Source organism: Elgaria multicarinata, chromosome 8 (assembly GCF_023053635.1).
Source record: "Elgaria multicarinata webbii isolate HBS135686 ecotype San Diego chromosome 8, rElgMul1.1.pri, whole genome shotgun sequence".
Taxonomy (NCBI): domain Eukaryota; kingdom Metazoa; phylum Chordata; class Lepidosauria; order Squamata; family Anguidae; genus Elgaria; species Elgaria multicarinata.
In genome coordinates this window covers 10,161,927-10,234,015 of record NC_086178.1, presented here as the reverse complement: position 1 = coordinate 10,234,015, position 72,089 = coordinate 10,161,927, and the positions used below count along the sequence as shown (strand labels likewise).

The 72,089-nt window shown below is 43.0% G+C and overlaps 1 protein-coding gene across 1 annotated transcript; it reads left to right on the top strand.

Moving 5' to 3' along the window:
• The first annotated feature begins 18,308 nt into the window (after positions 1-18,308).
• Positions 18,309-66,595, top strand: LOC134402401 (cytochrome P450 2J2-like). The gene is made up of 9 exons (XM_063131829.1): positions 18,309-18,551; positions 40,855-41,017; positions 43,465-43,614; positions 43,832-43,992; positions 52,806-52,982; positions 60,728-60,869; positions 62,707-62,894; positions 64,168-64,309; positions 66,405-66,595. Exons 1-9 carry the CDS (start codon positions 18,381-18,383, stop codon positions 66,593-66,595), a joined length of 1,485 nt encoding a protein of 494 aa, XP_062987899.1. The 5' UTR covers positions 18,309-18,380.
• Positions 66,596-72,089: the final 5,494 nt, after the last annotated feature.

Genomic DNA, 72,089 nt, shown 5'->3' with positions numbered 1-72,089 from the left:
GTCTTATGCCTCAGTTAAACGTTATTGAAGAACTGCTGTCTGCTGTGGTCTGTCTATAGTCTCTCTGTGGTATTGCCACTGCACGAAAAATCTTCTAGCTGTGTTCTCTCCAGCCGGGGAGAAACTTTGTACCGACATTCCCCTGGGCACATCCACCTTCCTTTTACTGGTAAATGACAACCTTTAAAAGAGGCGGTAATTAGACCACTCCTGAAGAAGCCTCATTTGGATCCGGAGGATGTTAACAACTACAGGCCGGTGGCTAATATCCCTTTCCTGGGCAAGGTGCTTGAGCGGGTGGTTGCTGGACAACTCCAGGCGCTCTTGAATGAAACAGTTTATCTAGAGAGCTCCGGCTATTGGGCAGTATAAAAATGTAATAAATAAATAAATAAATAAATAGATCCATTTCAATCGGGTTTCAGGCCTGGTTTTGGAATTGAAACTGCCTTGGTTGCCCTGTGGGATGAGCTCTGCAGGAGAGAGACAGGGGGAGCGCGACCCTGTTGGTTCTCCTGGACCTCTCAGCGGCCTTCGATACCATCGACCATGGTATCCTTCTGGATAGGTTGTCTAAGCTGGGAGTTTGAGGTACTGTGGTACTGCTCTGTGCCATGGCTCCTAAGCCATGGGGTTCCACAGGGCTCTATCTTATTCCCTATGCTGTTTAACATATACATGAAGCCACTGGGGGAGGTTATCCGGAGATGTGGACTGAGGTGTCATCAATATGCGGATGATACCCAGCTCTACCTTTCCTTTTTATCAAACCCAGGTGAGGCAGTGGCTGTTCTGAACCAGTGCCTGGGCACGGTAATGGACTGGATGAGGCAATTGCAGCCTTGTTTTCGGGTGGAACCGGGCGCTCAATTGATTGAAACCCGGGCCAGCCGCTGACGGACAAGGTGAAGCCGGGGGGTGGGGGGCGACTTCCCCCCCCGGCTTCCCCCGCTGCTACGCCTGGTCCCAGAGAAGCCCCCTAACCCCACTTACCTGGCCCGTCGGGGATGAGCTCCGGCTGCGCTCTCCCTGCTCTCGGTTTCCCTCTGGGGATTCTGAAGCTCAGGCGCATGCGTGAGCTTATCAGATTCCCCATTGAGAAACATGGGGATTTTAAAAATTAATTAAAAATTGATGGAATGGTCTTTCGAAAAAAGAAAGGCCATTCCATCAATCGGATGGATAGGGGAATTTAATCCTGTTTATGGATTACGCCGGGAGGCTTCCCCTTTTGTGCTACAACTGCGCAAAATAAAAGTCGCCACCCCCGGAAAAAACAAAGCAGATTGTGACGGACAGACTTTCTCTCCCTTTTTCTCCTTTAAACTCCCACCCAGACCTCAATATTTCAGGAATCTCCCTGAAATGCGCAGGGAATGTAAAGCCAGCATTTCTTTCTGGCAGTACCGCGTTTCAGAAAGATTCCTGAAATATTTTTCATTTTAGGGTCCTAGGTTCCCCTCCCCCCCCCCGCTAAATAAATTAACATGGTGGAATGCTCAACTCACTGACAGGCCTTAACAACAGGAATTACAACTGTGATTCCTGTAATTAAATTTATATACCACCCCATAGCCAAAGCTCTCCTGGCTTTCCCTCTTCAGTGAAGTCAGGCAGGCTTTCATTGCGGTTCAACTTCTTATTGTTGTTGTGATGATGATGATGATGATGATGATGATGATGATGATTAATAGTACTGCTATTATTGTTATTGTTGTTGTTGTTTAATAATGGCTGTGATCACAGTGCAGTCAATCAACTCTGAAGCAAGGATCACAAAGCTTTACTCTTATCCTCCTAGCCCCCTATTAGTTATGGGATGCAAAAGAAAAGGCATCTCTCTGTGCTGTTCCTGCCTCACAGGGACAATTTGAAGCAATCCTTGGCTCACTTACTTGTGCCCCGAAAAATGTGTGCTGCTTGCCTGCCTTCCTGCCTCCGCCTGGGTGCTGTTGTTGTGGGGCATCTTCTGGGACTTACTTCCCCATAGATCTATTTATTTATTTATTTATTTATTCCATTTCTATATCGCACAATAGCTGAAGCTCTCTGGGCAGTTTACAAATCTATGGCATAGTCATACATTTCTGCTTGCCTCTCTGCCCTCCTGGTGCCTGGGAGATGTACTAGATGTACTAGATGTTCAACCCCACAAGCCTCTGGCATGCTTGCTCCCAGTGCTACAGTTGCATGCTGCCTGTCCTCCTCTGTGCCCGCCCCACAGGAATGGTTTGTGCGTGTCTTGCTTTGACTCAGGGTATCCTTCCTTGTGATAAAAGGCAGCTGCATTGCGTGCTCACCCTGTTTAGGACTTCCTGGTGTGTGTGTGTGCATTTTGGAAGTGTTTCACTTGAGATGAAGATCCTTATTTAGAAAAAAATCTTTATTCCCCAAAATCATCTGTCCTATTGATTGCTATGGGTAAGTGCTTTGCAATGGATCCCTATGGTTTCTCTATGGAGAATTCTGTGCTTTTATTGATTGCTATGGGCACGCGCTTTGCAATGGATCCTAATGAGCAAGTATAGAAAGATGTCAGAGTAATCCTATTTCTGAAAATGTAGTGTAGGATTTTCAAAAATTCCCCAAATATCAGTGGAGGCTCAGATTAACTTCCAACTAGGCATGAAGGTGGATACATGGATAAGCTCTCATGGTGCCAATGTTGAGGTTTCTAATAGGGATGTGCTCTGCTTCTAATCGGACCGGCGAATTAGAAGCGGAGCGGGGGGCTTCGCCTGCCCTTAAGGCAGAGGCGAAGAGGATTGGGGGGCCAGTGGAGCATGGCGAAGAGGATTGAGGTGAAGGCAGATCCTTCGCCTCAATCTGGAGCTCCACCGGAAAGGTAAGTGGGGTTTACCGGGCCCTGCCGCTGTCCCTGTTGCCCATGTGGTGACAGCGGCAGAGCCTGGTAACCCCCCCCTCCTCTCCCTTACCTGCATCCATCCGCGGTTCGTTGGCTTCTTCAATTGAGCCTGCGGTTCAACCAGGAAGTCTAGGCCGCACTTGTGGCCCAGACTTCCTGGTTGAACCACGGGGTCAATTGAAGAAGCCGACGGACCACGTACGGAGGCAGGTAAGGCCCCCCTCCCCCTTGGTCCCTTACCGGGCTCTGCCGCCATCGCCGCACGGGTGGCGACGGTGGCAGGGCCCGGTAACCCCCCTGCCCTCCTCTCCCGGCCTTACCTGGTGCCACTCCCCTCCACTGCAGAGCTCCGATTCGGAGCCGGAGCTCCGCAGCGAAGAGGAGCGGAGTATGGGCGGAGCGGCACGGAGCGGAGCAGGCCGATCCGAAATTTTTGGATCGGCCCGTGGGGCGGAGCGGGGGTCCGTGCACAGCCCTAGTTTCTAACATGAAAACTGACAAAGTTCTTGAAAGGAATGTGAATGGGGGTCAGGGGGTGATGCTTAAAACAAACAAAAAAATAGCCAAAAATCAGACCATGATTGGATTTGCTTGAAACTTGCCATGAATGTGGTCTAGGTGGCATCTGTGAGGGTGCCCACTTTCAAGTCTTTATCTGTAAAGGTTTCGGAGTAAATCCCATTTCTGTAATTGGGGTGTAGGATTTTCAAAATTTCCCCTCAAATCAGTGGAGGTGTATCCATGGATAAGCTCTCATGGTGCTGATTTTGAGGTTTCTAACATGAAAGCTGACGGCATTCTAGAAAGGAGTGTGAATGGGGGTTAGGGGGTGATGCTTAAAACGAAAAAAAAATAGCCAAAAATCAGGGCATGCTCGGATTTGCTTGAAACTTGCCATGAATGTGGATCTAGTTGACATCTGTGAGGGTGCCCACTTCCAAGTTTGTATCTTTGAAGATGTCAGAGTAAATCCCATTTCTGTAAATGGGGTGTAGGATTTTCAAAAATTCCTCAAATATCACGGGAGGCTCGGATTGACTTCCAACTGGGCATGAGGGTGGATACATGGATATCCTCTCATGGTGCTGATTTCAAGGTTTCTAAGGTTAACAGAAAAAAGTTATAGGCATTTGGATTTCATGCAAGTCTATGGGGGGAAATAGAGCTCTGATTTGGATCTGGAGCTCTGCAGTGAAGCAAAGTGGACCATAGCTGGATCAATGTGGAGTGGAGCAGACCCAATCTGGAAGTTGTAGATAAGGTTCTGGAGCAGATCGGGGGCTCCGTGCACAGCCCTAATATGTCTTGCTAATCTATGGCATAGGTCTTATTCCATCCAAAAATGTCTATAGCTGGCTCACTACTACACTCCTGACTGCCACAACCAAATAATTTAGATCAAATGTAGAATTTGAACTATGACTTGCATGTTGAGATCGATGCAATTTAATGACATAATTATAGCTTCTTTGAAATAGGCATGAAAAGCTCCACACCAGGACAAAGTAGTAATTAGAGTTGTGATTACTACACTTCAACCGGACTTAATGAATTAAGTAGGGCACATAAATGATGACATGCAATTCCTCTTAAAGAGATCAATCAGGTTGATCTGGAATTAGGAGTGAGCAGTGAAGTGGCCAAGTTTGCTGACGACACCAAATTATTTAAGGTTGTTAAAACGCAAAGGGATTGTGAAGAGCTCCAAAGGGATCTCTCCAAGCTGGGAGAGTGGGCATCCAAATTGTGGTTCAATGTAAGCAAGTGTAACGTGATGCTCGTTGGAGCAAAAAATCCCAACTTCAAGTATAACCTAATGGGATCTGAGCTGGCGGTGACCAAACAAGATAGAGATCTTGGTATTGTGGTGGACAGCTCAATGAAGATGTCCACCCCGTGTGTGACCACTGTAAAGAAGGCAAACTCCATGTTAGGCATTATAAGACAAGGAATTGAGAATAAAATAGACAGTATCATACTGCCCTCATACAAATCTATGGTTCTTATGTTCTTATGATTTGGTAGGATAGAAACATATGTCAGGCAGGCACAATGCAAAATACAGGAAGCATGTTCTGATTCGTGTGATTGCACCTTGCGTCCTCTGGAAGGCAACTGAGTTCATTGTAATCAGTTGCAACTTTACAGTCTTTAAGGGCTCCATCATGTAATAATTTCTGTGCTACATCATGTCAGAGTACGCGCTTCCCTTCTTCCAGTCCAAAGAAAGACACAGAGTCTGCTGGTCCAATTAATCATAAATATATTTTCTAACAACCATCCACCACCACCGACTTCATCAACTACCCAACCACAACATGAACATTACCTACAGAATATATACACAGGGGTTTCAGCCTGACCAGCAACATCCCAGGTGCTGCTAATCACCACACCCTGGCTGATGCAATTAGCTCTCTTCATTTCAGGAGCTTGGTTAACCCTTACCATTCAGGTCTGTAAAATCCTTCTTACTTAGAGTGAATACACTGACATCCCTCCATTTTACTGACCTGAAAGAACATACACAAAACAGTTTACATATTGTGATTTACCATATTCAGTTTCTCAATTAACTCTTGATGCCTTTTTACACATAATGGTTTAGTCATCAGATCTGCTATATTATTTTCTGATTCACAGTATTCCAGATCTATCAATCCATTATTTACAGATTGTCTAACATTACAATATTTTATATCCACATGTTTACTCCTGGTATGAATTCTTTCAGTTTTAGCCATCTGGATACATGTTTGGCTGTCTTCATTTACTTTTATTGGTTTATCAATTGGCACATTTACATCTATCAACAGTTGTTTGAACCACACTATTTCGTTACACAGTTCAGATAGTGCTGCAAATTCTGCCTCAGCAATAGAAACAGAAATTGCATTTTGTTTCCTTGCTTTCCAGCCAATTATGGAATCAGCAAATGTTACCACAATGCCAGTGGTAGATTTTCTATCACTTCTGTCTCCAGCATAATCACTATCCACGTAACACTCCAGATTTGGTATTCCTGATGAACTTAATTTTAAGCATTTGTCCTGAGTGCCTTTTAAATACCTCATTATTCTTTTTACATTTGTTGTGGGTTTTGCCACCAATCTACTCAAAATGCTCACTGCATTGGATATGTCTGGTCTTGACCATTGTGCCAGGTACAACAGACTTCCAATGGTAGATTGATAAAGGTCTGGGTCTTGAAAATATGTTTCACCTATATTCTTTTGAAAATCTACTACCATTGGAGTTTGGACACTTTTGCAATTGTCCATGTTATATTCTTTTAATAATTGCTCAATTTTCTGTTTTTGGTTTAGCAAAACATCTTGTGCCCTTTCAATTTCAACTCCAAGGTAGTTTTTAATATTTCCCAAAACTTTCAATTGAAATTCTTTACCAATTTCCTTTTCAAAGTCTTGAATTTGTACCTTTTTACTCGCCATCAAAGATCATCCACAAAAGCTAACAAAATCATTTGCTTTTCTCCTGTTCCCTTAGTATACACAGATGGATCTGCCAAGCTTCTTTTAAAACCTTGGGATTGTAAAGCATCATCTAAACATTGATTCCAATTTCTGGCTGACTGTTTTAAACCATAGATGGCTTTGTTCAATTTATACACTAGGGGTGTGCACGGACCCCCTGCTCCGCTTCTCTTCCAGATCCGCGATTTGTGGATTGGGCCACTTCGCTCTGCCCCCGCTCCACCCATGTCTGCTCCGCTCCACTGCGGAGCTCCGGATCCAGATCGGAGCTCCGTTTCCCCCCCCCATAGGCTTGCATTAAGTTAAAAAAAGTATACAACTTTTTTCTGTGAACGTTAGAAACCTCAAGTTTGGCACCATGACACCTCATGGAGGTATACACATGCACAACAAGACTCAAGGCAATCCCATCATCCCCTGATTTTTGGGGAATTTATGAAAATCGGGCACCCCATTCACACCTCTTTCGATAGCTCTGTCAATTTGCACGTTAGAAACCTCAAACTCACCACCATGACAGCTTATCCAGGGGTACACATGCATGCCCAGACTCAAGGCAGTCCCATCATCCCCTGATTTTGGGGGAATTTATGAAAATCGGGCACCCATTTGCAGACGTGGACTGTTCTCTGACATTTGGACAGATAAAAAAAGGGAAGTGAGCACACTCACAGATGCCATCTAGACCCACAATCATGCCAAGGTACAAGGCAGTCCCATCATCCCCTGTTTTTTGGCGGGGCTTAAACCTGCAGACAGCTCAATGGGGCCATTTCAGAGGAAATCCCAACATGTCATGAATTGGGGAGTAGAGATAAACCTATGAATCTTCTTCCACACTTGAAAAATTGATTTGGAACTTCCAAAACTCTAAGTGAGCGCAGGAAGGACTTCTCCCCTGAGTCAAAGCCAGACATACACAACGTCCCTGCGAGGCGGGCAGGGGAGGAGGGAGGGAAGGCAGGCAGGCAGCAGACATTTCTGGGGGCATAAGGAAGTGAGCCAAGGATAAGCCAGTAATGCACATAAAATGGAATAAACAAATAAATAAATACACAAAGGAGGGGTGGAATTAAAAGCAGCAGTGTTGCTGAATAAACAACAAGAACTTTTTTCAAAAGGCTATATCTGTCTTTTACCAGTAATAGGGGGATGTGCCCAGGGGAGGGGGAAGCAGCTGCCAATTTGACTGGTCCTAGTGACCAGTCTTTTAAGAAGCAACGCTGTCAGTTCAACTCATGAAAGCCATTGCTCCACCACGAGAGCTCAACTAAGAAGTCAAGCTCTCACTTCAACTCATGATAGGCATTGCTCCACCGGGTTACTCTCTTTGGACGGCTCTGATAGCCCTCCAAGTACAGGAGAGAGTGGGGGCATGTCCACATGGCATGCCCTAGGGGAGCTCATCCCCTTGAACCACATCTTTTCAGTTTTTCCCCAAAGTTAGGGTGGGTAGCAGTGTTCTCTTATTATTGGCTTAGTATATGATTTCAGGTTGTGTTTGTGCATTTGGTGGGGCTACTGTTTTAAAAAACACTGGGAAAAGTCCATTCAGACTAAGAAAGAGAAGTTCCCAGAATCCCAAGTTACCCGTTTTGCCTATCCCCTCCTCCAACTTTGGGATCCTGTGATCATGACCGGGAGTTGACTCTGCCCCATAGCAATCGAAACAGGTAACCTTTTCCCCACCTTTACCCTACTTTTTTTTAAATTCTAGCACGCGAACTGCACCACGCAGAGAGCTGAGAGTGGGCTCAAAATGACCCCCATCCAAGACTCTCTAAGCACAAGAATTTTCAGAAAGATAGTTTCAAAAACAACACAGTTATCCCCCTTTCTTTTCCGCAATGCAATCCTATGGGCGAAATGTTTCAAGATGGCGATCGGACTGGACCGCGGAAAGAGGAGCGCTCCGAAAATGGCCGCTTCTCTTCGCCTTGCTTCTAGGGGTCTGCGGTCCGCTTCTACTCCGCCTCTGGGCAAGGCGGAGCAGGCCAATTCGCTCCTTCTTCTACGCTTCTAATCGGAGCGGAGCACATGCCTATTATACACGATTCCTGTTTTCCCACTTTCATACCCAGGAGCCTCCATCATGAAAATATTTTCTTTTAGTTCTGCATTTAGATAAGCAGTTGTGATGTTAAAATGATTGACTTCAAATTTCTTTAATGCTGCCAATTTCAAAGCTAATCTTACGCTCTCTGACCTAACAGTAGGTGCATAGGTCTCATCAAAGTTCAAGTGCTTTCTTTGTGTAAATCCCTGTGCTACTAAACGTGCCTTGTATTTTACTTTACCAGACACTAGAACTTTCTTTTTGTATACCCATCTGCAGCCAACTGCTTTCTGATCTTTAGGCAAGTGTGTTGGTGTAAAGACCTTGTGTTTTGCCATTGATTGCATTTCCTCATCCATTGCCTCAAACCATTTTTTAGATTCAGCTTTTGGCAATTCCAACACATTCTCAAAACATTGAGGTTCATAACTTACATGACACACTCTCACTTCCCCCACAGTGAATCGCTCTGGAGGTATGCCTGTTGTTGCCCTTTCAGGACGTCTGGGTACAAAGATTTCAGTTTGCCCCTCCTCTCTCCCTGCTTTAGGACTTAGAATGTCTGCTTTCTTTTCTGGACTCTTTGCTGATTCTTGTGACGGCTGCAAACTGTGTTCTGTCTCCTCACTATCACTTAGTGGCATGATTATCTCTGTGTTTGCATGTAATCTCTCCCAACCATCCTATTCTGCAAACTCTGCTGACCTGGAAATTACAACTTCCCCATTATTAAGCGCAAATCTGTATGCCTTAGAACCAGGTTGGTATCCAACGAATCTCAGTTTCCTTGCCTTAGGCTGACCCTTTCTTCTTTGTCCCTTTGGTATATGCACCCATGCGTAACAACCAAGTATTCTTAAATGAGACAACACTGGTTTCTTTCCAAACAGCAGATAATATGGAGTGTTGTTCATGACAGAACTCCATAATCTATTCAGTATATAATCCCCCCAGAAATGCCTTGACAATCCTGAATCCTGTAACAGTGAGTCCTTCATGGTTTGTAACACACCATTCTTGCGTTCTGCTACACCATTCTCACTGGGGGAGTATGGGTTTGTTTTGCGATGCCAAATGCCTTGCCGCTTCAGCCAACCTTGAAAAACACCTGCAAGAAACTCTCCCCCTCTATCCGTTTGTAACTGAGCCACTTTGTAGGAAAACCTCCTCTCCACCCAAGCAACCCAGCTTTTAAATGTCTCAAATGTTTCATTTTTGGATTTGAGCAAATAGCAGAACCCATACCTTGTAAAATCATCTACTATTACCAGTACATATTTTGCCCCTCCTAGGCTTTGTGACAGAGGACCAATTAAATCTGCATGCACTAGTTCAAATGGTTTTTTCGTTGACCTATTACTCTGTTTACTAACAAGGTAAGCCTTTGATTTTGATACTTTGCACGCAGCACAATCCAAATACTTGCCACACTGTTTTATATTTAAAACACATTTCACACATTTCACACCTTCACACATTTCAGGCATTTTGGCCAAAGCTCTGAAAGTTGCATGACCCAACCTCCTGTGAAGTAAATGCATACAATTATCATGCACTGGTTTGTTATACATTGCAGTATTTACATTATCAGAGATATTTTCTTTAGGTAATATGACATACAGCCTGTCCTTTCACACACCTTTCACACAGAGAATTCCATTTTTTCTACTTTGCTATACTTTCCTTTAAATAACACAGAATATCCATCCTGTGTAAGAGAGGAAACACTTAAAAGATTGTACTCTAAACTCGACACTAGTAATACCCCCTCAAATGTTTTGTTCATGCTTGGCACAAACACTTGTCCTTGACCATGAACTGCAGATTTCTTTCCGTCTGCCAAACTAACATGGTCTTTAGAAGTTGGATTCAAAGTCACAAAATCTTCTTTTCTGTTGGAGATATGCTGGCTAGATCCAGAGTCTAGGAGCCAGGTTTCTTTTTGCAGCTCATCAACTGCTCTCACCACTGAAACAAACTGCTGACGTTTGCTTCTTGTTAATCGCTGGTTCCTGGGTTTCTCAGCCCCTTCTTGCAGCTGAGCCGTACAATTACTTTTCAGATGCTGTGTTGATCCACATCTGTAGCAACGCTTTACAGCCAGAGCTCTCTCTACTCCTACGCTGGTCGCTACCTCCTCCATGTATTTTTTTCCTCGCAAGTTTATTTTTGCACGGGCACATTCCTGTGCTTTATCAGTCCGCTTCTGCTCCTCTTTGAGAAGCCTCCCAGTAAGATAATGCAAAGTAAGCTCTCTTTCTGGCATTGATTCTAAGCTGGCAACAATCATATTCCAGGAATCATCTAGGGAGCTTAGAATAATATATACTTTGTTTGCTTCTGAAAAAGGCATTCCTCTTACCTCCAGTTCTGCAAACAAAGTTCTCATGTTTTGCAAGTGCTGAGATAAACTTTCCCCCAGCTTCAAGCTAGCTTTGTATAGCCTTCGGGTTAAAGCAATCTTGCTGCCTGGAGTGTCACAGACATAAATCTGTTGCAAAACATTCCAGCATTCACTGGATGTTGTTAACCCACGAATGTGGACAAGTTGGCTGTCTTCCAGACCCAAAATTATACATGCTTTAGCTTTTTCATCAGCTCTCAGCTCTCTTGCATTAGGGTCTTCAGGAGGATTACTGACTGTATCCCAGAGACCTTCCCTCCGGAGGTACATTTCCATTTTAATGCACCACATTAGGTAGTTATGTTCATTTAGTCGGTTCAAAGGAATTCCTCCACTCACTGCCACTGCTGCCTTGGCTTCCATATCTTCTGGTGTTTTCAGGCCTCGTTACAAAACCTTCAACAGCTCAAGAAGATGCCTTAAGCACTGCTCACCAGTGGATCCACTCAAACAGAATCAGGGCTTCCAAGTCAGCTCTGGGCCCATAACCTGTCAGAGTACGCGCTTCCCTTCTTCCAAGCCAAAGAAAGACACAGAGTCTGCTGGTCCAATTAATCATAAATATATTTTCTAACAACCATCCACCACCATCGACTTCATCAACTACCCAACCACAACATGAACATTACCTACTCCGCCTCTTTTAGGTTTTCCAGCCTCCAGTTTGCTGGAGGTGCGAGCCTTCGGCGCAAGCCGAAGGACGAGAGCACAAGGGCTCTCGGCCTGAGGCTCTCTGCCGTGGGAGCGAAGCCGGTCAAGCGGAACTTCTACTCCGGAGGAAAAACCCCAGCCGCCGTCTGGTTGCTGCTACTTTCTGATCCAGGACACAATCTTCTCATTTTCTCTTCTCAATTCTTTTCTCCTCATATCTGTTCCTTATGGCTCGTTCCAATTTCGTCTCCCCCAACTTAGTTCCTATTCGGTGTCTCCCCTCTTTTCAGCTGCCTTTTTCGCGTTCCTTATGGAACTGTCGCTCTGTTGCTTCTAAGGCCCCTGTCATTCAGGACTTGTTTATCTCTAGGTCTCTCCACCTCCTTTCTCTTACTGAAACCTGGCTACCTGCCCATGATACCGCCATCTCTGCTGCCCTCTCTCTTGGAGGACTCTCTTTCTCTCACACTAGTCGCCCAGAGGGTCGGGGTGGTGGTGTGGGTCTTTTATTATCTAGTTTGTGCCATTTCCAGCCTCTTTCCATTCCACCGTCACATTGTTTTTCCTCTTTTGAGGTACATGTGGTGAGGCTTTTCGCTCCATTGCGACTGCAGATTGCAGTTCTGTATCGCCCCCAGGCTCGTCCTCAAAATTTATCTCTGATTTTGATTCGTGGCTGTCCTTTTTCCTCTCTGATAACTGTCCTACTCTTATTTTGGGTGACTTCAATATTCATGTGGATGACCCTCAAGACGCTGCAGCTCTACGATTTCGCTCATTATCTTCCTCTTATGATCTTAAGCTTTGGTCTGATGTACCCACACATTCCCTTGGACACTGTCTGGATCTTGTTCTCACTCAGAATTGCTCTGTTTTGGACTTTTCTACTGCTCACTTTCCGTTGTCAGATCATCACCTAGTTTCTTTCAATATTACTCATAATCCTCCTCCTTCACGTGCCGCTTCTCGCTCTTGTCGTGACTTGCAATCTATCAATTATGAGGCTTTTTCTCAGTCTCTAGCCTCCTCTCTTCCTTCTGTCTTTTCGGCTGTCTCCTTGGACTCAGCTGTCTCCTTCTTTAATTCCTCCTTATCTTCAACTCTTGATAATCTTGCTCCATCTACAACTCGGATAGTTCGCCCTTCTCAACCCCAACCGTGGCTCACCTCTTTCCTCCGCTACCTTCGCTCTTGTTCCCGGGCAGCTGAACGCCTTTGGCGCAGGACCAGGGACTGGGCGGACTTTGTCCATTACAAATTTGTACTCTCCTCTTTCTCTTCTGCCATTTCATTGGCCAAACAGCAGTATTACTCAACGTTGATCCAGTCAAATGCTAGGCATCCTCAGCGGCTCTTTGCGTCCTTCAATTCTCTTCTGAAGCCTAATCCACCATCTCTCCCCGCCTCTCTGTCTGCTAATAACTTTGCCTCTTTTTTCAATGCTAAAATCCAAACTATTCACTCTGATCTGGCCAGCTCTGCTCCTCTTCCAGTTCCTGTTCCTCATCTGTCAGTTCCTCCTGCAAATTTCTCTGCGTTTCCTTCGGTCTCAGCGGATGAACTGTCTACAATACTGCACTCTTCGAAGCCTTCCACTTGTTCTCGTGATCCGATCCGTTCTCGCGTCTTTATTAATCTTATCCCTGCTATCCTCCCTTCCTTGCTTCATATTATTAATTTTTCTCTGTCCTCTGGTTCATTTCTTTCTGCTTTTAAACATGCTACAGTCCCTCCTATTCTCAAGAAACCTACTCTTGATAGGCTATCTCTGTCTAACTACTGACCTGTCTCTTTGTTGTCGTTTGTTTCAAAGATCCTGGAGCGTGTGGTCTACTCTGGTTGTCTTGATTTTCTTTCTAGTAACTCTTCTCTGGATCCTTTTCAATCTGGATTCTGTCCTTTGCATTCCACTGAAACAGCCCTTACTAAGATTACCAATGATCTTCTTACTGCCAAGTCTAAAGGCCATTACTCCGTTCTTATTCTCCTTGATCTAACTGCAGCCTTTGACACGGTTGATCATGATCTTCTTTTAGATTCCCTTCATGACCTTGGATTTTGTGGCTCTGTCTATAACTGGTTTGCCTCCTATCTAGCGGGTCGCTCTTTCAGCGTGTTGGCTAATGACAGCTCGTCTTCTTTTCCCCTTTCAGTAGGGGTTCCCCAAGGCTCGGTGCTTGGTCCGTTGTTGTTTTCTTTATACATGTTGCCCTTGGGTAATCTTATTCAATCTCATGGCCTCCAATATCATCTGTATGCCAATGATACACAATTATATCTTTCATCTCCGGATCTTTCTCCTGATGTTCACGATCGTATCTCAGCATGTCTTTCAGATATCTCAGCTTGGTTGCTTCATCGTCGTTTGAAACTTAATATGGCAAAGACTGAATTGCTTGTTTTTCCTCCTAAACCTTCTCCTCATCTCTCATTCTCTCTTACTGTCAATGATGTTACGCTTACTCCAGTCAAGGAAGCTCGTAGTCTTGGCTTTATATTTGATTCCTCGCTCTCCTTTATTCCTCATATTGAGGCAGTAGCTAAATCCTGTCATTTTTTCCTGTATAATATTGCCAGGATTCGATCATTTTTGTCTGTCTCTTCTGCCAAGACGCTTGTTCATGCACTGGTTATTTCACGGTTGGACTACTGCAACCTTCTTCTCTCTGGCCTTCCTTCTTCTCACATCAGTCCGTTGGTTTCTGTTCACCACTCTGCCGCAAAGATCATCTTCTTGGCTCGCCGCTCCGACCATGTAACTCCACTTCTGAAATCTCTTCATTGGCTTCCAATTCACTTCAGAATCCAATATAAACTTCTCCTGTTGACCTACAAAGCTTTTCACTGTCTAGCTCCTTCCTATCTCTCCTCCCTCCTCTCACACTATTCCCCCGCTCGTGCTCTTCGCTCCTCTGATGCCATGTTTCTCGCCTGCCCAAGGGTCTCTACTTCCCTTGCTTGGCTTTGTCCATTTTCTTCTGCTGCCCCTTATGCCTGGAACGCTCTTCCAGAACATTTGAGAACTACAAGTTCAACCGCAGCTTTTAAAGCTCAGCTAAAAACTTTTCTTTTCCCTAAAGCTTTTAAAACTTGATATTGTTCTGACTTTATACCCTACCCAGTGCCTGTTTACCCTACCCTGTGCCTGTTTGCTTTCTCTTCCCCTCCTTATTGTTTTATCATGGTTTTATTAGAATATAAGCCTATGCGGCAGGGTCTCGCTGTTTACTGTTTTACTCTGTACAGCACCATGTACATTGATGGTGCTATATAAATAATAATAATAATAATAATAATAATAATAATAATAATAATAATAATAATAGGGTTTTCAGCCTGACCAGCAACATCCCAGGTGCTGCTAATCACCACACCCTGGCTGATGCAATTAGCTCTCTTCATTTCAGGAGCTTGGTTAAGTCTTACCATTCAGGTCTGTAAAATCCTTTTTATTTAGAGTGAATACACTGACACATCAATGTCAGACGAGTCAGTTTATAGTACACATTCACATAGGGCACATGTAGATTTCCTGTTAGTCAATAGGCTTTGTTGTTGCTTATTAGTTTCTAAGGATGTGATCAGAAACAAAACAAAAAACAATTATGTTTGGTGTAATTTATTCTCTCTCTCTCTCCTGTTCTCTATTTAAAACCACTACAGCCATTTTGCTCCGGCCTCCATGTACATATAGCAATCAATTGATCATCATCTGCTCAATTCCAGTCCCTTCAAAAATTAAACAAGAAGCAGCAGCAAATATTTATGCATCTGGGATAAGCTAATGAACAGGTGATTATTTTTTATTTATTTTTTAAAAAGTGGAGTAGTTTCTTCCAAATGGAAAATGGGATTTCTAGTAGAAGAGATTGGACTCCATCATTCATAATACCCAAAATGAGCAAATCTTTAATTATTTACTGTTTGCTTTCCTGTTTTGAGCCCCAGAGGCAATCTGTATGCAAATAATAATAATAATAATAATAATAATAATAATAATAATAACCCCCGTCTCCTTCCGGATCGAGGCAGGGAATAACATTAAATACAATATAATACATAAAACTATTTAAAAGAGCAATACAATATTAAAATAATGATCACAACGTATCAAAATTCTTGCGTTTAAAATTCATCTCGGTAGGCCTGATCGAAAAGAGTAGTCTTTATGGCTGTCTAAAACTTGGAAAGAGTATGAAGGTGACAAATCTCCACCAGCAGGCCATTCCATAGTCTGGGGGTTGCAGAAGAAAAGGTCCTCTGGGTAACAGTTGTCAGCCTAGTTGTGGCTGACTGGAGTAAACTCTTCCCAGAAGAGCTGAGTGTGTGGGGCAGATTGTATGGGAGAAGATGATCCCGCAGGTAATCTGGACCTAAAACATGTAGGGTTTTAAAGGTAAAAACCAACACTTTATACTTTGCCCAGAAACGAATTGGCAGCAAGTGAAGTGGAGGTGGAGGAAAACTCGTGCTGAGTCTGACCGAACATGGGTTAGAGCTCATTATCGAGCCTACTCTGTGGCGGTGAAAGTGGCAAAGAGACAGTTCTTTTCCATCAGCATTGCATCTTCAAAGTGTCGTCCAGCGGAGCTTTTCCGGGTGGTTTGTGGCCTGTTACACTCTAGACCAAGGCGTGAGATTGTTGAACCCTCGGTAGCATGCTGTGACGAGTTTGCACGACACTTTAAAGATAATGTCACTCAGATTCGTCTTGAGTTGGACACCACACTTAACGCAGTTCCACTAATAGAGGCATTCAGAGTGCCGTCTGGGCCAGCTTTATTGGATGAGTTTCAGTTATTGAGGCCTGAGGATGTGGACATGGTTCTTGGCCAAGGCCGGTCGACCACCTGTGTGCTTGACTCAAATAAGGAGGGGATCACCGGCTGGGTCCAGGAGGTTGTAAATGCCTCCTTGAGAGAGGGAGTGGTACCAGCCTCTTTAAAAGAGGTGGTAATCAGACCACTCTTAAAAAAGCCAAACTTGGACTGGGAAGATGCTAAAAACTATAGGCCGGTGGCGAACATCCCTTTCCTGGTCAAGGTGCTTGAGCGGGTGGTTGCAGGACAACTCCAGGCTCTTTTGAATGAAACAGATTATCTAGATCCATTTCAATCAGGTTTCAGGCATGGTTTTTGAATGGAAACTGCCTTGGTTGCCCTGTGGGATGACCTCTGCTGGGAGAGAGACAAGGGGAGTGCGACCCTGTTGGTTCTCCTGGACCTCGCAGCGGCTTTCAATACCATCGACCATGGTATCCTTCTGGATAGGCTGTCTGAGCTGGGAGTTGGAGGTACTGCGTTGCTGTGGTTCCGCTCCTACTTGGATGGCCAATTCCAGAAGGTGGTGCTGGGGGATTATTGCTCTCTTCCATGGCTCCTAAGCCATGGGGTTCCACAGGGCTCTATTTTATCCCCTATGCTGTTTAACATATACATGAAGCTGCTGGGGGAGGTTACCCGGAGATGTGGACTGAGGTGTCATCAATATGTGGATGATACCCAGCTCTACCTTTCCTTTTCATCAAACCCAGGTGAAGCAGTGGCTGTTCTGAACCAGTGCCTGACCACGGTAATGGACTGGATGAAGGCTAATAAACTGAAACTCAATCCAGACAAGACGGAGGTACTATTAGCGGGTGGTTCATCTGTCCGGCGAGGTGATGTTTGCCCTGTTCTGGACGGGGTTGGACTCTCCCTAAAGGATTGGGTCCGTAGTTTGGGGGTGCTCTTGGATCCAGAACTGTCACTTGAGGCACAGGTGAACTCAGTGGCAAAGAGCACCTTTTATCAGCTCAGGCTGATTTACCAACTACGCCCTTATCTGGACAGAGATAGCCTAGTTACAGTTATCCATGCTCTGATAACCTCTCGTTTGGACTACTCAATGCGTTATATGTGGGGCTGCCTTTGAAAATGGTCCGGAAACTTCAGCTGGTACAAAACAGGGCAGCCCGCCTACTAACAGGGACTAGCCGACGAGATCATATTACGACAGTCCTTCTACAACTTCATTGGCTGCCAGTCCAGGTCCGGGCCCGATTCATAGTGCTGGTATTAACATTCAAAGCCCTAAATGGTTTGGGGCCAGGTTATTTGAAGGAACTCCTCCTCCCATATGCACCTGCCCAGACCTTAAGATCTCTGCAGGGGCCCTTCTTCATGAGCAAATCAGGAGGGCACCAGGTTTTAGAGGGCTGGTCTATGCACACGTGCTTGCAACTCTCCTTGGATAGCTGAGAGTACAGGGAGGCAAAAGAGAAAAGTTCCTGGAAATAAAAAAGACAGGATTCACACATCCCTGATGCCAACAGCCTAGAAAGCTTTAGCCAAACCAGAGAGGATAAGGCTATCAAAGGCTTTCACCTAAATGCCTGTTGCTAGAGAGCTACACTGGGAGAAGGCTAATGCCCTCATCTCTTGCTTATTGGCCACTCAGAGGCATCTTGTTGGTCACTGTGAGAAATAAGATATTGAACTACATAGGCCTTTTGTCTGATCCAGCAGGACTCTTCTTAGGTTCATACATATTTCATCAATATATGGTACACTGACATCTCTGAATATCTGTGGCAACTGGCCACCCCCCAAATGGTCCCGTGTTAGCTTTGAGCAGAATTACTCTGGCATCTCTAATTAAACACCCCTCCTTCCAATCATTAGAGTGATACATATCAGAATTAGCCATACTGCAAAGTATATGATGCTATTGTGACATAACCCTGGAGGACAAAATTATAAGGCTACAGAAGAGATTATGCTTATTTCTTTTTGTTGTTTTGTAATTGGAGAATATAAATAGATGTTAACAGGGAGCAAGACAAATAAGTGGCAAAAGGCCATCAGGGAAAGCAGAGTCAACACACCCAGACATCTCAGCAACATTCAAAGACAAAGAGAAGGCAGGAGAATGATGGAGATACGAGCACTTCTGATTGCTTTGCTGGTGGCTCTTCTGATTTTGGTCTTCCTGAGACAACTCTGGTCACGCAGACACTACCCTCCTGGGCCTCTTCCCCTTCCTATCATTGGAAGCATGTGGGGACTTGGAATTAGACTTTATGAAGATACTTTCATTAAGGTACTTCTTTCCAAATAATTTATCAATACGTTATTAAGCTGAGAAAGAGTTTAAGTGAAGAGAATTTTGAATTCTTTACTTTCTGTCGTGACTATGGACAAAAGAGTTGTGTTAATAAAATATTATGGATCAAATGTGATATGAAAAAGTATTTTAACATTATTTTTAATTGTATACATATAATTCAATGTCAGGAGTTGGTTAGCCCTTTTTCACTATCTTCTTGTTGACCGATTCATGAAACAAACTTTGTTGGAAAGCTGTTGGCACACAGATTCCACAAATAGCAAAGGTTTTCACTGTAATTCAATATTTATGTCCTTTAACTGTGATTTGATTTTTCTTCACAAACTGTATTCAGGGGGAACCAACTGTTTGTTAAGCTTTGTTTGTATACTATTTTTGGGGCAAAAATAGTGTCTGCAACAATGTAGGAACAAAGCCAGACTATAAAACACATGGTCTTCGATGTCTATATACTAATGCCCAGAGCATGGGAAACAAACAGAATGAACTTGAACTCTTATTAAATGAAGGCAAATACGACTTGATAGGTATAACTGAAACTTAGTGGGATGACTCCCGTGACTGGAATATAGCAATTGAAGGATATAACTTGTTCAAAAAGAACAGAAGAAATAGAAAGGGAGGTGGAGTTGCACTATATGTTAAAAATACTTATCCCTGCACAGAAATACAGGAAGATCAGACTGGGAGCCCCATCGAGAGCATCTGGATTAAAGTCCTGGCTTTTCTTATTACTCGCCAGTTTATCATACATACTCTAGGATAGATTATATTTTTGTTTCAAAAGAGTTTGCAACTAAGGTTTGTAAAATGGAAACGGGGGTAATAAAGGTAACAGATCATGCATTGCTAACTTTAAAGTTTACAGTTAGGAAAAATTATAAAGAAGCATTTAGGTGGAAATTAAATACAAAAATTTTGAAGTATAATAAAGTGGTAGAAAAAATGCAGAGGGAACTGTCAGAGACTTGGGAAATTAATGAGAAGGGAGGAATGACAAGGGCAGTTGTTTGGGACACCATGAAGGCAGTAGCAAGAGGGATGTGTATTAGAGAAATGTGTAATTTAAGGAGGCAACAGTTTGCAGCGCAGGAAAAGTTGGAGGTAGAGATTAAGAAGATGGAGAAAGACTATTGGAAATTTAAAAATAAACATAAATTAATAGAAATACAAGCAAAGAAAAGAGAATTAGAAAATATAGACTTGGAGGAAGTTCAGAATAATTTAATTTATATGAAAAGGGAGTATTTTGAAAATAGCAATAAAAATTCTAGATTGCTAGCCAGACTCACACAAAAGGAAAAAGCTAGGAATGGGATAGGAACAGTGAAAGATAAACAAGGGAATTATTGTCATATACTGAAGGGTAAAATAATTTTTTTTCAAGAATTATATCAAGAATTATATAAGGGAAAGGATATCCAAAAAAAGAAGTTGGAAGCTTATATAGAAAAGTATATAAAGAAGGGAATAAAAATAGAACATAAAGAGTTAATGGAGAAGGTAATAACACAAAGAGAAATTGAAGATGTAATTAAGAATTTGAAAGTGGGTAAATCACCTGGGGTAGATGGTTTAGGACTGGAATATTATAAGGTTTTTAAAACCTTCTTTGTACCGAAATTATTGAAGCTGTACAACTCCATATTGGAAGGAGAGAGGACACCAGAATCATGGGAACATTCATTAATAATTTTAATTCCAAAACTAGATAAAGATTTGACTGTCCTTGATTCATATAGACCTATTTCATTAATAAATCAAGATGCTAAAAAAATTTCAACTTTTAGCAAAGCGGTTGAATAAATTTATAGCTGAATATATAGGGGAAGATCAATGTGGATTTGTAGCAGGAAGACAAATGCATAATTTAGTGGGAAGAGTTTTAAATGTAATACAGGTGATAAAAAAGTCTAAAATTAAAGCGGGAATTTGAGGAAATTACTGGGTTAAGAATAAATTGGTCCAAATCAGAGATGATGTTATTTAATTATACTAAAAAGGAAGAGAAGGATTGGGAAGAAAAGGGAAGAGAAATGAGAGTTAAGGAACAGATTAGATATTTGGGAATTAAAATTACACAAAATTTAGAGAGTTTAGAGAAAGAGAATTTAAATAGTTTTAAAAAAGAGATTTTAGTAAAATTGGAAAAATATAAAAGATTAAATTTATCCTGGTTTGGTAGAATAGCATTAATAAAAATGAAGACTTTAGCAAAGATTAATTTTATGTTTAGGATGTTACCAATAAAAATTTCAGAATCAGAGATAAAAAGTTGGCAAAATATCATAAACAATTATTGTAATGGAGATAAGAAAGCGAGGGTAAACAAGAATAAATGGTATTTATGTCAAAAAAAAGGGAGGATTGGGTCTCCCAAATATTAAACTATATTACGTAGCTAATAGGCTAAGACATATTGTGGAGGCAATTATAGGAATAGGAGAATTAGATTGGATGGATGATAAAACTACAAGTAATATAGAGATTAATTTGGAAAATGTATTTTTTAGGGAAGGGAAAAAATGGGTTGAAACTTGAAAGTATAGGTAAACCACTCTTGAGGTTTCACTGGGAAATTTGGAGTAAATACAAAGGTGTGTTGCTCCCGAGCAATTCACCTTTATCACCAGTAATAATGCTAAAGAATTTTCTGGAGGAATTAAAGAGTAGATTAGGTAAAGTTTTAATAGAAAAAAATAAAATGAAAATAAGGGAATGATTAATAGAAATGAATACAAGAGAGGATTTGGAAGAGGTTTTAAAAGATATAAAATTTAGGCATGTGCTCCGGTCCGATTAGAAGCGCAGAAGCAGGAGCGAATTGGCCTGCTCCACCTTGCCCAGAGGCAGAGTAGAAGCGGACAGTTGACCCCTAGAAGCAAGGCTAAGAGAAGCGCCCATTTTCGGAGCGCTCCGGTTTCCGCGTTCCGCTTCTATCGCCATCTTGAAACATTTCGCCCATAGGATTGCATTGCGGAAAAGAATTGCAGATAACTGTGTTGTTTTTGAAGCTATCTTTCTAAAAATTCTTGTGCTTGGAGAGTCGTGGATGGGGGTCATTTTGAGACTACTCTCACCTCTCTGCATGGTGCGGGTCGCGCGCTAGAATTTTTTAAAAAACCGGCGGGAAAAATACCTTTTCCGAAGGGCTGAGGGGCAGAGTCAACTCCCGGTCATGATCACATGATCCCAAAGTTGGAGGAGGGGATAGGCAAAACGGGTAACTTGGGATTCTGGGAACTTCTCTTTCTTAGTCTGAACGGACTTTTCCCAGTGTTTTTTAAAACAGTAGCCCCACCAAATGCACAAACAACCTGTGAAATCATATACTAATCCAATAATAAGAGATAGAAACACAGCACTGCTACCCACCCTAACTTTGGGGAACAACTGAAAAGATGTGGTGCAAGGGGATGAGCTCCCCTAGGGCATCCCATGTGGACATGCCCTCACTCTCTCCTGTACTTGGAAGGTCATCAGAGCCTTCCAAAGAGAGTAACCCGGTGGAGCAATGCCTATCATGAGTTGAAGTGAGCGGTCTACTTCTCTTAGTGGTGGAGCGATGCCTATTATGAGTTGAAGTGACAGTTCCACTTTTCTGTTGTGGTGAAGCAATGGCTTTCATGAGCTGAACTGACAGCCTTGCTTCTTAAAAGACTGGTTGACCACCAGTCAAATTGGCAGCTGCTGCTTCCCCCTCCCCTGGGCACGTCCCCCTATTGCTGGTAAAAGACAGATATAGCCTTTTTAAAAAAGTTCTTCTTGTTGTTTATTCAGCAACACTGCTGCTTTTAATTCCACCCCTCCTTCGTTTATTTATTTATTTATTTATTCCATTTTATATGCATTACTGGCTTATCCTTGGCTCACTTCCTTATGCCCCCAGAAATGTCTGCTGCCTGCCTGCCTGCCTTCCCTCTCTCCTCCCCTGCCCGCCTTGCAGGGATGTTGTGTGTGTCTGGCTTTGACTCAGGGGAGAAGTCCTTCCTGCGCTCACTTGGAGTTTTGGAAGTTCCAAATCCATTTTTCAAGTGTGGAAGAAGATTCATATAGGTTGATCTCTACTCCCCAATTGATGGCATGTTGGGATTTCCTTTGAAATGGCCCCATTGAGATGTCCGCAGGTTTAAGCCCCGCCAAAAATCAGGGGATGATGGGACTGCCTTGAGTCTGGGCGTGCATCTGTATCCCTGGATAAGCTATCATGGTGGTGAGTTTGAGGTTTTACTTTCTAACGTGCAAATTGACGGAGCTATGGAAAGGGGTGTGAATGGGGTGTTGGATTTTCATAAATTTCCCCAAAATCAGGGATGATGGGACTGCCTTGAGTCTGGGCGTGCATGTGTATCCCTGGATAAGCTGTCATGGTGGTGAGTTTGAGGTTTCTAACGTGCAAATTGACGGAGCTATGGAAAGGGGTGTGAATGGGGTGTTGGATTTTCATAAATTCCCCAAAAATCAGGGGATGATGGGACTGCCTTGAGTCTGGGTGTGCATGTGTATCCCTGGATAAGCTGTCATGGTGGTGAGTTTGAGGTTTCTAACGTGCAAATTGACGGAGCTATGGAAAGGGGTGTGAATGGGGTGTTGGATTTTCATAAATTCCCCCAAAATCAGGGGATGATGGGACTGCCTTGAGTCTGGGCGTGCATGTGTATCCCTGGATAAGCTGTCATGGTGGTGAGTTTGAGGTTTCTAACGTTAAAATTGAAGGAGCTACGGAAAGGGGTGCCCGATTTTCATAAATTCCCCAAAAATCAGGGGATGATGGGATTGCCTTGAGTCTTGGCGTGCGTGTGTATACCTCCATGAGGTGTCATGGTGCCAAACTTGAGGTTTCTAACTTTCACAAAAAAAAGGTGTTTACTTTTTTAGCGTAATGCAAGCCTGTGGGGGGGGGGGGGGAAACGGAGCTCCGATCCGGATCGGGAGCTCCAAGCGGAGCGGAGCGGACATGGGCAGAACGGGGGCAGAGTGAAGCGGGCCGATCCAAAAATCACGGATCTGGAAGTGAAGCGGAGCGGGGGGTCCGTGCCCACCCCTAATAAAATTAACTTGGTTAAATTATTGGCAGTTAGAACAGTGGACTAAAAAGTAGGTAAGAAAAAATGGAGATTGTAGAGAATTGACGAACTTTGAGGAATTAATAGTTAAGAAAGAAAATGATAAGGGAAAAAGAACAGTGTCAAAAGGGTTAATGAGTGAAATATATAGAATATTGTTGGAGAAAGGCTCGATGGATAGTTCAGGTAAAATGGTTTGGGAGACAGACTTGAATGTACAAATAGGACAACAGAGCTGGGAGGGACTATGGAAACAAAGAGTGTTGAGAAACATGTCAGTAAGAATAAAAGATAATCACTTTAAAATTATATGGAGGTGGTACCTAACCCCGGTCAGATTAAATAAGATAAATAATCAGCACTCAGCAAATTGTTGGAGAGGATGTGGGGGAAAAGGAACGTATTTACATATGGATCCTTTTCTGGATCCTTTGCTCTGGATCCTTTTCAATCTGGATTCTGTCCTTTGCATTCCACTGAAACAGCCCTTACTAAGATTACCGATGATCTTCTTATTGCCAAGTCTAAAGGCCTTTATTCCGTTCTTATTCTCCTTGACCTAACTGCAGCCTTTGACACGGTTGATAACTATCTTCTTTTAGATTCCCTTCATGACCTCGGATTCTGTGGCTCTGTCTATAACTGGTTTGCCTCCTATCTAGCGGGTCGCTCTTTCAGCGTGCTGGCTAATGGCAGCTCGTCTTCTTCTTTTCCCCTTTCAGTAGGGGTTCCGCAAGGCTCGGTGCTTGGCCCGTTGTTGTTTTCTTTATACATGTTGCCCTTGGGTAATCTTATTCAATCTCATGGCCTCCAATATCATCTGTATGCCAATGATACACAATTATATCTTTCATCTCCGGATCTTTCTCCTGATGTTCACGATCGTATCTCGGCATGTCTTTCAGATATCTCAGCTTGGTTGCTTCATAGTCGTTTGAAACATAATATGGCAAAGACTGAATTGCTTGTTTTTCCTCCTAAACCTTCTCCTCATCTCTCTTTCTCTCTTACTGTCAATAATGTTACACTTACTCCAGTTAAGGAAGCTCGTAGTCTTGGCTTTATATTTGATTCCTCGCTCTCCTTTATTCCTCTTATTGAGACAGTAGCTAAATCCTGTTGTTTATTCCTGTATAATATTGCCAGGATTCGATCATTTTTGTCTGTCTCTTCTGCCAAGACGCTTGTTCATGCACTGGTTATTTCACGGTTGGACTACTGCAACCTTCTTCTCTCTGGCCTTCCTTCTTCTCACATCAGTCCATTGGTTTCTGTTCACCACTCTGCTGCTAAGATCATCTTCTTGGCTCGCCGCTCTGACCATGTTACTCCGCTTCTGAAATCTCTTCATTGGCTTCCAATTCACTTCAGAATCCAATATAAACTTCTCCTGTTGACCTACAAAGCTTTTCACTGTGTAGCTCCTTCCTATCTTTCCTCTCTCATCTCACACTATTGCCCCACTCGTGCTCTTCGCTCCTCTGATGCCATGTTTCTTGCCTGCCCAAGGGTCTCTACTTCCCTTGCTCGGCTTCGTCCATTTTCTTCTGCTGCCCCTTACGCCTGGAATGCTCTTCCAGAACATTTGAGAACTACAAGTTCAATCGCAGCTTTTAAAGCTCAGCTAAAAACTTTTCTTTTCCCTAAAGCTTTTAAAACTTGGTTTTTTTCTGACTCTTATACTGCCTGTTTGGTGCATTCTCTTCCCCTCCTTATTGTTTTATTATGACTTTATTAGAATGTAAGCCTATGCGGCAGGGTCCTGCTATTTATTGTTTTACTCTGTACAGCACCATGTACATTGATGGTGCTATATAAATAAATAAATAATAATAATAATAATAATAATAATAATAATAATGTGGTGGGAATGCAAATATGTACAAAAATTGTGGAAGATGATGTTTTTGGAGATTGAAGAAATTGTGGGAATGAAGATAGAATGAACACCAAAAGTTGCATTACTGTCACTATTTGAAGATTTAAAATGTAAAAAAGAAATCAAGGAATTGATAACGAATTTGCTGACTGCAGCAAGATTGATTGTAGCTAGGAACTGGAAGATTCAAGGGGAATATTCTATTGAAGAATGGTACAAAGAAGTATGGGATATAGCTATTAATGATAAATTGACTTGTAATATGAAACGGAGAAGAGGTATAGCTAAAACAAATGATTTTGAAGGAATTTGGAAACAGTTCCTAATATTTGTGTTTTCTAAGGGAAGTGGGAAACCACCAGCAGAAGAAAGTATGAGATTTTGGAATCAAGAATGAGATCCCGAGGTGGGGGGTGCACGTATATGTTAAGTTTGATTATGTTACATAGATATGATATTGATGTTATTCAACAGTTATGTAGTATGTTGTTTTTGTTTTAATTGTATTGGTGTATGTTTAAGTATTGTAGAAAATAAAAAATCTAAAAAAAAAAAAAGGGGGAGCAAGACAAATAAGTGGCAATATCTCTAAGGAAGGCAAAAGGCCATCAGGGAAAGCAGAGTCAACACACCCAGACATCTCAGCAACAGTCAAAGACAAAGAGAAGGCAGGAGAATGATGGGGATACAGGCACTTCTGGTTGCTCTGCTGGTGGCTCTTCTGATTTTGGTCTTCCTGAGACAACTCTGGTCACACAGACGCTACCCTCCTGGGCCTCTTCCCCTTCCTATCATTGGAAGCATGTGGGGACCTGGAATTAGACTTTATGTAGATACTTTCATTAAGGTACTTCTTTCCAAATAATTTATCAATATGTTATTAAGCTGAGAAAGAGTTTAAGTGAAGAGAATTTTGAATTTTTTACTTTCTGTCGTAACTATGGACAAAAGAGTTGTGTTAATAAAATATTATGGATCAAATGTGATATGAAAAAGTATTTTAACATTATTTTTAATTGTATACATATAATTCAAAGTCTGGAGTTGGTTAGCCTTTTTTCACTATCTTCTTGTTGACCTCTTCTCATGAAACAAACTTTGTTGGAAAGCTGTTGGCACACAGATTCCACAAATAGCAAAGGTTTTCACTGTAATTCAATATTTATGTCCTTTAACTGTGATTTGATTTTTCTTCACAAACTGTATTCAGGGGGAACCAACTGCTTGTTAAGCTTTGTTTGTATACTATTTTTGGGGCCAAAAGATTCACAAATTGGTACAGCCAGATTAAAGTACAATAAAACGAAGAATATATGTGAAATCTGGAAGACCTCAGGATGATGCTTAACAGAAACCATTTAATAATATCCCTCCTCATCTAAACCACTGATAATTTTACTGGTATTATGCTATCTATGGATCCTATAGTAAATTTACTTGTACACACAATTATCAGTCCAATGAGGAATTCAAGGTCCCATGATACCACTGAATATACACCAAACCCTCTTCTGTCTGGTTTCATTTCCAACAATGTTCATTTCTTATCTTTTCATTAAATGTCATCTCGATTCCTTGAGTTTATTTATTTTAATTTATTTATTTATTACATTTTTATACCACCCAATAGCCGAAGCTCTCTGGGCAGTTCACAAAAATTAAAACCATAGTAAAACAACCAACAGGTTAAAAGCACAAATACAATCTTACGGAGGCGGGAGACGTAAACTTCAAGGCAACAATGGATGAAGGCCAATGCACCACAGTACAGAGAACAGCTCCAATAGTGTCCCAAAATAGTGTCTGCAACAATGTAGGAACAAAGCCAGACTATAAAACACATGGTCTTCGATGTCTATATACTAATGCCCAGAGCATGGGAAACAAACAGAATGAACTTGAACTCTTATTAAATGAAGGCAAATACGACTTGATAGGTATAACTGAAACTTGGTGGGATGACTCCCATGACTGGAATATAGCAATTGAAGGATATAACTTGTTCAAAAAGTACAGAAGAAATAGAAAGGGAGGTGGAGTTGCACTATATGTTAAAAATACCTATCCCTGCACAGAAATACAGGAAGATCAGACTGGGAGCCCCATCGAGAGCATCTGGATTAAAATAAATGGAGCAAGCAATAAAAAAAACCCCATGATAATCAGAGTCTACTACTGACCACCCAATCAAGCAGAAGACGAGGACGAAACTTTTGAGAAACAAATTGCCAGTGTTTCAAGGAAGTGTGATGTAGTAGTGATGGGGGACTTCAATTACCCTGATATCTGTTGGGAGACCAATACTGCCAAAAGCGGCCCTTCCAAGAAATTCCTGACATGTGTGGGTGATAACTTTTTCCTACAGAAAGTGGAGGCGGGAACTAAAGGATCGGCAATCCTTGACTTGATATTGACCAATAGAGATGACATAGTGGATAAAGTGGCAGTTACGGGAACTCTGGGAGAAAGTGACCACATCATACTTGAATTCTTGATTATGAAGGAGACAAAAGTTGAGTGTAGCCATACATGTACTTTGGATTTTAGGAAAGCTGATTTTAATAAACTCAGAACTATGATAAGTAAGTTCCTGTGGCAAATGAGCCTAATGACATAATGTATAATGCATCATAATTCAACAGGTGCAGGATGGGTGGGAGTATTTAAAAAAGGAAATTTTAAAGGCACAGTTACAAACAATTCCAACAAGGAGAAAAGATAGAAGACAACAGAGGAAACCAATGTGGCTCCACAAAAAGCTTAGAGATGACCTGAAAACAAAAAAGGATACATATAGGAAGTGGAAGAATGTCAGGCTACAAAAGAAGAGTACAGACATGTGGCTCAGAAATGCCAAAATGGCGTCAGGAAGGCTAAAGCTGTGAATGAGCTGAGATTAGCGATGGATGCTAAAAGCAATAAAAAGGCTTTCTTCAGATATGTGAGTAGTAAAAGACAGAGGAAAGAAATGGTGGTTCAACTGCTTAATGAGGAGGGCAAATTGATAACAGATGACAAAGAAAAGGCTGAACTGCTCAATTCCTACTTTGCCTCGGTCTTCTCCCAAAAGCGGGTCTATGAATCCCCTGGAAAAAGTGAAGCAGAAGTTGAGGGTGCAGGATTACAGTTTGAGATTGATAAACAAATGGTCAAAGAACACCTAATTTCCTTGAATGAGTTCAAATCTCCAGGGCCCGAAGAACTGCATCCTAGAGTAATGAAGGAGCTAGCAGAAGAACTCTCAGAACCTTTGTCTATTATCTTTGCAAAATCATGGAAGACGGGTTAGGTGCTTGGCTCAGCAATACTACAAATGAGAAGGATCTTGGAATTGTTGTAGATCTCAAGCTGAATATGAGCCAACAGTGCGATATGGCTGCAAGAAAGGCAAATGCTATTTTGGCCTGCATTAATAGAAGTATAGCTTCCAAATTACGTGAGGTACTGGTTCCTCTCTATTCGGCCCTGGTTAGGCCTCATCTAGAGTATTGCGTCCAGTTCTGGCCTCCACAATTCAAGAAGGACGCAGACAAGCTGGAGCATGCTCAGAGGACGGCAACCAGGATGATCAGGGGTCTGGAAACAAAGCCCTATGAAGAGAGACTGAAAGAACTGGGCATGTTTAGCCTGGAGAAGAGAAGATTGAGGGGAGACATGATAGCACTCTTCAAATACTTAAAAGGCTATCACACAGAGGAGGGCCAGGATCTCTTCTTGATCCTCCCAGAGTGCAGGACACGGAATAACTGGCTCAAGTTAAAGGAAGCCAGATTCCAGCTGGACATCAGGAAAAACTTCCTGACTCTTAGAGCAGTACGACAATGGAATCAGTTACCTAGGGAGGTTGTGGGCTCTCACACACTAGAGGCCTTCAAGAGGCACCTGGACAACCATCTGTCAGGGATGCTTTAGGGTTGATTCCTGCATTGAGCACGGGGTTGGACTCAATGGTCTTGTAGGCCCCTTCCAACTCTGCTATTCTATGATTACATGATTCTATGAAAATACAGTATAAAAAGCACAACCAGGAAAAGCCATACAGCAAAATTGATATAAGATTAAAATACAGAGTTAGAACAGTAAAATTTAAATTTAAGTTAAAATTAAGTGTTAAAATACTGAGAAAATAAAAAGGTCTTCAGCTGGCGACGAAAGGAAAACAATGTAGGTGCCAAGCGATCCTCTCTGGGGAGCTCGTTCTACAGCCGAGGTGCCACACCAGAGAAAGCCCTCCACCTAGTAGCCAACTGCCTCACTTCCTTTGACAGGGCCTCACGGAGAAGGGCCCCTGTAGATGATCTTAAGGTATGGGCAGGTACATATGGGAGGAGGCGTTCCTTCAATTAACCTGGCCCCAAACCATTTAGGGCTTTAAATGTCAATACCAGCACTTTGAATCGGGCCCGGACCTGGACTGGCAGCCAATGAAGTAGTAAAAGGACTGGTGTAATGTGATCTCGCCGGACAGTCAGTGTTAGTAAACAGGCTGCCTTGTTTTATACCAGCTGAAGCTTCCAGACTATTTTGAAAGGCAGCCCCACGTATAATGCATTGCGAGCATGGATAACTGTAGCTATGCTATCTCTGTCCAGATAAGGGTGTAGTTGGTAAATCAGCCTAAGCTGATAAAAGGTGCTCTTTGCCACTGAGTTCACCTGTCCCTCAAGTGACAGTTCTGGATCCAAGAGCACCCCCAAACTACCGACCCGATCCTTTAGAGAGAGTGCAACCCCATCCAGGACAGGGCAAACATCACCTCGCCGGACAGATGAACCTCCCGCTAACAGTACCTCCGTCTTGTCTGGATTGAGTCTCAGTTTGTTAGCCCTCATCCAGTCCATTACCGTGGTCAGGCACTGGTTCAGAACAGTCACTGCCTCACCTGGGTTTGATGAAAAGGAAAGGTAAAGCTGGGTATCATCCGCATATAGATAACACCTCAGTCCACATCTCTGGATAACCTCCCCCAGCAGCTTCATGTATATGTTAAACAGCATAGGGGATAACACAGAGCACTGTGGAACCTCATGGCTTAGGAGCCACGGCACAGAGCAATAATCCCCCAGAATTCTGGGTGGTGACCTTCTGGAATCGGCCATCCAAGTAAGAGCGGAACCACTGCAACGCAGTACCTCCAACACCCAGCTCAGACAACCTATCCAGAAGGATACCATTGTCGATGGTATCAAAGGCCGCTGCGAGGTCCAGGAGAACCAACAGGGTCGCACTCCCCCTGTCTCTCTTCTGGCAGAGGTCATCCCACAGGGTGACCAAGGCAGTTTCCATTCCAAAACCAGGCCTGAAACCAAATTGAAATGGATCTAGATAATCTGTTTCATTCAAGAGTGCCTGGAGTTGTCCTGCAACCACCCGCTCAAGCACCTTGCCCAGGAAAGGGATATTAGCCACCAGCCTGTAGTTGTCAGGTCCAGATTAGGCTTCTTCAGGAGTGGTCTAATTACCACCTCTTTTAAAGAGGCCGGCACCACTCCCTCTCTCAAGGAGGCATTTACAACCTCCTGGACCCAGCCGGCGATCCCCTCCTTATTTGATGTAATGAGCCATGAGGGGCAAGGGTCAAGCACACAGGTGGTCGACAGGGCTTGGCCAAGCACCTTGTTCCAGTTCTTATGTAGCCAAAACAACGTGCATAAGCAGGAGTTATCAGTTGGCATGGGGGAGCCCCAAAGTTTGCAGGTGTACAAAAATATTTAGGGGGTGAGGGAGGAGACCCCAAAATAGCCCAATGAAGACTGAGCAAGCTCAGAAACCAATGCATGCCTACTGAGTAAAGTGGGAAAATGGGAAACTGAATGGGAGGGTGGATGGAATGGATTATCCTGAGTAGGAGCACTCCACAATGCAACTTTTTGTTGTAGGTCCCACTTGTATTATGCAGTTTGGAAATCCACACTTGTATAACCAGCTGAATGCACAGTATCATGTTTAAATGAATGAGTTAGGGGAAAGACATACTGTGGCTCCAATTGGTACCAGCACAAAAGAAGAATATAATGTGCTTGTTCTGGGTGCGGGTGAGTTACTTGTGATGGAGAGTGTGCCCATCACATTGTTGGAACAGATGCACAGCATTCCTTTCATTCCTATGCTCTCTGGCAACAATAACCAGGACAGCATAGGTGTGCGCAGCTCTTTTCATTAGGGTGTGAACCTTAAACGTCCCGATTGGAGTGGAGGAGGAGAAAGCACACTTTCTCACCCTCCACCAGTGCTCTAACCGGGGCCTTAAGATCCCAATTGGTGCATTGGGGGTGGAGAGAAAGTGTGCTTTCCCCTCCTCCACTCCTGATTAGAACAGTAGGATAGGCAGGAACATTCATTTACTGGGGCCTCCAGAAAGTGCGTAATTCCCCCAGGGATGCCAATGGCACTTTCCCATCCTCCTTAAAAGCAGTGGGTGCAGGAAAGTGGAGACAGCCCAGAGAAATTAGGGTGTGCCTGTGCACACCCAGCACTCTTGCGTGCATTCCTATGCAAGACAGCCTTTCTTAAGTTACAGCTGATATTCCAGCTGAGCCCTCTTGTAGAGAGTAAGCATCTTGCTACATTTTTGTTTTCCTAATTTTAACCTCAAGGATAAACACCTCTAATGTGCTGTGCAAGGAGCTGGTCCTGGAAATACTTAAAAATAATAGCCTGAAACTCATATTGTCATGGGTGTTAAGAAGAACTGACTTATGCTCACTCCTCCAGACTCACAATGGGCTTCTGGTGCTAGTTTAGACCTTTTAGAGGCTTTCACTGCCTGGGTCTGTTATATATAGAAAAATATGTTGCTTTTTCAGGGTTATGAGTGTATTGTGATGAGATATGGCCAATGGATTATATAGATGTTATAAGGGAAATATAGTAGATAATGCATTATTAAAACATTTTGTGAGAGTTTCTGAAATGGGTCAGCTAAAAGGAATGTTGGTATTTTCAGCTGGGATGGTGAAGATGGCAAAGGGCAAGGGGAGAAGACCTAGCAGAGGGAAGGTCATATTATTATAACAGAGATAACATGAGTAACGGAATTGTGTGTTAGACTTACTGGAGCCCCCTCAGAATTTATGACTTTGAGGTTAAATAACTATGTGAACTGTCAGAATTTATGTTTTTGAGGTTATGATAGGGGAAGAGAAACAAATCTGTTGTTTGAACTCATGACCTTATGGGGGGGACGTGATGAAGAGGAATAAAGAAAGGTGTGCCCAGAAAGAATAAAATCTAAATTTGGACATAAGTAAATAATAGTGGGTGGAATATCAAATGAAATGAAAAAGCAAGTAAACAAGGGAGGAGTTACAAGGCGTACCGGGATAGGCTGTAACCCCTTTAGTCTCTGACCAATGGAGAGACTGGGGAGGGACTGCTTCGGCCAGGCTAAGGGATAAAAAGACTATGCACTAACTGGTGGGTGTGCCTACCTGCCTAGACACCCAAACTTGCAAGTTTGCTCAATAAAACAGAGTGTTTAAACTTTCACCACTTTGTCCAAACAATTTCATTTCAAAATCGTGTTTCTAACAGGTCCAATATAGATAGTTCTATGTCTCTTTATGATCAAATATTTCCATTTTATATTCAACCTGTTCTTCCAGTTGTTTCATTCCTGGACGCTCTGGGATATCTTTTGAATATTTCTGCCTATGGACAATTGTGGCATTGTACCTAAACTATCAGAATGATTTGTATTAGGTCTGCATGGACTGAGATGCGGATGCTGTACATACGTATTGTGATATTTGAGATACTTTCTTTCTCCACCACCCCATATACTTAAGACAGCTCAGTTCATTCAACTGAATTCAGCAAATCCGTCACCAGATGCAATCAACAGTGTGATCTTATGCATGTCCGGTCAGAATAACCTGCACTGTGTTCAGAGGGGCTTATTCCCACTGAAGTGTTTCAAGGACTGAAGCGTAATAATATCAAGTACAAAACACAATTGATTGTACAAACATAATAAAATCAATAATAAAGTTAACAATCAGTGTGTTAGGTTATTGAACATAATGTTGTTGTGGCCCAAACATTACGAAGATGCTTGTTATGGTCGAACACACCTTCATTTAATATGGAAAGTCATATCCTGTCATTAGAAACACTCTCTTAGCATGGTAGTAAAAACTACAGAATTTCTACTAAAGAAATGATCAGTAGTGTGTGTTTGTGTGGGACTCACAAAATCCGGATTCAAATTCACCAGAAGCAGGTAATGGCTTTCCCAAAAGCTAAAAAAGTAAGTAGTACAGTGATATAGATAGGTAGATATGGATATATAATGTTCAGATGTCCCTCTGTGGGCTTCAGATTTTGCAACCACAGACTTGTGTATTAAAAAAGGAAGAAAGAAATGTAGCCGCTTGTTTAAACACTAGACAAATGGAAGATTGTGCTTTCTCCACAGAAGGAATCTTAAAAACATAGTTAACAAATTGAATAGGACCTGCTTGGGAGGAAAAGCACTAATGGACTAAAACACCACCTATTAAATTTTGCATGTAATTGGAGAAAAATTCCCAATCTTAATTGGGATCTATTTTCTTTTAGTAATGTGGTGTAATGTACCATTTTAAGGATAATGTCACATCTTTTCTCCAAAGCATCCAGCATAGGTTGACCATATTTTGGAAACCAAAATGGAGGACAATATGGCCACCCTCAAGGAGGCATGCCCACCTCAACATGCCCACCTCAAGGCAGGGCCATCTTGACATGACCATCCCACAAGGGGGCGTTGCCTTGGTCACATGTCTAATGCTGAAAGCATTGTTTGTAGGTGAAAACTCAGAAGGCCTCTTTCCAACAAAGTGACACAGTGGCCTGGTTCAGATGACACTCTGGGCTTTGTGGTTTGCTTAACCATGTTCAGCTGTGGTTAATGGTAACCACATGCGGAATGCTTGCAGAGAACACTTTTAAACCTTTTGTGGTTAAGTTTTCCTTAACCACATGCTAACCACAATGTGGTTAGTGGGGCACCTGATTCCTTCAACTGATCCCCCCTGAATCCCAGCAGTCCTAGCGCTAGGAGCCTTGGCAGTTACGGTCATCATTTTAGAGCAGACACCAATGAAATCAGCAATTACATGCATGCATCACGCCGTTTATTGAGTGGTTCCTTTGCTTTCTGCATCGCCATGCCTGCTATACCGCTACAGTCATCACAGGGGAGGCTGAAGCTTTCTGGGACGGCTGCGCTAGCTGCATCATCAGGCAGCGCCGCCACAGTAATCAGAACCTGAGGGGTGTAATGGCACTTCAACAAGGTAGGAGAAACGGATGTTTCGTATGGGGAAATTGCAAGCGGGGATTTAAAAAGCTCAATTGTAAACGCGCTCTGCTAAAAAGAGCAAAAATCACTCAAAAAGAAATTATACAAAACCCGAAATGGCAGTTGTAGCAAGTGCATCAATTGGTAGTCAAGAGCAGCCATAGAACCTGCTGGCTAGAGCGGCCCTGCCTAGTTAGTCCATTCTGTACTGGAAGCTCTATGCCTTAACCCCTTAACCATGGCCCCTTAACAACAGATACTGTACCTGTCAGCTGACACTTTTAGCCATGGTTAGTGCCACTAAACATGCTGCACAACATACTTAGTGAGCCTAACCGTGATGTGGCTAATGGGGCAGATAGTTATGGAAAACGTGTGTCAGACAACGCCGTTAACCACAGTTAAGCATTCTGTTAACCATTTTGTGGTTAAGCCACATGGTTTAGCGTGTCATCTGAATGGGGTCTTTGACAGTATTATTCAAAGACAACCCTGTAGAAAGCATGCCTTGAGTGGAAGCCTAAAGGAAATAACATGTGATCCAGTACATAGCATGCAATCTAAGTTCAAATCTTCATTCCAACATTTTCTTATTTTATTTTGAGAGTAAGTCCATGTCCAGAAACTATTTAATTACCAACTTAATTCAAAGTTATAGAAACATCTGCCTTGCACAAGTTACCATGAAATTTGGCAAAACCCTGTTCCTATTAAGAACATGCTGCACATTATCAGTAATTATTTTAAGTAGGCTGGACAGTATCAGCTGATTAGGACAGGCAGGCTAGGCGTTGGGCCAGACAGGTACTGCAGCCCACTTGTAGAGAGATTAACCCATTTTTAAAAAATGTAGAAATAATTTTGTGTAAATTGCAACTGATCCTATACTCTTCCCCACCCCAATATAATTCCTTGTGCCATGGAGATTGTAATAGATTACTTATAGGATGATCATATGGAAAGTAGTTGTGTAGAAAAGGGAATTTCAACAGGTGCCCTTTGTATGCATGCAGCACCTAGTGAGAGTCCCTGTTTATCACACCAGTTAAAGTTGCAGGAGCCCTGCCTAGTGTGGCAAGATGATGATGATGTTGATGATGATAATTTATTTCTTACTCACCTATCTGATTGGATCGAGGCGAGGACCAACAGCAAGCATAAAATACATAAAATACTGATTAAAAACAAGTTAAACATTTTAACACTGTTAAAAACATTCTAAAATCATACTAAAAGTAACCTAATATTCTACTGGATAGGTCTGCCGGAAGAGATCAGTCTTGATAGCTTTCTTGAATGCAAAAGAGGGCAGGGCTCCTGCAGCTTTAACTGCTGAAATTCTTTCAATACTACTGTTAAAGATACAGGAACCCTGTCGTCATTTTCATATGGTCAGGGTATTCTACCCATTACATTAAAGCAGCTGATTTAGAGATCATGAATGGGGGACGTACTAAACTGAAGGTCACTGAATGGCCATTGAAATGCATGGGTTCATTCTGAAAGGCCACAGGAAATCATTGTAAAATCTCAGGGGTCATCTACAAATCAAAATACCTAAAAGGGGCAAACATTTATATTTCATAAAAAACCATACAGAATTAAAATACAAACTAAAAAAGTGGTTTGGGGAACAATTCTTATGACCCCCTAACACAGCGGTTTCTAGGGATCATCTCCGAACACAAAATGAAAACAATGCAATAAAGAGAAGGTGTCTGCAATTTCATACAATGCTTTATAGTAGGGGTGTGCACGGACCCCCGCTCCGCTTCTCTTCCAGATCCACGATTTGCGGATCGGGCCACTTCACTCCGCCCCCGCTCCGCTGCGGAGCTCCGAATCGGAGCTCCGTTTCACCCCCATAGGCTTGCATTGAAAGCTAAAAAAGTATACAACTTTTTTTCTATTAAAGTTAGAAATCTCAAATTTGGCACCATGACACCTCATGGACGTATACACATGCATGCCAAGTTTCAAGGGAATCCCATCATCCCCTGATTTCTGGGGAATTTTTGAAAATCGGGCACCCCATTCACACCCCTTTCAATAGCTCCGTCAATTTGGACGTTAGAAACCTCAAACTCGGCACCATGATAGCTTATCCACGTGTCAACATGGACGCCAAGTTTCAAGGTATCCCATCATCCCCTGATTTTGGGGGAATTTTTGAAAATCAGGCACCCCATTCACACCCCTTTCGATAGCTCCATCAATTTGCACGTTAGAAACCTCAAACCCGGCACCATGAAAGCTAATCCAAGTGTCCACATGGACGCCCATACTCAAGGTAATCCCATCATCCCCTGATTTTTGGCGGGGCTTAAACCTTTTAACTCTGGTTGCGCTTTTATTCTGGTTGCGCTTTTTATACTGTATTTCATAATTGTGTTTTTAACCTGTTGGATGTTTTTTGTGGTTTTAATTTTTGTGAACCGCCCAGAGAGCTTCAGCTATTAGGCGGTATAAAAATGTAATAAATAAATAAATAAATAAATAAAACTCACCTCAAATCAAGTCCCATTCTACAACTATGTCAATTTGCACGTCAGAAACCTATCCTTTGGTCCCGTGACAGCTTACCCATGTGTCCACATGGACGCCAAGTTTCAAGCCAATCCCATCATCCCCTGATGTTAGGGGAAGTTTTGAAAATCGGACACTCCAGTATGTCAGGGATTAAAAGTTGCAATGCAGACAGCTCAATGGGGCCAGTTCAAAGGAAATCCCAACATGCCATGAGATAACCCTAAATCTTCTTCCACACTTGAAAAATGGATTTTTGAACTTGAGAAAGTCTAAGTGAGTGCAGGAAGGACTTCTCCCCTGAGTCAAAGCAAGACATCATCCCTGCAAGGCGGGAAGGGGAGAAGGGATGGGAGAAGGGAGGGAAGGCAGGCAGCCAGGCAGGCAGCATGCATTGTAGTGCCGCAAGGATGGCTTGAGCACTAACGCATAGCAAACCAACCCGTAAGCGGGTGCAAGGAGGAAGTGAGGCAAAGATGGCTGGTTGTTTCTTTCTAAGCCAGCAGTTATGCATTGAGGGGCACAGAGGAGGACGACTGGGAGCAAGCGTGCCGGAGGGTGCTGGGCATGAACCGCAAAGTCCATCTCCCAGGCACCAGGCGGGCAGAGAGGCAGGCAGAGTAGGTGAGGAGTCAGTACTGGCAGATGCCCCACCACAGCAGCACCCCGGGGGAGGCAGGCAGATAGGCAGGCAGGCTGCGGGCTGCGGGCATTTCTGGAGGCACAAGGAATTGAGTCAAGGATGGCTGGTTTCTAATCCAGCACTGCAGTTAGTCACGCATTGCAAACGCAAACCATCCCAGCGAGTCGGTCACCGAAGAGGAGGACAGGCTAGCAGAGGGGCAGGCAGAGAGACATGTCATAGATCTAGTATTGGGGAGGAGTCAGTCCCGGCAGATGCCCCACCACATTAGCACCCTGGGTGGGCATTGGAAAATGCCATCTTGTGGGTCCATACTTCCCCCACCCCATGTCCTGGCAGGGTTGCCTGCTTAACCCTCGTGGGGATGGGAGATGGAGAGCTTAGAGTGGCAGTGCCACCAGCAGCAGCAGCAGCCTTCGGCATTCCCCTGGAACCAGTCGCCTTGCCCGCCTCTTTCCCCAGCAAGATCGCCTGGTGCTGCCTCTGAAGATGCACCTTCATGCTGCTGGTTTCATAATGCCCTGTAGATGAACCCCTGCTTAGGGTGAGTTTGCAGTGGCGACAGACAGCAAAGCGGGGATCCGCTTCCAACTCAAAGTGGTCCCACACTATACTTGTCTTTCGCTTCCATGGTGACACCACCAATTGCCCACCTGAGCTCTCTGGTGTTGCCACAGAAACAGGGGTTGCAGTGGAAGAGTTGTGGGATGAGACTGGGGAGAGAGCCTCGGCCTGCTGCTGCTCCTCCTCAGCCCCCACATCCTGGAGGACCACCGCCTCCTCCTCCTCCCCCTCCACTGTGCTGAGGACCTCGTCTAGGAGATCTGGAGACAGGTCCATCAGCAGGCTCGTGGGCTCAAACGATAATGAAGGACTTGGGGATACTCCTTCTCCTCTAATGGCACTGCTGCCACCTGCCTCTTGCAAAGGGTCACTTTTCCCATTCCCACCCTCAAAAAGAGAACGTCGGGCACAAGTTGCAGAAGAGAGTGGCTCTGCCTGCTGCTTCTGCTTCTGTTGCGGAGCAGCCAGCCAAGGAGTTGCCCGTTTGATTTTCACAGCAGGAGAGGCAGCCTGCTTACTGGTGCCAGCCTGACCCTTGCTGCTTTCAGCACGCCCCGCCACAGACATGCGCCTGCTCCCTCTTCTCATGATGATATTATACTAATACTACTAATAATATCTATAAGAATATACTAATACTACTAATAATATGTATAAGAATAAAATATTAATACTAATAATAATATGTATAAGAATATAATAATATGTATAAGAATATTACTATATGTAGGGAAATGGGACAAGAAGTGTGTGTATTCTTTGCCCAAACAGGATTTGAAATGCTCAATCTGTGGCTGTTGCACTTCACAAACAGTGCACTGCACACACAGCACACTCACACAATAACACAGTCACACACAGAGTCCAAGTAACAGAGAGAAGAAATAGAGAATAATTTTTTTTGTATTTTTTTGTATATAGAAGGAAGAAGGAAGATGAAACACAGTCAGGCTTTAAGAGAGGGGAGGTGGGGGGACAACCAACCAACCAAACAAACAAACACACACTCCAAAATTTAAAAATAAAGTTTATATTAAATCAAAGTAAGGGAAAAACACAGAGCAAACTAAGCAAAAAGTCAGAAAGACGCAAACAAACACGCACCAAGCTAAATCCTAAATCTATCTCCAAACACAGCAGCAGCACCTAACTAAAGTAGCTCCTCTCTCCACGAACACCAAACCCACAAGACGCTATGAGCTCAAAGCTCTGAGGGTGCCTCTGCCTTAGTCCCCCCCTCGAACGCTGGGATTGGAGGATGCTTCATGAGGTGATCAATTCTCATCAGGATTAGGAGTTGAATGTGCCTGTCATTGCTTAAAAAAAAACCCAAAAAACTGCTGGTTTACCCGCGCTGTCCCTGTTTGTTGACCCGATTTTTCCAAAAATTCTAGCACGTGAACCGCAGCACACAGAGAGCTGAGAGTAGGCTCAAAATGACCCCCATCCACGACTCTCTAAGCACAAGAATTTTTAGAAAGATAGCATCAAAAACAACACAGTTATCCCCCTTTCTTTTCTGCAATGCAATCCTATGGGTGAAATGTTTCAAGATGGTGATCGGATCGGACCGCAGAAACTGGAGCGCTCCGAAAATGGCTGCTTCTCTTCGCCTTGCTTCTAGGGGTCTGCGGTCCGCTTCTACTCTGCCTCTGGGCAAGGCGGAGCAGGCCAATTCGCTCCTGCTTCTGCGCTTCTAATCGGAGCGGAGCACATGCCTACTTTATAGGCACCAGTTTTAGAAGAACTACAAGTTCAATCGCAGCTTTTAAAGCTCAGCTAAAAACTTTTCTTTTTCCTAAAGCTTTTAAAACTTGATTTTGTTCTGACTTTATGCTGTTAGTTTTACCCTACCCTGTGCCTGTTTACCCTACCCTGTTCCTGTTTGCATTCTCTTCCCCTCCTTATTGTTCTACTATGATTTTATTAGATTGTAAGCCTTTGCGGCAGGGTCTTGTTTTACTCTGTACAGCACCATGTACATTGATGGTGCTATATAAATAAATAATAATAATAATAGAAGACCCATATAAGTGGAGGCGGGGTTGCCAAAAACTGCCCAAGTTTATTTCCATGTTTACATATGCCCCCCTCCAGTACCCACTCTTTACAACAGGCCTGTATTTCAATGTGGCCATAGGAATACATGGGCCGGTGCCAGACTATTTTGCACCCAAGGCAAGGCGAGCTACTTCCACACACCCTCAAATATTGCCAACTTCAATTCCCTGTTCAAGAAGAGTTTCTGAACTATTATATTTCCCTTTTATTATGTTTTTTCTTAAAACAGTTCTCTATTTTGACCCAAATGGCAGATATCAAAGAAATATGGAAATATTTACACTGTGTGGCTAGGACATCAGCCTGTGATAGTTGTGTGTGGATTCCAAGCTGTGAAAGAAGTGCTGATCAACCATGAAGAAGCATTCTCTGAGCGACCGTTGTCTCCTTTCCTAAAAACTATAGGAAGAGAAAGGGGTAAGCTGTGAACAGTTATAACTTGTACTGCTCCTTTTTTCTAGGCTAAACCGTATGAGCGTTTCAGTCAACTGGAGGTATCATTAGCAGGTGAAATCAGGAAAGAGCAATTCAACTGTATTTACTAGGGCTGTGCATGGACCCCCTGCTCTGCTCCTCTCCCAATCTGGCCCGCTCTACCCCACCTTGATCCTCCTAGTGTCCGCTCCGCTCCTCTGCGGAGCTCCCGCTTGTGGCCTACACTTCCTGGTTGAGCCGTGGGCTCTAGTGAAGACAGTGACGGGCCGCGACGGATGCAGGTAAGACCCCCCTCCCCCTTGCCCCCTTACCTGGCTCTGCTGCCATTGCTACACGGGCGGCGGTGGTGGCAGGGCGAGGTAAACCCCCTCCCTCCTCCCCCTTACCTGCGTCCGTCCTGTCCCATCGCCAGCTTCACTAGAGCCCATGGCTCAACCACAAACTGTAGGCCCCTCTTGCAGACTACACTTCCAGGTTGAGCTGCGGCCTCTAGTGAAGCCGGCGACCGGCCACGACAGATCAGGTAAGACCCCCTGCCCCCTTACCTGGCTCTGCCGCCGTTGCCACATGGGCGGCGGTGGCAGCGGCAGGGCCAAGTAAATCCCCCTTACCTTTTTTGCGGCGCTCCGGATCGAGACGAAGGATCTGCCTTCACGTCAATCCGCTCCGCGGCACTCCGCTGCTCCCCTGCTCCTCTTCGCCTCTGCCTTAAGGGGAGGCGAAACACCCTGAACCGCTTCTGCTTCTCTGGTCTGAGGAAAAGTGGAGCACATCCCTAATATTTACCAGCTGTTAAGAGGATTGCGACATAAGCGGTAAAATAGAGCATTACCTTCACTTGAAAGACAACAAAGGAGACCTGAAATAGTTGTGATGAAGGTTCTCAGGGGCATGTCTTGCTGGTTTGAAAGGTAAACTTGGAGGAGCCACTGTCAGCAGTTGGAGAGATCATTTGGCAGGAGGGATGGCTTGGGCACCTGGGGCATCATTCTCTTCCTCCTCCTTCCCTGCTAGCATCACTGCCACTGCAATAGCAGAGGAAAACGAAGTGCCCTCCTCCTCCTCCCTGCCTGGCTACTACGGCACCAGGGATGGTGGTGGAAGGAGGAGAGTGCCTTCCCCTGGCAGCTGCCCTGTCCCCTAACGGAGCTGCCAATATACGCATAAGGAGGCTTGGCTACTTCTGCAATAGCCAACTTGCACAAATGATCCCTTTTATGTTTTTATTTGCATAAAAGCATATGCTTTTATGCTTTTAATGCTGCATACATAAGCAACTTTGGGATTGCAGAAGTAACTATTGCATATTGGCAGTTTGATTAGGGGATGGACGTGTTTCCTGGGTCCTGGAGTTGTTCCTCAGCTCATGTGGGCAGGCAGTAAGGATGGCTCAGTTGGTGCCCGCCACAACCAGACAGATGTGGCTCCATCTATCCCTAGTTGGAAGAGAGATCAAGGAAGCAGAGCTCAGAACTGGGGAAAAGACAGAAGCCTTCCAGTTCGAGAGGACCTTGCTGGCAGAAAGTCTTCAGGCCAGAGATGGTGTCTCAGGAGAGCAGGAAGGTGTGAGATTATGGTGGAGCTTCAAGCAGGCAACATAACCCAACACCAGAGAGCTTTATGCAGAGGTCTGACCAGAGAAGATTGCAAGGAAAGGAATCACCTTAGAAGACAGGAGAAGCAGGAAGATTGTTGTACAGCCTTGATTTCTGGCAGTGTGGGTTTTGTTAGGGTGGATCTTAGGGGAGAAACCTGAGCGCTCATTATGCTGTGGAAGATTTTCTTACATATTATAAAAAGTAAGCATATTTTAAACAATCTAAGCCTATTATTAATTATTCCTTTAATTTGTATAGTAATTTTCTTAATTTTTAAAATGTCTCTCTAGTCATAAGTATCAATCACATGCCTACACCTTAGAAACTGGGGCCATGGCTAGACCAGGCCTATATCCCGGATCCGTCCCAGGAACATCCCTGTACATCCAAATGACAAACAGGGGATCCCAGTAGCAGGCAGGGACGACCCCTCCATTTGCCTAGCTAAGGCCTGGGAAGCTGAATTTCTATAATCAAAAGAGTTTTAGTCTTAGTTGAACTTTTTATAAGAACCATTCCCTTACCGTGAGATTTACTTTGGAGCTTTATTAAAACTGTGGCAGGGAGTTCCATAGAGCCAAGTCTCAAAGTTTTGGAATGGATACACAAGTTGTTCTGCTGCAGAAGCAGGCAGTGTTGTCAGTGGTATCAGTAACTGTACTAGATGGATTCTGCCTCAGCAATACAGTTCTTAGGTGCTAAAAGATTGGGCCGCCTTTGGATGCACGGGCCTGATCTCCAGCAGATGTTGACTTTTCTAGGCTGGCAACCTCACGATCTTAACATGTGTTGTGTAAGTAACGATTTCTCATTTGTTCTTGATGGCTTCAGGTCTTATACTTTCAAATGGCCACACCTGGAAGCAGCAGAGACGGTTTGCTGTAGTGACTCTGCAGAAGCTGGGAGTGGGGAAGAAAGGCATGGAGCACCAAATACAAGAGGAGGCCCAGCAGCTGGTGGAGACTTTTGCACGTGCAAAGGGTATGTAATGCTAGGAAATGATGCCGACATTCGTCCCAATGTGCAGAAATCTTTTTGTGCTCTGTAAACTGGAATGCAATTTCATTCATGTTACTTGATTTCTAATGCAAAAATACCTTGCCAAAAACCCCTGTTGCCTCCTTTGTATCACCATGAAATCCCACTCTGGGTATTAATAGGAGATGCTGGATTAATATTAATATGCCTCCATTTTCAGGGCAGCCACTTGACCCTTCCTTGCCCATCACCAATGCAGCCTCCAACGTGATTTGTGCTGCGACCTTTGGACACCGGTTTTCTCTTGAAGATGAAAAATTCCAGAAACTGATTGAAGCCCTTGAAGTTGGCTTAAAATTTGTAGGCAGCATCTCTTATTTTGTGAGTAGGCTTTTTCTTTCTTTCTGACTCAGACAGGTCTCCGTCTTTGATCCCTGTCAAAAATACACACTTTGCCAAAATGGACATGGGATGGAGGGGTGTCATGCATTTTTGGTAAATTTGCACAAACATAAATTGATGCAAATTCTGGAAACAGGGGTGGGGGTGGGAATGATTCCAACAAGAAACCGATGATGGAATAAAAGGCGCTTAAGAATCCATGAAACACAGACGTAATGGATTTTACTAGGGCTGTGATCCGCTTCTCTTTGGTTTGGAGAAGCAGAAGCAGATTGGGTGCTTCGCCTCTGTTACAGGTGGAGGAGAAGTGAGTCGGGGGGCTAGCGAAGCATTGTGAAGAGGAGCGGCCAAAAGTGAATCACTCCTCTTTTCGCGAAGTGCTCCACCTGCCATTTTGGATATTTTTCTCATAGATTTGTATTGTGGGAAAGATTAGCAAATATTATTTTTGTTTTGAAACCCACATGCGTGAAACTCACTGTGCTTAGAGAGTGGTGGTTGGGGGTCATTTGTGGAGATGGTCAGCCTCTTCCGTCCTGCAGTTTGCTTACTATTAATTTGTTTAGAATCACTTAAAGCGAGGGGTAAGGCTGAATTGCTTGTTTTTCCTCATAAACCTTCTCCTCATCTTTCATTCTCTCTTACTGTCAATGATGTTACTCCAGTCAAGGAAGCTTGTAGTCTTGGCTTTATATTTGATTCCTCGCTCTCCTTTATTCCTCATATTGAGGCAGTAGTTAAATCCTGTCATTTTTTCCTGTATAATATTGCCAGGATTCGATCATTTTTGTCTGTCTCTTCTGCCAAGACTCTTGTTCATGCACTGGTTATTTCACGGTTGGACTACTGCAACCTTCTTCTCACTGGCCTTCCTTCTTCTCACATCAGTTCATTGGTTTCTGTTCATCTGCTGCTAAGATCATCTTCTTGGCTCGCCGCTCTGACCATGTTACTCCACTGCTGAAATCTCTTCATTGGCTTCCAATTCACTTCAGAATCTAATATAAACTTCTCCTGTTGACCTACAAAGCTTTTCACTGTCTAGCTCCTTCCTATCTTTCCTCTCTCATCTCACACTATTGCCCCGCTCGTGCTCTTTGCTCCTCTGATGCCATGTTTCTCACCTGCCCAAGGGTCTCTACTTCCCTTGCTCGGATTCGTCCATTTTCCTCGGCTGCCCCTTACGCCTGGAATGCTCTTCCAGAACATTTGAGAACTACAAGTTCAATCTCAGCTTTTAAAGCTCAGCTAAAAACTTTAATTTTTCCTAAAGCTTTTAAAACTTGATTTTGTTCTGACTTTTATACTGTTAGTTTTACTCTACCCTGTGCCTGTTTGGTGCATTCTCTTCCCCTTCCTATTGTTTTATTATGATTTTATTAGAATGTAAGCCTATGCGGCAGGGTTTTGCTATTTTATTGTTTTACTCTGTACAGCACCATGTACACTGATGGCGCTATATAAATAAATAATAATAATAATTTAAAGCGATGACAGGCAGATTCAACTCCCAAACATGATCACCTGATGAAGCATCCTCCAATCCCAAGGTTGGGGGGGGGATAAGCAAAACGGGATACTTAGTAACTTGGGATACTGGGTACCTTTTCTTTCTTTGTCTGAACAGGCTTTTTCCAGTGTTTTTTGAAGCAGTAGGCCCACCAAACACACAAACACAGCCTTAAATCATATACTAAGTAAATAAATAACAGATAGGAAACGCAGCATTGCTACCCACCCTAACCTTGTTGAACAACTGAATAGAATGTGGTGCAAGGGGATGATGTCCATAGGGCATGTGGACGTGCCCAGTGCACTCCTGTCATTGGGGGGTCATCAGAACCCTCCAAAGGTTAGCTAGTGAAGCTACTATGTCTGTCATGAGTTGAATTGTAAGGTAGCTTCTGAAAGACTGGTCCCTAGAGCAGTCAAATTGCCACAGTTCCCCCTCCCCCTGGGCACGTCCACTTTCCTCTTACTGGTAAAAGACAGACATAGCCTTTAAAAAAAATCTTGTTGTTGTGATTCAGCAACACTGCTGCAGTGCTGCTTACTCATCCCTGCTGTATTTATTTATTTATTAAATTTATATGCCACCCCGTAGCCCAAGCTCTCCTGGCTTTCCCTCTTCAGTGAAGTCAGGCAGGCTTTCATTGTGGTTCAACTTCTTATTGATTATTATTATTATTATTATTATTATTATTATTATTAGTAGTAGTACTGCTATTATTAACATTATTATTTTTGTGAACCGCCCAGAGAGCTTCGGCTATTGGGCGGTATAAAAATGTAATAAATAAATTAACAGGGTGAGCGCAGAATTATTGTTTACTAATGGCTGTGTGATCACAGTGCAATCAACTCTGAAGCAAGGAAGACAAAGCTTTACTCTTATCCTCCTACCTCCCTATTAGTTATGGGATGCAAAAGGCATCTCTCTGTGCTTTTCCCGCCTCACAGGGCTGGTTTGCATACTGGCTTTGATGGCCTGGAAAGTGGAAACAATCCTTGACTCACTTACTTGTGCCCCCAGAAATGTCTGCTGCATGCCGGACTCCCGCCTCTTCCTGGGTGCTGTTGTTGTGGGGTTTGGGGATTTGCTGCCTGGGACTTACTTCCCCATAGATCTATGTCTCTCTCTCTCTCTCTCTCTCTCTCTCTCTCTCTCTCTCTGTGTGTGTGTAGCACCTCTCTGCCTGCCTCTCTGCCCTCCTGGTGCCCGGGAGATGTAGATGGGCTGTGTGGGTCAACCCCACAAGCCACTTGCATGCTTGCTCCCACTGCTGCAGGCTAGGGTATAGCCACCACCTGCTGCTGCCTCTGCTCTTCTGTACCTGCCTCACAGGGACGGTTTGTGCGTGTTTTGATTTGACTCCGGGCATTAGTCCTTCCTGCGCTCACCCAGTTTAAACTTCTTGAAGTTCCAAGTAAATTTTTGAGTGTGGAAGAAGATTCATCTACTCCCCAATTCATGGCATGTTGGGATTTCCTTTGAAATGGCCATCAATAAGGAAAGCCCATTTAGCTGTCTGCAGCTTTATAAATCCCTGAGATACTGGGGTATCGGATTTTCAACAATCCCCCAAAAATCAGGGGATGCTTGGATTTGCTTGAGGCTTGGCATGAATGTGTATACATGGATAAGCTGCCATGGTGCCTAATTTGAGGTTCCTAAAGTGAAAACTGACAGCATGGGATTTGAATTGGGGTGAGTTAAAAGGTTAAAAAATCACCAAAATTCAAGGGATGATGGGATTGGCTTGAAGATTGCCATGAATGTGGATCTAGATAGCATCTATGAGGGTGCCTATTTGCAAGTTTGTATCTGTAAAACTGTTGGAGTAAAGCCCACTTCTGAAAGTGGGGTGTCTGATTTTAAAAAAATCCCCCCCAAATCAGGGGATACTTGAATTTGCTTGAGGCTTGGCATGAATGTGTATATCCATCTGTTATTGCCATTCCTGTGTACCCATCTTCACTTCTTCTCTTTTTTCAACTTCATCACATCTCTCAAACACTTCCTGGGCTATTAATACCAATTCTTCTAAACTTTTCCCAGGCACCCCCGGTTGCTTTTGAATTTTTCGCCTGATATCGCTCTGAGAATTAGCAATAAACTGAAAAGCCAATGCTCCCGTGTTCTCAGTGGCTTCTGGATCTAAATCCGACCACTTTCTGCATGCGTCTTTAAGGCGCTGTAAAAAGGCAGCAGGGGGTTCATTTTTTTCTTGCTTTGTTTCCATTATTTATTCATGCTGGGGGGTTTTCATCCTGCTTTTCACATGCCTGCTAGTATCAAGCCAAATAGTAGGGATGTGCTCCGCTTCTAATCGGACCGGCGAATTAGAAGCGGAGCGGGGGGGGCTTCACCTGCCCTTAAGGCGGAGGCGAAGAAGATTGGGGGGGCCGGCGGAGCATGGCGAAGAGGATCGAGGTGAAGGCGGATCCTTTGCCTCGATCCAGAGCTCCGCCGGAAAGGTAAGTGGGGTTTACTGGGCCCTGCCACTGTCGCTGTTGCCCATGTGGCGACAGCGGCAGGGCCCAGTAAAACCCCCCTCCTCTCCCTTACCTGCGTCCATCCGCGGTCCGTCGGGACGGAGGCAGGTAAGGCCCCCCTCCCCCTTGGTCCCTTACCGGGCTCTGCCGCCATCGCCACACGGGTGGTGATGGCGGCAGGGCCCGGTAACCCCCCCCCGCCCTCCTCTCCCGGCCTTACTTGGCGCCACTCCCCTCCACTGCGGAGCTCCGATTCGGAGCCGGAGCTCCACGGCGAAGAGGAGCAGAGTATGGGCGGAGTGGCGCGGAGCAGAGCGGGCTGATCTGAAATTTTCGGATAGGCCCGTGGGGCAGAGCAGGGGGTCCGTGCACACCCCTACCAAATAGGCTGCACTTGGATCCCGTCCCTGGGGCAAAGAACTTGTCTAACACATGGATAAGCTGTCATAGTGCTGATTTTTAGGTTTCTAATGTTAACAGAAAAAAGTTATAGGCATTAGGATTTCAATGCAAGTCTATGGGGGAAAACGGAGCTCCGATTAGGATCCAGACCTCTGCAGCGAAGCAAACCATAGGCGAATCGATGCCAAGAGAAGTGGGCCCAATCAGGATTTTGCGAATCTGGAAGAGAAGCTGATCGGGGGGTTCGTGCACAGACCTAGATTTTACAGAATCAGTGCAACCCTAAGTTTCTAATATACTTCATAGAAGTCACTCTTCATCACAAAAGTTAAGGTTGCAGGAGCTATACTAGAATGACCAGATACAAAAGAGAGCAGGGCTCATGCAGCTTTAACTGTTGTGAGGAAGAAAAATTTCACCAGGTTCTCCATATATACAAATAACACCTGCTGACATTCCCTTTTCAATACAACAGTTAAACAGACAAGAGCCCTGTCCTCCTTTTCATAGAATCATAGAATCATAGAATAGCAGAGTTGGAAGGGGCCTACAAGGCCATCGAGTCCAACCCCCTGCTCAATGCAGGAATCCACCCTAAAGCATCCCTGACAGATGCTTGTCCAGCTGTCTCTAGAAGGCCTCTAGTGTGGGAGAGCCCACAACCTCCCTAGGTAACTGATTCCACTGTCACACTGCTCTAACAGTCAGGAAGTTTTTCCTGATGTCCAGCCAGAAAATGGCTTCCTTTAACTTGAGCCCGTTATTCCGTGTCCTGCACTCTGGGAGGATCAAGAAGAGAACCTGGCCCTCCTCTGTGTGACAACCTTTTAAGTATTTGAAGACTGCTATCAATCTTCTCTTCTACAGGCTAAACATGCCCAGTTCTTTCAGTCTCTCTTCATAGGGCTTTGTTTCTAGACCCCTGTTCATCCTGGTTGCCTTCCTCTGAACACGCTCCAGCTTGTCTGCATCCTTCTTGAATTGTGGAGCCCAGAACTGGACACAATACTCTAAATGAGGCCTAACCAGGGCTGAATAGAGAGGAACCAGTACCTCACGTGATTTGGAAGCTATACTTCTATTAATGCAGCCCAAAATAGCATTTGCCTTTCTTGCAGCCATATCACACTGTTGGCTCATATTCAGCTTGCGATCTACAACAATTCCAAGATCCTTCTCATTTGTAGTATTGCTGAGCCAAGTGTCCCCCATCTTGTAACTGTGCATTTGGTTTCTATTCCCTAAATGTAGAACTTGGCATTTATCCCTATTAAATTTCATTCTGTTGTTTTCAGCCCAGCACTCCAGCCTATCAATATCACTTTGAAGTTTGTTTCTGTCTTCCAGGGTATTAGCTATCCCACCCAATTTTGTGTCATCTGCAAATTTGATCAGCGTTCCCTGCACCTCCTCGTCCAAATCATTAATAAAAATGTTGAAGAGCACTGGGCCCAGGACTGAGCCCTTCGGCACCCCACTCATTGCCTCTCCCCAGTTTGAGAAGGTTCCATTGATAAGTACTCTTTGAGTCCGATTCTGTAGCCAACTGTGAATCCACCTAATAGTTGTTCCATCTAGCCCAGTTTTAGCTAGTTTGTTAATCAGAATGTCATTTGGTACTTTGTCAAAAGCTTTGCTGAAGTCAAGATATATGACGTCCACAGCATTCCCACGGTCCACAAGGGAGGTTATCCTATCAAAAAATGAGATCAAATTAGTCTGACAGGATTTGTTCCTGACAAATCCATGTTGGCTTCAAGTAATCACTGCATGGATTTCAAGGTGTTTACAGACTGACTTCTTTATAATCTGCTCCGGAATTTTCCCAGGGATGGATGTCAGACTTACTGTTCTGTAGTTCCCAGGTTCCTCCTTTTTGCCCTTTTTGAAGATAGGGACAACGTTAGCCCTCCTCCAGTCGTCCGGCACCTCAGCCGTCATCCATGATTTTGCAAAGATAATAGACAAAGGTTCTGAGAGTTCTTCCGCTAGCTCCTTCATTACTCTAGGATGCAGTTCTTCGGGCCCTGGGGATTTGAACTCATTCAAGGAAATTAGGTGTTCGTTGACCATTTGTTTATCAATCTCAAACTGCAATCCTGCCCCCTCAACTTCTGCTTAACTTTTTCCAGGGGGGGTCATAGACCCGCTTTTGGGAGAAGACGGAGGCGAAGTAGGAATTGAGCACTTCAGCCTTTTCTTTGTCGTCTGTTATCAATTTGCCATCCTCATTAAGCAGTTTAACCACCATTTCTTTCCTCTGTCTTTTACTACTCACGTATCTGAAGAAAGCCTTTTTATTGTTTTTAGCATACCTCGCTAATCTCAGCTCATTCACAGCTTTAGCCTTCCTGACGCCATTTTGGCACTTCTGCGCCACTTGTCTGTACTCTTCTTTTGTAGCCTGGCCTTCCTTCCACTTCCTATATGTATCCTTTTTTGTTTTCAGGTCATCTCTAAGCTTTTTGTGGAGCCACATTGGTTTCCTCTGTTGTCTTCTATCTTTTCTCCTTGTTGGAATTGTTTGTAACTGTGCCTTTAAAATTTCCTTTTTTAAATACTCCCACCCATTCTGCACTCCTTTTCTCATTAGGCTCCCTTGCCACGGGATCTTACTTATTATAGTTCTGAGTTTATTAAAATCAGCTTTCCTAAAATCCAGAGTATGTGTATGGAAAAGCTCGACTTTTGTCTTCTTTGTAATCAAGAATTCAAGTATGATGTGGTCACTTTCCCCCAGAGTTCCCGTAACTGCCGCTTTATTGTGTGCTGTACAACAGAAAGTTTGTGTGTGTGTGTGTGTGTGTGTTCTTATAAGTTCTTTACATTCAGAGTGTAAAATTACCTATCTGCACCACTGCCTGCACCCCATCAGATGTATAGGGGAACTTATAGCATCATAAGGTTTCTAGCTAAGAGCAAAGTTGGTTTTCTGCCTCTATTTCAGATCCATGTCCAGCACAGACTGACTCTTACACAGAAAGACATAGCTTGTCTCTATTGATCTCACTATAGTCTCAGGTAACATGTTCCTTGGGAAGGGAAAAGAGACCCCCATGCACAGATCTAGACGTGTCCAGGCTAAACTTCACCATCTTCACTTGTTACTTATTTTTCATGACTCAGTTGAAACTGAGGGTGTTGTCCTTTCAAGCATTCCATAGCCTAGAGCCAGTATACATTTAGAACTGCCTTCTCCGGTATGGACCTGCCTAAGCCTCAAGTTAAGCCTTGCTCTGTGTCCTGTCACCATCATGTGGCAGAAGCCATTCCAAAACCACTGGTAGAAATTCTCTATTATGTTATACAAGCACTCATTCTTTACATCTAAAAGAGAATGTGTATGTGGGTCACTTTTTGAAACTCAAACATAATTGCACCTGTGGGATTCCACTGCACACATCTGTTTCTAGCTTGGGGTTTCCCAAGAATTCAAGCATGACGTGGTCACTTTCCCTCAGAGTTCCCGTAACTGCCACTTTATCCACTAAGTCATCCCTATTGGTCAATAACAAGTCAAGGATTGCTGATCCTCTAGTTCCTTCCTCCACTTTCTGTAGGAGAAAGTTATCACCCATACATGTCAGGAATTCCTTGGAAGGGCTGCTCTTGTGTCCATGTCTTTATTCCATGCTTCTGCTTCCACTCACAACTCAGCTTTCACTCAGCAGTCTGAATCTCCATGGCAGTTTATGGCAATTTTGTCTAGTTCTCTCTTCCTAATCATTTTTGCTGCCGAAGCAAACAAAGCCTCTTTATGTGTTACAAAGCTGTTGGTATCCCTCAGAAGAAAAAGAACTGTTTCTGCAAGAGCATTCCTGTATCCATGTGTTAACAAGGGTTTCAGGAATCTCTCTCTTGGGTCCCTAAACAGAGGACAAATTAACCTGTAGTGAACAATATCTTTCACTTGATGTTGGCCACAGATGCATAGTCTGTATACAAATGGCACCTTGTGATAGAATCTCAGTTCAATAAAAGCATTTCTTAGGGAAAGTGGACTCAGGTTGGAAAAACAGCTGGCCCTGAAATGTTCTGTTTTCAAAAGAGGGAACCACCGGGAGAATTTAGAGGTTTTAATTAGTTGCAGATCCCTCCTAGAATCTATCCAAAATAGCCAATCCCTTCGTTGCTTCTTATACACATCAAGGACAGCCTTCCGCTCAGGAATGTAATAGCGATGCAGCAGCTTTTGGAGTATTGCCATCCAATAAGTGATTGTGGGTTTCAGAAGAAGATGCTAATTCCAGCTTTTCAATAAATGAGAATACAATTAATGTCAGACTTCAAGAATATTCCAGAGAACGACAGTGAAGTGGTAATCCAACGGGGTTGGCTTATGTTACCCAGCCACTTCCTTGATGATGTCAGGATTGTGCTTATTCTCCTTCTAGTTGTATGAAATGTTCCCATGGATCATGAAGCGTCTTCCAGGACCTCACAAAAAAGCCATTGCCGCCTTTGAATTAGTGCTTTCATTTGCAAGGGAGGAGACCGAGAAGCACAAGGAGCAACAGCCCTTTCATGAGCCACGGGATTTCATAGATTTCTATCTACTTCAGATGGAGAAAGTAAGTCTATACTGTACTTAAAAACTATTCATTCAAGATATTGTTAAAACTTCCAAGATAATAGGGTTGCTGTTGCTCGGTGGAGACCTTAGCACCAAGACTTTGCTTCTAAACTAAAAGAACACACTCTGGATTAGGGCCCATTCCACACAAAAATACACATTGAGAAAACTAAAAAGATTAATCGGTTTAAAACTCCTGATTGCGCGAAATGATTTCTTGATTACATTACTCTATGAATCTTATGTACATGCTCATAGTTTCCACTTATTCATTATATTATTTTTATTTATGCATTATTATTGTTATTATTATTATTATTATTATTATTATTATTACTAGTACTACTATTTGTATCCAACATTAATTCAAACAGAATAGAACAATCAATATTTTTTACTGCTAAAAATGTATTAAATCATTTAAAAATATATGCTAGTAAAAAAAAGCAATAAAAACAAATAAAACTTTGTGCAGCTTTAGGCAAATATAGCACTCAAATGCTTTGATAAAAAGCAGCATTTTACCTTGTTGCTGAAATAAAAGCAGTGTTTGCACCAGTTGAGTCTACAATGGGAGGGGATTCCACAACCCGGATGCCACAACAGAGAAGACCTTCTCCCATAACCCACCATGACGGATGCCTCACACTGCGGGGATGCAGAGGAAGGCTCCTCCGATAGATCTTAAATCTCCAGCAGGCCCTTCATGTGGAGTAGGCTTAAGATCACCCATGCATTCACTGAATTTTATATTTCTGCAGGAATTTGAACCCATCACTCAACTATCTAAATCTAAGAATTTAGCCATTATGTCACAATGATTTTGCTGTATACATGGGAAAGTGTGAAAGAGCAATTAATCCAAATCAGCTGATTATGAAAGTAATCGCTAATATCGCAGCAGAGATTAAGCACTGCCACAGATACTCTGGCATGCTTAAATACCGATGGGAATATTGCTGCCTCTTGTTTGAAAGGCAGCTAGCAGAGAGCAAAAAAAGGCAAAACAGAACAAGTGTTTACAGTCCCATATGCACACAAAGCTTAAACAAAAAAGAGGAACATTGCTTTCTTTAGTCAAGGAAAGAAAACAGCTTTACTAACAAGTATTTCTTGCTTGGGGTTTGTGAAACTTGGGGGCTATTCCATATACAGTTCGTTTATTTGAAAACTCTATACGGAGTGTGTCCTGGGCCACAACAGTTGTCACTCCTGTTATAAATCATATATATATATATATATATATATATATATATATATATTTCTACATTACTTAAACATACACATTACATTTCACATAAAAAACAACAACAACAACAACATACTGCATAATGTTGAATATTGAATACATAATATCTTATCTTAATAACATAATCAAACTTAACATACAAGTGCACCCCCCACCTTGGGATCTCATTCCTGATTCCAGAATCTCATACTTTCTTCTGCTGGTGGTTTCCCACTTCCTTTAGAAAACACAAATATTAGGAACTGTTTCCAAATTCCTTCAAAATCATTTGATTTAGCTATACCTCTTCTCCATTTAATATTACTTGTTAATTTATCATTAATAGCTATATCCCATACTTCTTTATACCATTCTTCAATAGAATATTCCCCTTGAATCTTCCAGTTCCTAGCTACAATCAATCTTGCTGCGATCAACAAATTCGTTATCAGTTCCTTAATTTCCTTTTTACATTTAAAGTCTTCTTCAAATAGTGACAGCAATGCAACTTTTGGTGTTCGTTCTGTCTTCATTTCCACAATTTCTTCAATCTCCAAAAACACCATCTTCCACAATTTCTGAACATAGTTACATTCCCACCACATATGCAAATACGTTCCTTTAACCCCACAACCTCTCCAACAATTTTCTGATTGCTGATTGTTTATCTTATTCAATCTAACCGGAGTTAGGTACCACCTCCATACAATTTTAAAATAATTCTCTTTTATTCTTACTGACATATTTCTCAACGCTCTTTGTTTCCATAATCCCTCTCAACCCTGTTGTCCTATTTGTACCTTCAAATCTGTCTCCCAAACCATTTTACCCGAATTATCCACCGTCCCTTTCTCCACCAATATTCTATATATTTCACTCATCAACCCTTTTAACACTGTTCTTTTCTCCCTTTCATTATCTTTCTTAACTATTAGTTCCTCAAACTTTGTTAATTCTCTACAATCTCCATTATCTCTTACCCACTTTTTAGTCCACTGTTCTAATTGCCTATAATTTAACCAAGTTAATTTTTTATCCTTCAAAACCTCTTCCATATCCTCTCTTATACTCATTCCTCTTAACCAATCCCTTAATTTCATTTTATTTTTTTCTATTAAAACTTTACTTAATCTATTCTTTAATTCCTCCGGGAAATTCTTCAACATTATTACCGGTGACAAAGGAGAGCTGCTTGGAAGCAGCTCCCCTTTATATTTACTCCAAATTTCCCAGTGAGACCTCAAAAGTGGGTTATTTATACTTTCCACCCATTTTTTTTTCCTTCCATAAAAAATACATTTTCCAATTTAGTCTCTATATTACTCGTAATTTTTTCTTCCATCCAATCTAATTCCCCTAATCCTGTAATTGCCTCCACTATACATCTTAATCTATTAGCTACCTAATATAATTTAATATTCGGGAGACCCAATCCTCCCTTTTTTTGGCTCAAATATCATTTACTTTTATTTACCCTCGCTTTCTTATCACCATTACAATAATTATTTATAATCCTTTGCCAACTTTTTAGCTCTAATTCTGAAATTTTTTTTGGTAGCATCCTGAACACAAAATTAATCTTTGCTAAAATCTTCATTTTTATTAATGCTATTCTTCCAAACCAAGATAAATTTAACCTTTTATATTTTTCCAATTTTGCTAAAATCTCTTTTTTTAACACATTTAAATTCTCTTTCTCTAAACTCTCTAGCTTCTGCGTAATTTTTATTCCCAAATATCTAATCTGATTCTTAACTCTCATTTCTCTTCCCTTTTCTTCCCAATCCTTCTCTTCCTTTTTAGTATAATTAAACAACATCAATTCTGATTTAAACCAATTTATTTTTAACCCCGTAATATCCTCAAATTCTCTCAGTTGCTGTTTAATTCTCCCCATCTTCTCTATTGGATTCTTTATCGTCAACAAGGTGTCGTCTGCAAACATATTCAATTTAATTTCCTTCATACTACCTATTCCTTCAATCTCCTCATCTTCTCGTATTGCATTCACCAATAATTCCATTACCATTACAAATAGGACTGGTGAGAGCGGACAACCTTGCCTTGTCCCTCTGGCTAGTCGTATCTTATCTGTCACACCATCATTCACTACCACTACGGCTGTATTTTGAGAGTATAACTGTTTTATTATCGCTTTAAATTTATTTCCAAACCCCATTTTATTTAAAACCATCTTTAAAGCTTGCCAGCTCAAACAATCAAAAGCCTTAAAAATATCCAATGCCAGAATTCCCGCTTTAACCCTAGACTTATTTATCACCTGTATTACATTTAATACTCTTCCCACTAAATTAGACATCTGTCTACCTGCCACAAATCCACATTGGTCCTCCCCTATGTATTCCTCTATAAATTTATTCAACCGCCTTGCTAAAATATTTGAAAAAAGCTTAGCATCTTGGTTTATTAATGAAATAGGTCTATATGAATCAGGGACAGTCAAATCTTTATCTGGTTTTGGTATTAAAATTATTAATGAATGTTCCCATGATTCTGGCGTTCTATCCCCTTACAATATGGAATTATACAAATTTATTAATTTTGGTATTAAAATTCCTTTAAAAACCTTATAATATTCTGGTCCTAAACCATCTACCCCCGGTGATTTACCCGGCTTCAAATTCTCAATTACTTCTTCTACTTCTCCTTGCGTTATTACCTTTTCCATTAGCTCTTTATGCTCTATTTTTATTCTCTTCTTTATATATTTTTCTATATAAGCTTCCAACTTTTGTTTTTGAATATCCTTTCCCTTATACAATTCTTGATAAAACTCCTGAAAAATCTTTACTTTATCCTTCATTGTATGACAATACTTCCCTTGTTTATCCTTCAAAATCCCTATCCCATTCCTGGCTTTTTCTTTTTGTGTGAGCCTGGCAAGCACTCTAGAATTCCTGTTACTGTTTTCGAAATACTCCCTTTTCATATATATTAAATTCTTTTGAACCTCCTCTAAATTTAAATTTTCTAATTGTTTTTTCTTTGCTTGTATTTCTATTAATTTATATTTATTTTTATGTTGCCAATAATCTTTCTCCATTTTCTTAATCTCTTCCTCCAATTGTTCCTGCTCTGCTACTTGTTGCCTTCTTAAATTACACATTTCCCTAATACATATCCCTCTTGATACTGCCTTCATGGTATCCCAAACTACTGCCCTTGACGTTCCTCCCTTCTCATTAATTTCCCAAGCCTCTGTCAATTCTCTTTGCATTTTTTCTACCACCTTATTATACTTCAAAAGTTTTGTGTTTAGTTTCCACCTAAACGCTTCCTTATAATTCTTTTTAACTGTAAATTCTAAACTTAACAATGCATGGTCTGTTACCTTTATCACCCCCATTTCCATTTTACATACCTTACTTGAAAACTCTTTTGAAACCATTATATAATCTATTCTAGAGTATGTCTGATGAACTGAGGAGTAATAAGAAAATCCCGGATTCAGGCCATTCAGTAAACGCCAACAATCTACATAATCTTTTTCTTTTACTAGTTTATTCAATATAGTAATATTATTTCTTTTTTCCACATTTGTGGGGTTTGATCTATCCACTCTATTATCCATTACCATATTAAAATCCCCAGCTAAAATTAGATATCCTTCCCTAAACTCCTCTATTTCATTAAATAAATTCATAAAAAACTCTCTATGTCTCTCATTAGGGGCATAAACATTTACTAATGTATATTGCTCACTTTCTATTTGCCCCTTTATCATAAGATATCTACCATTATCATCCTTTCTTACAGTTTTCAATATGAATCCACTTTTTTTTGAAATCAAAATTGCTACTCCATTTTTTTTTTGACGTCCCTAATGACTTTTCATAATAAACAGACCACCTTGTCCGAATTTCATTTACGCCATCAAATTTTTGGTGTGTTTCTTGCAACATAATAATATCCGATCTTTCTTTATTTAACATTTGTTCTATTCTCCTCCTTTTCACGACTGCCCCCAGACCTTTAACATTGAGCGTTGATACTTTAATGTTCTTATTCATAATCACCCTTTTGATTTTCCTTCCGATCCCGTGTGCTCTGCAACTCATAAACATATACAACAACAAAAATAAAAATAAACCCTGAACCCCCATTCATCCCCCTCCCTCCCCCCCATTAATCCCCCCAACCCCTCTTCCCCCCCACTACTTTCCCCCTCCCCATATCCCCGTGAGTCTATTACTCCGGCCATCTAACTTAGGGGAGAGGGGGGAGGCGGTGCCCCGCCCTAACGGCAAGATCTCTGTACTTAATTACTTATCATATTAATTATCTCATAACAGCATTCCCCATTTACCCCATCCCAAACGCCCCGGCTTTGGCTCCATTCCCATCTCCAGCTCTAAGACTTGCATCCTTAAATAACCTCAAACTCTTCAGCAGCTCCTTGCCTTGCTCCAGAGAGGTTACTCTGTGTTCACCCCCAGCATAGGAAAACTTTAAAAAAACAGGGTAACCCCAAGCATATCTCACTGTATTTTTGTTAGCGTTTCAATTATTTGCTTAACGCTGCGCCTCCATTGGAGTGTTTGCTGACAAAGATCATTGTATACTTGCGCTGCTTTGCCTTTATATTTAATCATGACCATAGCCCTCAATTTCTTCATCACTTGCTCTTTTTTGTAATAACTGCCAAATCTCACAAGAATGTCTCTGGTTGATCCTCTATACTTTGCTCCTCCCACTCTATGGATCCTTTCAATATCACAGTCTTTTATATCCAAATCTGGCATCATATCGTTGAACCACTTCAAAACTATTTTTCTCAAATCCTCTCCTGGTTCTTCAGCAAATTGTTTAATGCGTACATTGCAACGACGATCCTGATCTTGAAGTTGGATCAACAGTAAATCTTGACTTTGAAATTTTACCTCACAACTTTTTTCAAAGACATCCTGTTTTTTCACAAGTGCTTTAACTTCCACATCCAGCTTCTTTATCTCTCTATCATTTTGCGCGATCTTATCTGCAAGCACCCCCATTCGTGCTGCTGCATTCTTTTCATTAACATCCATTTTCTTGCTCAAAGTAGCAGTGCTATCCAGAATCAGTTTCTTCAATTCTTCCAATGCAGCTGAAATTGGCACTGTGCCAGAACCCTCAGCCATCTTGATAGATCCGTCGGAATCACTTCCAGAACTTTGTAAGTCTTTTTCTACAGACACTTTCTCAAGACGGGCCAAATTATGATTAGAAGGATGAGCTCTTTGCCAAGTAGCCTTCCCCGGGGTTTTTTCCCCTTTTTTTCTAGCGTACGGCATAGGTCTATTTTTAACTCTGAGTCAATGTCCCGTTACATTCCACCCATCTCTCATTCTCTGCAAAATAAACACTTCTTCAGTGCTTTTTTAAAGGGTGAATTTACTGCCAAATAAACCTTTCTCTCAGATTAGGAGTATAAATCACCGCTTATCAGACTTAGGAGACGGGAGAGCTGTCGTAGTTAGTTTCATTTTTCAAGTCCCCCCTCCTTCCGTCTGTTTACAGCCAAGGAACGGGCTGCTTCCTCCCTCCTTTTTCTGAGTCTGCTTCCAAAAACAGGATTTTCACCCTCTCTTAGCACTCATAATGATCAACCTTCTTTTTCATTAACGACCCATGCCTTTTTAAATGAGATAATTAGCTTTCCAGATTTTCCCGATTGGGAGGTCTTAAGGAGAGATCTTACCAGCCATGGCGTCCGGCTCCGCCCCCCCTGTTATAAATCATTTTAAAGCAGTAGTGTAGATTCTGCCACAATATGAAGGACACAGATACAGAAAAAATATATACATTAAAGAGCTCTCTTATACACACAGGCACAAATATACACACACTCACGCTCAAGAAAGAGATATACAGTAGGACATAGCTAGAAGGGGCGAAATCCCAAAGCTATCCTCGGGATCATCCTTGTGCAGCCACATGATGCACAGGGGATCCTGGAATCAGGGAGAGATCATCCCTCCCTTGCCCCGGGATCTCGACCTCCAATTTGGCCCCGGTGTTTCCGTGGTCCCAGGCTGAGCCCGAGACTGTGGAATGTGTGGCTGGGCACTGTGGGTTGACCCAACTCCGCATGATTCCTCGTGAGGAGCCGGGAACTGCGAATGGGGTGCAGCGCTCCATCAGGGTAGGGTGGGGGTAGTGGGAAAAGTAATTTATGTGCATCACATGTAAACAGAGGAGGGATCTCACATTAAACAATGTGAGATCTTCCCTCCTCAGTCGTGGGCTAACTGGTAGCATAATAATAAGCCCAATGTCCCCTGGTCCACTTCCACAGGTCTACCTAAGGCCATAGAGTGACTCATTGCCTGATTCTCCCAAAACAGTCAAATCATGTGGCAGAAGATGCTGTCTGTACAAGGATCTCGAAACACTCAAGTATGAGACATAATAGGCTGCTAGGACAACAAGGATGGCACAGAAAGTAAGGAAGTGTTTAGGAACAGCCTATAATTCATTCGAAATTCAATTTTACCTTTTCCCATTTTCAAAATCAGAGCAGGAATGACCCCAACTCTACCTATGATGAAGAAAATCTGGCTCAGTGCATTCACGACTTCTTTCTCGCGGGAACAGACACAACCTCCACTTCTCTGAGATGGGCACTTCTCCTCCTGACAAATCATCCAGATATCCAAGGTGAGAGAGATCTGCCCCATGGGATCAAGGGACATTCTTAATCCCAATCATGTCATTCTTTTAAGATTTTTTACCTATCAAACAATGTACTAAGATGAGGAAGCTTGTAAACAGCAGGGATTGTTTAGCTTGGAAAAAAAGGACATTAAGGGGAGGCATAATAGAGGTGTACAAAATTATGCATGGTGTGGAGAATGTGTTCAGGGAGACATTTCTCTCCCTTTCTCAAAATTCCAGAACCCAATGGGGTCATCCCATGAAGCTGATTGGTGGGAGATTCAGGGCAAATGAAAGGAAGTACTTCTTCACACAGCGCATAGTTAAATTATGGAATTCATGACAAGTTGTAGTGACGGCCACGAATCTGGATGGCTTTAAAAAGGGGCAGGATAAATTCCTGGAGGAGAAGGCTACTAGCCAGTATCCAAGGCAGTAAGCCCGTGTGCACTAATTGCTGTAGAACATGGGTGGAAGGGTGTTGTTGCATCATGACCCACTTTGTTGCTTCCTGGTCAATAGCTTGTTGGCCACTGTGTGAACAGACTTCTGGACTAGATAGACCCTCGGTCCAACCTAGCATCAACATCATCATCATCATCATCATCATCATCATCATCATCATCATCTATTTCTTACCCGCCTCTCCAATTGGATAGAGGTGGGGAACAACAGCAAGCATAAAATACATAAAATCCTGATTAAAAACATAGTATACGCTGTTAAAAAAACATCCTAGCAGCATCTTAAAAGTATCTTAAATTCTACTGGATAGGCCTGCTGGTTATAATAATAATACCGCATGGCACTTCTTATGTTCTTAAAAATCACATTTACCTTTAAATTTGATTTTGCCCCCTAAATCAGGGGAGGGGAGGGACCATAGCTCATTGGGACAGAGCACATGTTTTGCATGGAGAAGTTCCAAGGTTCAATCCCCGGCTTCTCCAGGTAGAGCGAAGAAAGAACCCTGCCTGAAATCCCAGAGAGTTGCTTCTAGTCAGTGTCGACAATACTGGGCTAGATGGATCCATGGTCTCACTCAGTGTAAGGCAGCTTCCTATGTCCCTAGAATCTTTCTTGATGAAATGGAATTGACCTATAAATATATGAGATTATGAGTGATCTTTAAGAGGCCAGAGCCACTATGGCCTACCAACAACTAGCACAAAATACAAAAACACAGCCTCAATAAAACTTTTTATAAAGAGTAACAAACTAAGAACTAGCAATCGGGCCTGTTTTAAGTGTGATGTTGGCACCCTACTCAGCTCTGCTTGGGGCCACCCTGAGCTCGGCACCCCGGGTGACCCCCAAGGGTCAGGCTGTGCAGCCCAGTTCATCAATGTAGTGGTTAGTGTGTCAGAATGAGAAAGCGAGCTTCATAATTGATTACCAATTGAGTGCTTTCATAGTGATTTTTAATATCTTGGCAATTAAACCATTTAGAGATTTTGTTATTTCAAGCAGTATACAGATATTGTTAATAAATAAATAAAGTATCCCAACACAACCATGAAACTCACTGGGATGTTCTTGGGTCAGTTGGTATTTATCAACCTATCCTACCTCACAGGTTAATTATGGGGAGACTAATCTGTATGGGTTTTTTTATGTCTTTAGAGGAAAAAGTAGGATAAAATGTATTAAGCTGAGTGCTTCAGTTGTTGGGCAGCATAGAAATAAATAAACAAATAAATAATACACTAATGGTAGTTTGTGATTCATTAAGAGGATTAATTAGAATAACTTCATGTAGAATAAATAAATGAGTTTTGAAGTTTTATGAAATAAAAAGTTATATCCAAACTAATGCTTCCATTTTCATTATTTTTCTCAGATAAAGTCTACAAGGAGATAGAAGATGTTTTTGGTTCATCACCCTCAATCTGCTACCAAGATATAAGGGAACTGCCCTACACTAATGCTGTGATTCATGAGATGCAGCGTTCAAAATATGCTGTATCATTTGGACTTCCAAGACAATGTGCGAAGGATGTGAACCTGAAAGGTTATCTCATTCCCAAGGTACAGAATACAGTGAATGCCCATAGTCACAATCCTGTATCTCAGAAGCAAGGAGCTTCAGAAACTTTGAATTCCTTTTTTATGGGTTCAAAAATACACATCTGAGGGTTTTCAAGGTTACAGCTGTAAACATCCAGCCCTTAATAGAGAAAGGACGTCCGAGATCTAGGGCCGAACCGAAACTCCCAGCCTCCACTTCCTACCCATGCCCCGATTGCAACTAGGAAAGGGGCATTCTGATTATTTCCAAGGAGATGGTGGAAGGTTTAGAAGAACAGCAGTGGCTACTCCTGGTGTCTTAAGTCCATCCTTTCCCTTTTAAACACTGCTTCTGCCAGCCATTGCAAGTATGCAGGCAGGTTTCCCCTTCTCTTAACCCCCACACCACAAATAAAAGTAAAACCAAAAAGCAAGATGATTCCCCACCTGCTGGCATCATCCCAGGGAAATGTTGGAGTGGGGCATTTGGAGCTGTTGCCCTTAGTTTCTGTGAACTGCCCAGAGAGCTTCAAGTATGGAGTGGCATAGAAATGAAATGACTGAAATGAATGCAGGATGCAGAACGCAGTTTACTCCCTATTGGCTACATAAGAAGCTTTTCAAAAGGAAAAGGTTTGAATGATTGAAGGTGTGGCCAACAGAAAATTCTCCTCTGAAATGTTTTTATTCCTTTTGCCCAACAACAATGTAGAATAGCACCATATTATTTTTACAGAGTATGTCTGTTGCTGGGAATTCTGCTCCTTTTTGGAGATGCCAGACCACTGCAGCACGGCCGACTCAACTTGTTTTTTGAGCCGTGCCATGCAGATTCCCTGAATTCTGGGTACTTATTATGTGCTGTTTTGGATCTGAGAGATTTCCACAAATGAGGGCCATAAATTGTGCTAATTTGCAGGACTTGTGCAAATTATGTCCAAAATTTGCATAATTTGCACAAAAAATGCAGCTGAAATGTGTGTATTTGTGGAAATTATAGGTGTAACTTGCACAAATTCAGTTGTAATTGATGCAAATTCAGGAACACTGATAACCACTAGCTGGTCCAATTCACTTCAAGCCAAGTCAGGTCAGCTAGCAGAACATGGAACGAAATCAGGGTGTGTGTGAACTGAGGAAATCTTGAGCTCTACCATCCAACTGGATTCCTCCATCATCCCTCAGCACTTCAGATACCCAGTCCAGAGTGAGTCCTTCAGTGATTAGAAGTGGGGAACAATCCTGAAAGGTACTGTTCTGCCTTCTTTCTCTTTGTAACATTCCTTTCTTGCAGGGGGCATATCTTATTCCAGATCTGCGCTCTGTTCTTCTTGATCCTGAGCGGTGGGAGTCTCCTGAAAAGTTCAACCCAAACCATTTTTTGGACAAGGATGGAAATTTTGTAGCTAGAGAAGAATTTCTGCCATTTGGTGCAGGTAAATGCTGAAATCCAGACCTGCTTGTGATTCAAAGACATGTTTTCTGGGTTAGGTGCAAGAGATGCCAACTGGCTTCCTTTCAGGCAAGGCTGAAACAATTCCAGTTCTTCTCATAAGATACAATTCAGGATGGCTGTGCACGGTCCCCTAATTTGCCTCCGAGGCCACTTTGGAGCCCCAAAAGTAGCCCCGATTTGACTTGGGGTGCTTCGAGGGTTGCCTGCCTCATGTCGGCATCTTGGTTCAGCAAGATTCAGGCCCCCGAAGTGACTCAGCCTTGCACGTCCCTGGGTTTTAGCTGTGCAGCTAGAACCCAGGAAAGCCAGTAGCAAGGCTGGGCAGGAGTCCATTGGACTCCTGACTTCCTGCTCCCTCCCTCACCACCCCTTCACCACCCCAACCCACAGCCACTGCTCACCTACTGCCACACAGACACTACATCACCGCTGCTGCTTTGCCACTATGACCAGGAAACACAGCCATTTCCCCTTTACAGACACCATAGTTTGTGGCCATAGATGTACTAACCAGAGTCCCCATGGTATCTTGAAATCGGCCCCCAGTTTTCAGGAGGAGGACATGTTTCAAGGTCACGGAAGTGGTGCAGTGGGCAGCAATGGCGGCAGCAATGCGATGATGATGGCAGGGGAGCAGGGAGAGCGGGGAAATGTAGGGGAATCCAATGAACTCACAACTGGCCTTTCACTGGCTTTCCTGGGAATGCGGGAGGGACGGCCCAGTGCCGCTTTGGTACTGACCTGCTTCGGCTTCGGGGCACCTCGGGCCAACCTGGAACCAACTGAGAACCGAGGCTAGGTGAGCCGAATCAGCCCGCCTTGCCTCAACTTCAGGGATTCGTCCTGAGGCACTGCACAGCCCTACAATTCAATTTGGCCTGAAACCACAACCTGACCTTGTTCCTCAAAAATTTCAGCACTGAAAAAGCCTGATTTTTTCCCCCATTTTCAAAGTACAAAGCTATATCTACTCCATTTAGGCTCTGATTTTCTACAAGAAGCAGGTCCCTTACTTCTGAGTAGACATGCACAGAAGTGCACTGTTAGAGTTGGACTTTGGAGAATGATGGTTTAGTAAGAGTCACTGAATTGCATTCCCATTTAACATGTAGAATCATTCAGTGTTATGTATTAGTGGAATAGCTGAAAGATAAATTGATGTCAGGTTTGGGATGATGAGGTTTCTTCTTTTCCCATGGGAGAATAGACAGCACTTGCATGATGTCAAAGTATCACCCTGGTACTTTCACCTCTGAATTCCAGCAGCTCATAAAGCTTTTCTACTGGGACATTTATTGTGCAATTGTCCTTCCCTACTCATGTCTGTTTTCAAGTTCTCTAGATGATGATTTGGCCTTCCAGTGTAATTGCTGTATCTAACCAGCACTTTAAGTGATGTTTTATTTAGCGCAGGGAAAATGCAGCATTCAGTTGGGAAAGGGGAGAGGTTTTAATAGTTAAAAGAGGGACATTGGAAATATTTATTATTTTGTTTGATGCTACTATATCAAAGACCAATGTGCCCAGCTGCTATATATAGGGATTTTGGTTAGTCTTGGCATTTATGCCAGAGTCCCACCTAAAGATTATGTAGCATAAAAGCACAAAAGAAAACACTGCTCAGAGGATGCTCAGATTTCAATTCTACAATGAAACCAAAAGTGGATGTAGCAAATTAACAGTGGATTAACAGCTGCATGTAGAAAACTCTTTCTCAGTTCCATTCCCTGTGATCCACATTGCTTAATTTAAGATGCTTTATGCATTTCTCTGTCCTAAGTATTTCCAGTAATTTTGCCTGCTTTGAAACAGTATACAAGCAAGGCCAGCTACTGGTGGAGCCTGGGCCAAAGCCACGCCTCTCTGAGGGATGCCAACCAATAGAGTAAAAGGGAGTTATAGAGGGGGCAGCTGTAGGAGCAGCAATTCCTCATGGGTTACTCCAGGGTGTGAGGTGGGGAAGAGGCTACCAACACGTGTCCTTCATCAGATGCATGCGTTGTTCCAAGCTGGGATAAATGCTCTGGAGAAGAGATTGTTACTCACGGTCTGTTGTTCCTTTGCTTTCTCCACAGGGGCTCGGGTGTGTCCAGGGGAGCAGCTGGCGAGGATTGAACTCTTCATCTTCTTGACCAGCTTGCTGAGGACGTTCAGGTTTCAGCTGCCAGAAGGAGTTAAAAAACTAAATTCAGATGCTATAATAAGACTCACATTCTCTCCCTATCCTTATAAAATCTGTGCTGTTCCTCGCTGTAGCTCATCATAAACATATATATGTATTTAGAATTGCTTTCCAATTACTGCAAATTTCTCCCTCCTTTCTTTTCTGCTAAGAAACCCCCACCCTGACTTTGCTGTTCATGCTCACCTGCTGATTTCTTTCTGTTGAGAGAGATCTTTGCTTCTCATTGCTATTAATAAGAGTACAAGGGAGGAGGGGTTCACGGACACTTTAATAAATGCTGGGGTGGGGAGTAGCAGGGCAAGTAGCACACACATACACTTGGGATCTTAGATGCTTGGGAGTGCAAAGGTCTAAATAGGCATAATATAGTACATAGGAATAAGGAATGCACATCAGGTGAGATCTAAGCACATAAACGGCAAGAAATACATGCAATAGAGATAATAAGTTGATATCAATGAGAAGAGTTGCTTTGTTATTAAGCCCCATGTACGATTAATCACTCTCTTAACTTGGCATCAATGCCAAGTTCAGTTATACTTTAATTGTTCTTCTGCCCAGGGGTGAGTGTCCAGACTGCTCAAAGGGTTTTCTGTTCAGGAAGCTTTTGCAGGCTAGTCTGCTTTTCTTAGGATATGTGCAATATCCTGATAAAATAGTCTCCTTGTAAGCAACCTGTGAGTCTGATGACTTTGTCTTCTTGGCCACCCTGAAACAACCAGAAGCTGATGGCTGGAGCTAGTCGGACTGGAACAATTGGCTCAGCGAGCAGGGTAGGGTCAAAGCTAAGGTGATTCCAGTATGTTCAGATTCAGAGAGAAGGAGGGAGCAGGGGCAGCTTAGATGAGGGAACTGGATCAAATCCTTGTCTCCAACGTTGCTGGCATTGAGAATGAGAGTTTCAAAGACCCTGAATTATTCCAATCTGTAATTGGAAGTTTGTTATACCTAAGTCAATGGACGAGACCAGATATAGCATGTGCTGTAGGTATTCTTGACCAACATGTGTCTAAACTGACGATTACTGCTTGGCAAGGTGAAAAGAGGTTATTGAGATATCTGAAGGCCACTAAGAATCTCTGTTTATGACTATCGTCCGCAGAAAACCAAACACTTGAATGTGTTGTAGACAGTGATTGGGCAGGATGCCTGGAAGACAGAAAGTCTAACAGAGGTATGGTAATCAAGTTTGGAAACTCTCTTATGAGTTGGAGATCAAGGAAACAGACATTTGGGCAACCTCTTCATGTGAGGCAGAATTTGCTGCTCTATCAGAGTTATGTGGTGAAGTGACTTGGTTTGTACAATTGTTAAAGGATTTAACAATACCATTTTCTTTACCAGTGAAAGTACATGAAGATTCCAAGTCCTGTATTTCTTTAGCTCAATCTGATATGTTAAAATCCAATACCAAACATGTTGCAATTAAATATTGTAATGTTAAAGAACACATCGGTCAAGGTTTCATCAAATTGGTGTATTGTGAGTCAAATCAAAATGTAGCAGACTTGTTTACTAAACCATTAGTCGTACAACGTCATACAGAATTAATTGGAAAACTAGGGTTTGAGTTTTTATAATACATGAATGTATTTATATCTATTGTTGTATGATGTATTTTTCTGTTGTTAAATTTTGAAGGGGTGTCAGGGTAGAAAATTTATCTACAGAAAGATAAGCCCTGAATAAAACTGGACTTGGCATAGAGTCGGAGTTTCAGTGTCACAGCAGGTATCGATAGTTAATGATGAAACTGTAAAAGGACAAAGATAAGGGGAGACGTTCCCCCTCATCCCTAATTGAATAATTGACTGATGCAATAGTATCATCATCTAGTTTCTGAATGTATATATAGTTGTACATATTGAACGTTTTGTCCCTGTCGTTGTTGCTGGTCGATGGAAGATTATGTGTTGGAACAATGTATGTTGATATGCCTCAGTAAACTATTTTACTGAAGAAACTCCACGTCTGTGAGTATTTCTTTCGAGAGGGCACTTCGTCGCCGAGCAAAGGGTCGAAGGCTGATATGCATTTACTTAAACTCTGCTAAATACCTAACAGAAGCTACCTCACACTTCAACTCGTGCCACTCCTTCACTTCACCATTACTTTGGCTTTGCCCAGTTATTCAGCAACAAGAATGGGACTTAGATTCCAGCAGTCCACTGGTTCTCCTTTGGATAGTTCTGCCACCTCTCTTGACAGAAGACACATGGCACATCCACTGTGCAACATAGGCGTTGTGGCTGTGTCTTTGCTGAGCGTAGTTTCTTACGGTCAGCTCTGTTGGGTGCTCCTGTCTGGGCTCCTGGCTTTGAGAAGCTACCTCACACTTCAACTCATGCCACTCCTTCACTTCACCATTACTTTGGCTTTGCCCAGTTATTCAGCAACAGGAGCGGGATTTAGACTACAGCAGTCCACTGGTTCTCCTTTGGATAGTTCTGCCACCTCTCTTGACAGAAGACACATGGCACGTCCACTGTGCAACATAGGCCTTGGGGCTGATGCTTCGCTGAGCGTATTTCCTGATGGTCAGTTCAGTTGGGTGCTCCTGGCTGGGCTCCTGGCTTTGAGAAGCAACCTCACACTTCAACTTATGCCACTCATTGACTTCACCTGCGCTTTAGGCTTGGGCTGTTCTCCAACTGGAACGGGACTTAGACTCCAGCAGTTTGCTGGTTCTTCTTTGGATAGTTCTGCCACCTCTCTTGACAGAAAACACATGGTACGTCCACTGTGCAACATAGGCTTTGTGGCTGTGTCTTCGCTGAGCATAGTTTCTCACAGTCGGCTCTGTTGGGTGCTCCTGTCTGGGCTCCTGGCTTTGAGAAGCTACTTCACACTGCAACTCATGGCACTCCTTCACTTCACCATTACTTCGGTTTTGCCCATTTGTTCAGCAACAGGAACGGGAGGTAGACTCCCATAGTCCCCTGGCTGCTCTTCGGAGAGTTCTCCCATCTCCCTTGACAGAAGACACTGGGGTGGGCACGTCCACTGACCAACATAAGCCTTGTTTCAAATTGAAAAGTTGGGTTTGAGGGTTCTTTCCAGGAGTAACGTAAAATGTGTCAGACCAGGTCTGGCTTCAGTTTGCTTTTAGCTAGCTCTCACTGGATTCACAAAGTATTTCTTCTGCACTTTCTCTGGGCAGAAGACACATGGCATGTCCACTGTCCAGCATAGGCCTTGTTGCAATTTCAATACTTGGGTTTGAGGCTTCCTTCCTGGAGTAACGTAACATGTGTCCCCTCAACTGTCCTGGGATTCCACTTCTCTAAGGTTATTTGTGCACAGTGATGTCCTTGGGGTGCTCCTATCTCGGCTCCTGGCTTTGAGAAACTACCTCACACATTCACTCATGCGACTCCTTGACTTCACCAGCACTTTGATATTTGGCTGTTGTTCTCCAACAGGAATGGGAGGTACACTCCCCTAGAGATCTATGGCTTATCTGTGCAATGTACTAGCTTCTTAATGCCCGCCTGCCAGCCCACCTTTCTGCCTGCCTGACTGCCTGCCTGCGCCTGCCTCTCTGCCAGCCTGCCCACCTCCTCCTCTTGGGAGGTGCCATTGTGGGGTAGCAGGATCTACTGGGAGATTCCCAGAGATCTATGGCTTACCTGTGCAATGTACCATCTCCTTTGTTCCCACTTGCCTGCCCGCCCGCCTGCCTGTGCCCATCTCTCTGATTGCCTGTCCGCCTCCTCTGCCTGGGAGCTGTCATTGTGGGGTAGTGGGATCTGCTGGGAGATTCCCAGATATTTATGGCTTACCTGTGCAATGTACTAGCACCTTAATGCCTGCCTGCCTGCCTGCCTGCCTGCCTGCCTGCCTGCCTGCCTGCCTGCCTGCCTGCCCACCTCTCTGCCTGCCTGCCTGCCCGCCTCCTCCGCCTGGGAGCCATCATTGTGGGGTAGCAGGATCTGCTGGGAGATTCCCAGAGATCTATGGCTTACCTGTGCAATGTACCAGCTCCTTTGTGCCCACCTCCCTGCCTGCCTGTGCCTGCCTCTCTGCCTGCCTGCCTCTGCCCGCTTCCCCATAGATTTATGGCTTAGTCATACATTGTGTGTGGATCACCTCTCTGCCTGCCTCTCTGCCCTCCTGGTGCCTGGGTGATGTTGATGGGCTGTGTGGGTCAACAACCCTGGAAGCCTCTGGCATGCTTGCTCCCAGTGCTTCAGGGACACAGCTGCCACTGCCTGCTGCTGCATATCCTCTTCTGTGCCTACCTCACAGGGCTGGTTTGTGTGTGTCTTGCTTTGACTCAGGGCATTAGTCCTTCTTCCTGGTGAAGGCAGCTGCATTGCTGCTGCGCTCACCCTTGTTAACTTTTGAAGTGTTGAAGATTCTTATTTAGGTTTACCTTTAAATATTCACCCAAATTCAGGATATGTTCAGATTTCCTTTCAAATGGCCGTGAATAGGGATCTATTTATTTACAAGCCCATTTAGCTGTCTGCAGCTTACAAAATCCCTGAGATAGATGCATTTCTGAAAATGGAGTGGGGGAATATTATTTTTAAATGTTTGTCAAAAATCAGGGGATGATTGGATTTCCTTCAAACTAGCCATGAATAACAATCTCAGTTGAAGCTCTCAGGGTGCCCACTTACAGGTCTGTATCTGGAAAACTCCCTGAGATATTTGTATTTCTGTAAATGGGGTGGGGAATATTTTAAAATATTCCTCAAAAATCATCAGGGCATGCTCTGATTTCCTTGAAACATGGCATGAATGTGGATATGTGGATAAGCTCTCATGGTGCCAATTTTGAGATTTCTAACTTTAAAAGTGACGGAGATGTAGAAAGGTTTGTTAATTGGGGTTAGGGTTGAGGGTTAGAAAGTTTTAAAAATTGCTAAAAATCAGGGTGTGCTCAGATTTCCTTGAAACTTGGCATGAATGTTGACCTAGGTGGAAACTGGAATGGTGCCCATTTTCAAGTTTGTATCTTAAAATAATGATGGAGATTTGAATTTCTGGAAATGGGGTGGGAGATTTTGACATATTCGCCAAAAATCACTGAATACTCAGATTTGCTTCAAACAGGCCATGAATATGTATACAGGGATAAGCTCTCATGGTACCAATTTTGAGGTTTCTAACATTAAAATTAAAAAAGTTATAGGTGTTTGATTTTCAGTGCAAGTCTATGGGGGAAAACAGAGCTCCGATCCGGATCCGGAGCCCCGCCATGGAGCATACCATAGGCAGATTGGTGTGGGGTGGAGCAGACCCAATCTGGAAGTTGCAGATCAGGATCCAGAGGCGGAGTAGGAGCGGACCGCGGACCCCTAGAAGCAAGGCGAAGAGAAGCAACCATTTTTCGGAGCTCCTAGTTCAGGCAGAGCGCTCCGGTCACCATCTTGAAAACATTTCGCCATAGGATTGCATTGCGGCAAATAATCGCGGATAACTACGTTCTTTTTGAAGCTATCGTTCTGGAAATTCTTGTGCTCAGAGAGTCGTGGATGGGGGTCATTTTGAGACCAATCTCACCTCTCTGCGTCGTGCGGGTCGCGTGCTATATTTGTTTGAAAATCGGGTCAACCGCGCGGCTCAA

What these genes read in the sequence shown, in the direction of transcription:
- LOC134402401 (XM_063131829.1), top strand. Translation starts at nt 18,381, where the DNA reads ATGATGGAGATACGAGCACTTCTGATTGCTTTGCTGGTGGCTCTTCTG. An exon ending in TAGGCAGCATCTCTTATTTT is followed by an intron (nt 43,993 to 52,805) that starts GTGAGTAGGCTT and finishes TTCTCCTTCTAG; the next exon opens with TTGTATGAAATGTTCCCATG. An exon ending in ATTTCTGCCATTTGGTGCAG is followed by an intron (nt 64,310 to 66,404) that starts GTAAATGCTGAA and finishes CTTTCTCCACAG; the next exon opens with GGGCTCGGGTGTGTCCAGGG.